General features: G+C 38.3%; 3 protein-coding genes across 4 annotated transcripts; all 3 read right to left on the reverse strand.

Moving 5' to 3' along the window:
* Positions 1-12009: 12009 nt before the first annotated feature.
* On the reverse strand, positions 12010-16546 carry LOC116486267 (histamine H3 receptor-like). The gene is made up of 3 exons (XM_032182355.1): positions 15949-16546; positions 14335-14501; positions 12010-12809 (listed from the first exon to the last, which is right to left on the reverse strand). Exons 1-3 carry the CDS (start codon positions 16235-16237, stop codon positions 12027-12029), a joined length of 1239 nt encoding a protein of 412 aa, XP_032038246.1. The 5' UTR covers positions 16238-16546; the 3' UTR covers positions 12010-12026.
* Positions 16547-20978: 4432 nt separating this feature from the next.
* LOC116485644 (histamine H3 receptor-like) lies at positions 20979-27925 on the reverse strand. The gene is made up of 4 exons (XM_032181135.1): positions 27847-27925; positions 27037-27321; positions 24343-24509; positions 20979-21761 (listed from the first exon to the last, which is right to left on the reverse strand). The coding sequence occupies exons 1-4, from the start codon at positions 27923-27925 to the stop codon at positions 20979-20981; spliced, it is 1314 nt and encodes a 437-aa protein (XP_032037026.1).
* An 8061-nt stretch (positions 27926-35986) lies between these two features.
* IMPACT (impact RWD domain protein) lies at positions 35987-54738 on the reverse strand. Of its 2 annotated transcripts, none has more exons than XM_032183020.1 (11): positions 54689-54738; positions 54326-54454; positions 53465-53517; positions 52333-52395; positions 49182-49267; positions 47403-47531; positions 47018-47112; positions 42476-42549; positions 40828-40918; positions 37678-37812; positions 35987-36136 (listed from the first exon to the last, which is right to left on the reverse strand). In XM_032183020.1, exons 1-11 carry the CDS (start codon positions 54722-54724, stop codon positions 36068-36070), a joined length of 960 nt encoding a protein of 319 aa, XP_032038911.1. In that variant the 5' UTR covers positions 54725-54738; the 3' UTR covers positions 35987-36067. The 2 variants fall into 2 exon arrangements, 1 of the variants encoding a protein (XP_032038911.1); XR_004252981.1 differs by lacking the exon at positions 35987-36136 and adding an exon at positions 40453-40635 and having other exon boundaries at positions 37764-37812.
* Between the last annotated feature and the right edge of the window lie 6220 nt (positions 54739-60958).

The following is a 60958-nucleotide window of genomic DNA, read 5'->3' on the forward strand; positions in this document are numbered from 1 at the left end:
AGAAATATGAGATGTTTAGAGCAGTTAAGGAACAGAGAGGGCAAAGAAGGTGCCTTTAAAGGACCAGCAGCTTCTGTTACTGGAGCACCCCTGACCCCAGCAGAGTGGTGATGGGGTACCCTAATGACCACTCATCTGCTCAGACAAAGCTGTTCCAGGGCAGCCTCTATCTCTTTTCTCTCCCCTCAAAGCAAATACCACAAATGCATTCACTCTTGACCAGCAAATAGATGGATTATAGGCCTGAAAGCTCCTGACACAACATTCATGTCATTCATCTGAGGTATTAAAAGAGAGGCAGTATCATTTGGCCATAAATTGAAGTAGGAATTTAATGAAAGTTTGCAGGACAAAATTAAAAATAAAAAATAAAAATAAAATTTTTTTAAAAAAAATAAAAATAAAAATAAAAATAAAAATAAAAATTGTAAAGCCTCAAATTTAGTGAAAAACCAAAAGAATCAGAGAATATCACCAAACTTTGAACTCATGGGTCTGAACAGAATCATAAGTTAAGCATATCTGCCCTCAATTCTTGTTGTTACATACAAAGAAAATTTAGAATTTGAGCCCTTGCAGGACTGGGACATCCAGGTTCCTCAGTGGGTACCCAGCTCTTGAAAGTTGCCTCCTGGGCATGGTGTCACAAAGCTACCTCAGATCTCTGCCCTCCTTTCTCTGGGGCAGGGTACGGCTTTCAAACTCACCTCCTAGCTGTGGAGCAGTTTTCCCTTATTAGAAAAGCTAAATTGGATGCTAAGTGCCCTGACTGTCAGCGAAGCACAGCTGATGGCAGGAGCCACCGGGGCAGTCTGAAGCACAGTGCTCCTCTCTGCAGCCTGCTGCCCCACCGCAGGCTCACCAGCAGCCCTTCAGGTGGCTGGGCCATGGTGGCAGCTTTCCTTTCAATTAATAAATCTAAACTCGGAAGAGCTGTGGAGAGGCAAGAATTATTCAGGGCAGTCAAAGGGGACAAGGCAAAGGCTAATGGCCTGAAGCAAGAAAGACAGACAATCCGGGATGAAAAGATCCTAGCAGCAAGGTCAGCCGAAAAGCACCCACGGGAGCTCTTACACTGGTGAGTTTTGCTCTGGGAGGGTCAGGGGGGGGAAAGAGGGGAGTCGATGGCCTGTGTGAACACTTTGTGGTTTCGAGTGCAAGAAATAAACAGTCTCAGGCCAGGAATATTAATCACTACAGGCAGATTTTAAGCTGCTCCACTGTGGGTGAGGCAGTCCCCGCTTCCCGACCTGACCATCGAGCTGTGATATTATTAGCAATGTGAAAATCCAACATGCACTTTTCCCCCTCAGGTCAGGCAGTTTTATAATTTAAACAATATTTTGGCCAAATGAGGTGTAGCAAAACTCCACTAGAGGTGACCAACAGTACTGGCTTCACACCAAGTGCAACATGAACAAAATGTACTCCTCAGAAGGAGCTACAGTATCAGTGTTGTTCCCCTCCTGCCTTCCAGTGGTACTGGAAGCCCAAAGTCCCATCAGCAGGAAAATCAGTAAAACCCCTATTTTCAGTCTGTGAGCCCAATCAAATTAGACTTGAGTTTTCCCTAATAAGCTTTGCCCTGGTCAGTGCAGGACCAGAAGAAATCTCCTTAGATCCATCGGAAAGCTCATTGCCCTCTCCAAGCTGCTCATGGTTTTATGCCATATTTTAAAAAACAAAGCAGCTCCTCAGTTCAGCATCACATGTTTTTGCAGGCTTATTATCTTGGGAATTTGCTCTCTACACTGGTTTCTGAATGGAGTTAGGTCTGCTTTTTAAGGCTTAAAAGCTCAAACAGGTTTAATCTTAACCTTCTCCTTGTCCTCCCTGCACAGATGTGTCCTCCCACGGTACCAAGGGAGAACAAATCTAGTGGCTGCACGAGAAATAACTTGCACAGAGGCAGCAACTCTGGACACAGCACAAATCTCAGAAGGAAATTAAAGTACCTTTTTGATGCAGTTTTGTTTTAAATTCTCCTTTCTTCATTCTCTTGTACATGTAAATTCTTGTAACAGGGAAGACATAAACCTGCATGCTGGATGGGAGGAATATAAATATATAAAGATAATACGTCATTAAGTAAAAGTAACAAATGTTTACACGCAGATTCTCAAAGGACCCTGTTTCTAATTCCTCCAACATGATTGGGAGGAAGAGAGCTACACTAAGTATAAGGTTGTAAAAGGAGGTGAGTCAATGCTGTTTGCTCATATCAGGATACACAGAGCATACAGGCCTGGTACAAACATCAACAAAGGGGCAACTGCTCGGGCAAAACACAGCAAAGAAAATCGATGTATAGTAATGAAAAAAATAGCAAGTACCTTATGAAATTAAACAGTGTGAAACTACTGTGAAGAAACTACTGATGGAGAACAGAATAGAAACACTGTGCCTGGCATCAGAAAAGCCAGGCAATGAGTTAACCTTAAAGAAGCAATAGCAGAACAGGCTGAAAACCGAATGATATGCATACACCAGAAACTATTGCTGAAAGATAATACAAATAATGTAAACAGTTAAACTTCAGAGACTATACAGATCACTTAATTTCCATGGCATTATTCCAGAAATTAATTTGGCCTATGTCCTGTAATGCAGGCACTTGCACTGACATATTGTCTTTGCATGTACTTGAGGACCGAGTCTAGTCAGTTGTCAAAAGCAGCAGAATCAGTTGAATGTAAATGTCTCAGCAGGGAACTTCACTAATTTTAAGTCACAATTTCTCTCAGACAAAGGGCTTCATCCAGAGCTAACGATGCCAAGACCCTTAGCATGACAGAAAAAGTGGCAGAACTGAGATCTGTCCCCCCTGTGGAAATACTCCATCCCCAAAAGCCCATCTGAGCAGATCCCTATGAAGATGTCCACCGTGTAGACTGGGCAAGGGCCTACTCCGGTCTGTTTTGGTGCAGCTTTGCGAAAGTCACTGGAGGTCTACCAAATCAGCCAAGCTAAAGAACTGTCCTATAGAAAGTTATTGAGAAACATATCCAAATATTCATATCCAAAGCTGCAGCTTCTTCTTTGCTTTAATCTGACTGAAACCCAAACTGCTGACGAAGGGTCAGCTGTCAGAGAAGAAGCTGACACTTATATGCTTATGTGGTAAGCTAAAAAAGGTATTCTGCCTAACTCAACCTAAACTAAGTAATCAAACAGAGAAATGGTTGCTTTCTGCCTGGATCAGCTCTTAGACTTGGCTTCCTGTGCAGCTGCATAAGCCCTTGCCCAGGGTGACAGTGGTGCAGGACCACATAGCCAGAAGCAGGAGCGACAACAGGAAGGGTAGGAGAGCTGGACGGCTTTTTTAGCAGCAGTCCACAATTAGAATGGCTTAAAGCAATCGTGAGAACAAAGCCTTTTATATCAGAGGAGAGGGCACATTTTTTACCATGAGGCAATACTGAGGGACCTGCTCTCAACTCAGTATCTTTTTTCACAGGCAATAGAAAGCTTGTTTTAAATGCAGAGCACAAGGCAGTTTCTATGCAGAGCAACTTAGGAAGAAGTCCTGCACTGACTGATGATTATCTGTATGACTAAACTCTTCCTTCTTTGTCAAAGTAATAAGCCCTTCCACTAATCTTTTCTACCGCAAAGTAAATATTAGATTTAATATAATGGATCTAGTGGCATTTTTAGCAGAAAGGTGCTGGTGCGATATCATGTAGTATTGTACATACCAATGGCACCTTTTGAAAAATCCATGGATTTGCAAGGTTTAAAAAATACTGTGTAGCACTAGTGACATCTGCAGGAACAAGTCAGTTGGAACAGCAAGAGGAAAATATCCAAAATCAGGCTTTGATGAGAGGAAAACGAGCAGATGCATTCACAGCGCCTGCCTTCACAAGTGCACTGGGGACAAACAGGGCCTCTGAACTGCTGCCTCAGGAGGTAAATCGGACCCCATCTCTAAGCTACTTTCTGGAGGAGTTTCTCATTTCATTGCCAATATAGGTGATTAGGGAAAGCTGGCCTCCTATTCTATAAAATGCTTACGTAGAAAGGTGACTGCACTCTTTAGCAGGAGTGAAAGTAAAGGAATAATCTTTCTTTAGAAGAGGGTGAACCAAGAGATACCAGCATGAAGGAGGCAACCACAAATCATCATGCCTTGCCCTACAGAAGATGGAGGAAAGGGAGCAGCTAATTTAAAATTTTTCCGTAGCTCAAGAGAGAAAACATCAATGAAGAGTCACTATTGGTTACATCGAGTTTTGTTGCAACTGATAGGTCTAACGAATTTTTTTCTTTAAAGATAGGGCGATAAAGAGGAGTTCCCACAAATTTAAAAAAAAAAAAAAAAAAAAAAAAAAAAAGGTATACTCAAGATAAAAACTTTGGGCAGAGTTGTTTGTCAAGGAGAGCAAAAGAGTGAGAGAATATGCACCCAAGTGAAGATCAGAGCACTGTGCAGTTGCCTGTGCAAACATTTACAGGCAAGTAAGTTTGATCCAGCCTGAACTATAATAGCCAGATCCTGAAAAATAAAGAGCTAGAGGGGAAAAATCTTTGTACTGTAATACCTAGATGTGGTGATGTAAGGAAAGAGACAGTCAGCTTCTTTGATTTCCACTCTGTTCAAGAAAGCAGTCTCTTCCACACAGTAAAATAAATAAAATAATAATAATAATAATACAGCTTTACCTTCCTTCATTGTATGATGCTGTTCCAGTTTTGCCACACACAAAGTCAGCCATGTTACTTTATACTATTTAAAAGCTATTTCTAACTTCATTATCACTGCTGTGAAAACACTGTTTTTAAACCAAAGGAACACGTGTAGAAAAACGGAACAGATGAGCTGATTTTTTCTGCTCTGGATAAATTTGTTGTGTTTCTTTTCTTAAACTTCCTTTATTTCTGATCTTAGTTTTTTTGTTTTTGTTGTTTTTTCCTTGCTTTGTTTTTTTTTTTTTTTTTTTTTTTTTTTCACATTATGTTTTAAATAACAGTTTTGCAAGAACACTTGTTTTCCACCTAAAAATAACAGCAGCCCAACAGCAGGAAGACAACGAATGGTGAAATTCTTACAAGGCAAGGGAAGGTATTTGTGGTTATGATAAACTGCTAACTTACTAACAACAGGTTTTACTCAGGGGATATTTGATTTCTGTGTAGATCTCCTAAAGAGAAAGATATCTTTAGAATATAGGAAATTAAAAAGAAAATGGTAAGACAAGTGAGAACAGCAATTGGTTCTGAGACACTCGGAAGAGCTGTACCAGTGCGCTTGGGGGACAGCTGAGCAAAGCACACAGAAACACGTGCCACAGCAAGGACAGGGAGGAATATCTCGTTGAGAAAATCTTAATGAAGATTGATTATTGAAGACTTGCTCCAAGGCCCAAGGTTGATTTTGGGTGGAAGGGTCCAGGTGAGTTCAGCCATTGCAGCAAAGGTCTATTTGATGGTCACAGGACTGTCACACAAATAACAGTAAGACTCAATAAGTCTTCAATAATTAATCTTCATTAAGATTTTCTCAACGAGACATTCCTCCCTGTCCTTGCTTATTTTGGTTAGAGCCCAAAGAAGACTTTTTATGAAGGACTATACCATTGTTCAATAATAACACTTAAAAAGCCATCTTTCCAGAATTCAGATAGATTCATCCTAAAGCAACAACAACAACAAAAAAAGTGACACTGTCTTATATTCAACTCCAGCTTTGGCACCTAGATACACATCTGAGTTTTGTTTATAAAAACCTTTTCTTCGTACATTTTCATAGCAATTTTCAATAAAAGTATGTACTCTAAAGTAGTACTCTGATATTTTTCAAAAGGATTTAAAAAAAAAAGAAAAAAAAAAAAAGTGTCAGAAAGAAAGGAAGTTGTCTGGCCATTCTCACTTGCCAAATAATGTGTATGTGAAAAATCCTATACTGTTCTGTCAATCCAAGGGAGAAATGAAATTTTCATTGAATGTAATATCACTTTTCCCTCTAACCAGCATACTTAAGCCTTTTTGTCAGGACAGACCTCTTAGACTGCAAGATCCAAGCCCTCACCAGCACATTTGTCTGGAGGCACTGGCTGATTGAGCCCCCCAGACACAGGGACAATAAATTGCAAATAATATTATGCAAATGGTACTGTGTGTTAAAAGTATGCTTTATATTGACTAACTTGTCTTCAGTGGTAAAAAGAGAAACTGAGAAATTAAGATGTATCTCTTTTTTACCTGAGCTCAGCTGTGTTTGTAGGTCTACTTTCCTCCTGTTGTTTAAAAAAAAAAAAATAAAATTCTTCAACCACTATTCTTCTAATTTCCTTCAAGGGGAAATTTCCATTTAGAATTTTCCAGGTTGACTTCCCTCTTCCAAGTTCATTACTGTTTTAGGCTCTTACTTTCAAGGACACGAACATTTCCTCACTCTGCCAACAGCTTTGCCTCCAAGGTCCAATTTCCCCATCACCCAGGAGCTCCTGACCTCTCCAGCCATTAGCTTGATGTAGTAACAGAAAAGCTCTTCGGTTACCCTTTTTTTCAGATAATATACCAAGTAAGAAAACTGCACAGCACCAGAGGAATCACCTACGAAACAATAACTGCTGAGGTCTAACCATCCAGTAGCTTTATTATGGTTTTTCTGCTCTAACAGATCACATCACACTACTGGGTGTGTGGGGTGATAAGCTGGCTTTGAGGCTAATTTGCAACCAGTACCCTAATAATTCATTTGGCACACAGTTTCTTGCAACACTGGGACTTTTTTGTAGGTGACCCTTCCAGTACCTGCAGATCTCATGTGCCTCACCTGAAGCACTGACTCCTTGTTTCTGTTATCTTTTAAGCATCAGTGCCACAAAGCATTAGTTCAACTCACACAAAGTGTCAGCTACACCAGCTTCCTGACAGCTACACCAGCTTCCTGACAGCTTTGTTTCTCTTTGCATTGCACAGTTGGTTTTTTATTTATCTATTTATGGGACTACATTGCCCATGAGTTCAGGGCAGGTGTAGGGAGAATTTCATACCATCAACACTTAGATTTGCAATGTGGCTTACTTGTGTAACCTCCACAGGGAATCATGGTTCACAAGAAATGGTGATCAACAGTGTCAATGGAGTACTCCCATGATCATACCTCCTTGGATTAAACCCTCCCTTTGACAGTTCTCAGTATTTCTTCTGCTTGGCTAAAGGATAAAGCATACAATTTACACAGGTCCTGAGTCTTTCTCTGTTGAAAGTTACTTCTACATCAGAAGAATAAGGAGAATAACCTAGCCCCTCACTTAAGCCATTCAATTCTTCCCACCCATCAGCTTCTTTCTTAATTCTGAATCCCACTAACCATAGCTCACAAAATGTGGGGAAGAAAAAAACAACCAGATTGACAACTTACTTCCAATACAGTTAAAAAGGCTGCCAAAAACAAGCCAGGGGTATTATTGAACTACCTTTCTGTGCCTCTGAAACAAAGCATGAAACAAGAAGCACTGTCCAGGTAGAGTACATGTAACTATGTTGGAAGCTTCCAACATGCCAAGTAAGCCCAAATGGAGACAGAGTTAAGTGCTTCACCATCCTTCCAAGGACCTTGTGCTCAATATATGTTATTACCCAAATTTAACTCAGTTTATTGCTTTTTTTTTTTTTTTTTTTTTTTTTTTTTTTTTGAGTTCCTTGCTCTTCTTGCTCTTCCCAGGCCTTGCACAGGGCTCTGCCAGAGACTTAAAGATGCCTCAAGCTGCCAAAAAAAAAAAAAAAAAAAAAAAGTCCCTGTTCATAGCAGCATTCAGCCCTAGCTCTGGCCTGTACCAGAGATCATGTAGCTATGAGATGCAAGCCAAAGAAAAGAGCAAAGAGGAGGAGGAACGAATATGTATATACATATATAATGTCATAGATATAACTGTGCGTGTCCTTATCTACACATAGCAATGGCTTCTTTTCATAGATTCCCTCTGATAAGCTAACCAGAATGAGATATTCAACTCCCTACTGCTAACGCTGTTAAAAGCATGTCTTCTTTAGCATTAAGGAAGCATTTGCACTTAAGGGTTACACAACAGGATTTTTTTGCATGTATTCAACATTACTGAATTTATAAGTTGCATTTTGAAAGAATGGTAGAAGCTTTGAAGGACAATAAGCTTGTACACTCTGCACTTAAAACAAACAAACAAACAAATAAATAACCAAAAACAAACAAACAAACAAACAAACAAAAACAGTTTGGTGTAGTGGGCACTTGTTTTTTGTATTCTGACTTGCCTTGGATATATTTCTTGATTGATAGAAGTGTCTTGGTTTTGGCTGGGCTAGAATTAATTTTCTTCATGTATGAAGTTGTGTTTTGGATTCTTGATAAAAATAGTGGTGATGACACAGTAATGTTTTAGTTGTTGCAGAGCAATGATCACAGAGAGCCAAGGACTTTTCTACTTCTCGTGCTGCCCTGCCAACCAGGAGGCTGGAGGTGCACCAGGAGCTGAGAAGGAACACAGCCAGGACAGCTGGCCCAAGCTGACCAAAGGGACATCCCATAACATAAGGCATCATGCTCAGCAATAAAAGCTAGGATAAAGAAAGAGGAAGGAGTGGACATTTGAAGTGATGGCATTTGTCTTCCGAAGAAACCATTACTTGTGATAAGCCCTCCTTTTCTAGAAGTGGCTGAACGCCTTCCTGTCAATGGGAAGTAGCAAATGAATCCCTGGTTTTGCTTTGCTTGTGTGCACGGATTTTGCTTTACCTGTTTCAACCCATGAGTTCTTGCACTTTTACCTCTCTGATTCCCTCTCCCATCCCACCTGAGGAGACTGAGTGAGCAGCTCTAAGGTACTTGGCTCCCTGCCAGGTTAAACTACAACACGTACGTATACATATTTGGTGTAAACAGATGAGTTTAGATTATCACATAATATACCATGACAAGTAACTGTGATTAAATGGTAGTTCAGCCCAGGAGGAGAATATTCAGAATAGAGATAAGTAAAATACACTAATATTATCTATATGAGTATGCACCAAATAAAACCAGAAGTTAAAAGGGACACCTGCTACTTCTCACATTTCTGTAGTGTTTATTGTTCATTTATCTGCTAGCCTTATACATACTGACATCACGATGAAAAGAAGCTATTTGCATTTTTAAAAGTTACACCTGTTTAGTTATCAAGGAACCTAGTACCTTAGAATACCAGAATTCTGTAACTAAATAACCCTTAATAGCTTGGAAACTCCATGCTGGAAGAAGATTACCTCTATATTGTCTCAGCTGCATCACCAAACAAACTATATGTAGTCATTGATGTCAGTCATTTTCTTAGCTCATGCAGCAAATCAAACACAACCTCAGCATGTAAGAAAATTAACCATTTATCATAACCTCTGACAATAGAAATAGAAGATGCATGGAAGGGGACAAATAAGATATAAAATTCACTTTTAATTGTTTCTCAGTTTCTCAGTGAATTGTGTGCCCACTGGCACCATAAACTGAGTAGGGATTTGCTCAGCTGTGGAGCTGAGTTGGTACCTGTGCATTATGTCATATTTGGAAGTCAGCAGGGCTTGTTAGATCAGCACTTTTCACAGCACACATTATAATTTTACTGGGAGTCACAAAATGATCCAGAGGGGGCTATATAAAAATGGTGGAGTTGCTCTGACCGCTGCACACATCTCCACCTGGGCTGGTAGCCACAAATTTTCTCACTTATGGAGTAAGGGCAGGCCGTACTTACTGTCTCTAGCTACAAATGAGAGAACAGCAAACAACTCCATCCATGATCAGCTGCTCAGTGCTTTCAAGGAGAGACCAGATGTCTTCCTGTATTGGAGTACTCAAACCATGTGTCTTCTGTCCTTGAGAGGCTGTGCTGCTGCTCTTGTGGAGACACAATCAGATGAGATCCAAGGAGTTTCAAAAGTTTGAAAGGTGCTCTGTTGGATTATTCAGTCACAGATGCATTCTCCTTACTCTTTCTCCAATCACAGTCAGGCTATTATAGGTCTTGACTTCGTTTCTATAATGCTTTTGAATAGGAAATAATACTCTTCTATGACCTCTCAAAACTATAGCTTAAAACTTGTTTCTTGAAGAATAGATGGAGATGCACATAAATGCATCTAATACTTCTAATGCATGTAAATACTTCTAAATCCTCTTCTGCTTCATCTGAGCAGATATGTAAATTAATGCCTTTCTGCAGAGTACACCTTCTCTCAGTTTTTTAAAAGTAATCCCTATGTTCTCCCGATATCTGGACATTATTAATGAGATAAAGTAATCCTGGAATGTGCCTGAAAACAAAGTCATAAATTAACTGAATACGTTATGATAAGGGGAAAAATACTTCTGAATGCACTACAGACTGTTCAAAAGAAATGAAATAGAGAAGATATTAACTTTTGAACACTACTGACCTTATGGCAAATAACTAATCTTTATCGTATAGCTAACTAATATCAGCCATGAACACAAAAATAAGTGGTACTGCAATAGAAGATAGTATCTTCCACAATAAGAATAAAGATAACATGAATAAGTATACTAAGAAAAGTCAGGCAGAGGCAATACTCTTTTCCTTGCCAATTGGAATAGCAGAAAAAAGTCCACAAACTTTGGGGACATGTATTTATCTGAAGGACAATATATTTCACCGAAGGCTTACCTAGTTTTTGTAACTAGTTTACTCTTCTGAAAAGAGTAGTTACAACCCTTGGCTACTTACATCCATTAACCACTATAGATACAGCTGTACTTCAGCTGTATTACAGCTGTCCTCATAAAAAATTTAATTTCCTTTTATGATAAGGTCACCCACCTAGTCGATCAAGGGAAGCCAGTGGATGTAATCTTTTTGGATTTCAGTAAAGCTTTTGATACAGCTTTTCATAAGATCCTACTGGACAAAATGTCCAGCATACAGCTAGATAAAAACATCATACAATGGGTGAGCAATTGGCTGATAGGCAAAGCTCAAAGGCTTATGGCAAATGGGGTTACATCAGGCTGGTGGCTGGTCAGCAGTGGGGTCCCCCAGACCTCCATTTTAGGGCCAGTTCTCTTCAGTGTTTTTATAAACGATTTGGACGTAGGACTAGGTGTTTTGAGCAAATTTGCTGATGATACTAAACTGGGAGTAGTTGTTGGCTCTGTTGAGGGTGGAAAGGCCTTGCAGAGAGATCTGGACAAACTGGAGAGATGGGTGATCACCAACTGCATGAAGTTTAACAAGAATGAGTGCCAGGTCCTGCACCTGGGATGGGGCAACCCTGGCTATACGTACAGACTGGGCGATGAGACACTGGAGAGCAGCCCTGCAGAGAGGGATCTGGGGGTTGTGGTTGACAGCAAGTTAAATATGAGCCAGCAGTGTGCCCTGGCAGTCAGGAGGGCCAACCGTACCCTGGGATGCATCAAGTATGGCATTGCTAGTCAGTTGAGGGAAGTGATTGTCCTGCTCTACTCTGCGCTGGTGCAGCCTCACCTCAAGTGTGCAGTTCTGGGCACCATAGGACAAAAAGGACGTTAAACTGTTGGAGAGCGTCCAGAGAAGGACCACAGAAATGGTGAAGGAACTAGAGGAGAAGAGAGAGAGGAGAGGCTGAAGCCCCTTGGTTTGTTTAGCCCAGAGCAGAGCAGGCTGAGGGGAGGCCTCATGGCGGCCTGCAGCTCCCTCACAAGCAGAAGTATAGGAGCAGGCACTGAGCTCTACTCTCTGGTGACCAATGATAGGACCCAAGGGACTGGAGTCAGCTTGAATATCAGGAAAATATTCTTCACCAAGAGGGTGGTCACGCACTGGAACAGGCTCCCTAGGGATGTAGTCACATCACCGAGCCTGTCAGAGTTTAAGAAACATTGGGACTATATGGTCTGAATCTTTGTGCAGACCTGTGTGGAGCCAGGAACTGGACTCAATGATACTTGCGAGTCCCTTCCACCTTGGGATATTCTATAATTCTATGATTCAGTGTTTTTTGTTGTTGTTATAGTTGTTGTTGTTATAGTTGTTGTTGTTTTTTTTTTTATTATTATTTTTATTCTAAGAAGAGCCTGATCTTAATGTTGCAAACTTTTTGGGACATAATATTTTCATAAAGGCCATTCGAAATTTATCATGACAGAGAGGGTAAAGAAATGGATTCAGAGAGGAATTGAGCCACAAAAGCCAAAAGGTAACATCGTACAGGGAGTTATGAACACAGGTTCCTTGGCAGGCCCCACGAATAATCATTAGTAAAGTATATGGTGCCCAGCAAATGGCAAAGACACAAACAATTATGGCAAGCGACTTTGCAATTTTCTTGTCCTGGTGCAGTTTTGACCTGGTCCTTGCACAGAAAGAAATAGAGAGGTCATTTTCTGGGGTTACAGAATTGGCTCTGGATGGAGATAAGCTTTCAGCTACCAAAGACTCTTTCTTTGGCCTTATGGAAGATGAAACACTGTCCTCTGCTTCCAAAGAGGAAGATGCTCCTTGTTTCAGCATGAAGCAAGATCTCCAGGACGAGCTGCTGCTCCTTGGAGGCTCAGAGTCCTGAATGCTGCCACGCCTCTGGCGCCTCTGGATGTTGTTGAAGATGTGCACGTTGAAATAGGTGACTGAGATCAGCGGCACAAAGAACTCCAGGGTGGATGCACAAAGGAGGAAGTACCAGTTGTCGAAGAACTCAGCGTGGCACTGCCCCTCCTGCACTGTGCTGCAGCCGGCCACATACTCCCACAAGAGAATTGCTGGGCAGTAGAGGAGGAAGGCAAAGACCCAGATGGACACCATCTTGACAATAGGGTTGGACATTATTCCCCGCTGCACTCTGTAAGATACCTGTGAAGGAAAAAAATAAATATATTGTAGCTGTAGAGGCAAATATTTGAACCAAGAGAATTAGACAGATGAGCTTAGCATAGCATTTGCTAATAGAGCTGCATCTTCTCTCATCAGCTGAAGCTCACTCAGGTATGTTTAATTTATTGATGTTGACATAACAAAGGGTTGTCTATGTATCAGTCACAGTGCTAGGGTCCTGGTCCAGGCAAGGAAACATGATCATCCATCAGAGTTAGAAGTACCTAGTAATTTGGTACGCCTTGTTTGAAACATCTGCAGCCTGAATTGGCAGAGTAATTAATGTTTTATAGTTGCTCAGAGAATGGCTCCCATTCACTGACAACTGCACTGTTTTTTACAGTACTTTATGAGATATAGGACTAAATGTGGCACAGTGGTCAACAGAAATTATGTCACAAATTTAACGTGCGCCTTTGAAAAATCATATACTGCGCATTCCATGAGCACATAAGAGCAGAATCCAGCCCTGCAGTGCAGACATTAGGTGATGAAACCACAAGATCACCCTTATCTGTGTCCTGGTTTGCACTTTGTAAATGTTGAGCCTTTGGCTTTCCTGTGTAATTTCACTTAAAAGCAAGATGTTTTGGTGTTTGATTTACCAGTTTCTTTCATTAAAACAAAATTAAATAACATAAAAACATATTAATAAAAAGGCATTTATAATAAGTTCAAGTAATTATAATTAACAAAAATACAACTGATCTTTTTTTTTTTTTTTCATATGGCATCATATTGACATTCTCATAGGTCACCAAAGAGCTGCAACCGCTAGCTCAGCCCCACATTTCTCTGCCACTTCAGCCAACAGAGCAACAACTGGGAAATGCTGGCCTCCAACCTTAGTATGAACCAAAACATAAAGCACACACAAGGTGAATTGGATGCTCTGCAGAAAGCAGAGACATAGCACTCTATGCTCATCCGAAGTTTGGGGTTCTGCTTCAGACATGGAGAGGAGATTGCCTCATACCCATGGATAGTCTCTGCAGTCTGTCCTTTGGCCCACTCTCTTCCCTGTTTGCACTTGTTCCCAGTCTTCTCCAGGATCATTTGGAGCCATGTCTCAGGCCTAACCATCCTCCCTGGTGTTCTTCACTTCACCACCCTAGCCTTTTCCTCCCATCTCTGATTTAGGTTCAAAACCAAATCCAGTTTGCCTCAGATTTTCTCCTTATTTGGTCCCTTTTTATCAGCCTTTTGTCTCAGCCTTTTCACTCCTCGGCCTGTTTTCCTTAAAGCAGTGGCACAACAGCAACCTGCAGCAGACACTGTGTGAGAAGATCTGTTTGACCAGATCTGGGCTGGAGCATGCTCAGCACGGCATCTATCCACAGTATCTCCACACGCAAGCATACTTTCTCAGGGCTACTATCTCGACTAATCTGGGCCCTATACTCGCCAATAAGGCAAAAGGCTTATCACCAATATCAAGATATGGCCTTGCCAAATCCCACAGTCTTGCCACAAAACTCAGAAAGACTATAAATAGGGTACTTACAGCTTTAGTAACTGACAGGAAACGGTCATAGCTAATTAGAACAATGTTAAACACTGAAGCTGTGCACAGGAGATAGTCCATAACTAGCCAGAGCTTGCACAGGCCTCTTCCCAAGTGCCAGGTCCCTGTCAGGGCATAAGGGATGTAGAGAGGTATGCAGAACGCACCTATGGAAAGCAATCACAGAAACACCATGCAGTTGTTACAGATTGCAAACAGTACTCCTGGAAGCAAAGAGAGACAATACTTTGGTATCTAGCTGGAAATAAATAAATAAATAAATAAATAAATATACTGTTAAGATGTATATATAAGTTATATAAATAAATTCTTACATTCTCATGGAATCTGATGAAGACTCTGTGTATTAGATCTTAGTGCATGTTGATTGTTGCGAATAAGCTTGGGGCAAATCAGCAAAGAAGGATCCACTGAAGAAAACTACAGTATAACCAATTGTATAGTCTCTAAAAATATACAGCCAGTCCTGCAGCATTTATGCAGCATGCTATGCATCATGATTATGTTCCAAAATGTAAACTTATTGCTGTGTATCTTCTTATCTTTTATCTCTGTTAAAGATTTCCTCCCAAACACATCTACAGATACTGCTAACATAGCTTATTAATGTAAGACTGGTTAGCATTTTTACACTACAGACAATATGTTGGAGAGACTGTGTGGTGTGTGGAAACCTCTTCTACCACAGATAGCGCAGAAACATCTCTGTGCTGAAGCTGGTACATTTAAAGAGCCAGGCAGCCTTCAGTTAAACACCAAAAGCCTTCTAAAAAAAAAAAATCCAGTACTTTGAAGTACATAAAAACAAGACTTTTTTTCCTATTTTCTGGGACATTTCCCACTGGACCATCTTTTTCTTTTTTGCTGTTTTAATGGTCTGAACCCTGCAGGAACATGGCACAGTGCATTCACAGCCCCTGCCTCTTCGCCTTGCATCACCCACTAGGACTGGATCCTCTGCATCTCCAGGACTACTGCATTAACACTATGGAACAAGGAGGATAATAAGGAAAACAGATGGAAGACGCAAGCAATAGTCTGCTGGCATCAGGACAATCCCTCTGATCCATAGCCTGCACTGAGTTGCATCCAGTGAAAAGTTACAGTGGTAAAGTGCATTTCTTCTAATGTAATAAACTCATAGGCCATTAGCATTGCATAGAGAAGTAATTCATTTACCTTGATGTACCACAGAGAGCTGCATAAGGAAACAGTTACTCTGTCAAACATAAAGATCTTATGATGAGGTGTAATGAACAGTTTTACATGAGGAGCAAAAGTAAATCAGAAACTGCGGCAGAAGCCTCTTTCTATCAATCAGTATTTTTTACATACAGTAGTTGCTCCTTTTTTTCTGAAGGAATGTTAAAAGCATTTACAAGACCAAGAATGCATTACTTATCTCATTTTGATGTATCTTGAGACATAATAGGCTGCTAAAACACTTAATAGAGTTTTTACTATTCCTTACTCTTCCCCATGGCACGCAGTTGGGAAATTTCTCCAAGAAGCTGCCCACCAAAATAAGGTCCCCTTTTGCCTCCTAACATTACTAGAAAGCAAGTATTACATATCTCCAGCATTGCAACTTACCCACTGCAAAGTCAGAAATAGCAAGATTGAGAAAAAAATAGTTACTCCGATGCCTGAGATTTCTGTCCATGATGAAAGCAAGGATCACCAGAACATTTCCAAGGATTGTAACCAGAGCTAGCAGCACCATAAGCAGCGCCAGGAGCACCAACACACCCGTGGAAAATGCTGAGGTCTCTGGCTGTGGAGATGAAATCCCATTACACTGTCGTATCGTGTGCAGAGTTTCAGCAGTGCTGTTGTGCATGTTGTGTAGCCAGGTCAGTTGAGTCTGGGAAGAATCTTGCATCGGGCAGATTTATCCAACAGATTGAGACAAACCTGTTAACAGGATGGGCTGAATACTGAAACATCCAGACAACTTCTCAATATTAAAATTCTAGACCACAAGATTTCAAAGCCTGGAGTCTCTCATGCTCTTTGATCTGAATGCACCTATTGGTCTGAAAACCAAATCTGTAAAAAAGATACCTCATAAGCAACAGTAAATGCACATTTTAAAGCAAGTGATGATCTCTTTTCTCTCCCGATGGCTGATCTTTATCTACTGAGGTCAGAAAAGAGTTAGTCTGAAAACAGCTCTTTTCAAAGTCAGGCAGTTTGCATATTAGCATTGTGTAAATTGTGTAAGCTGTTATACTCGCTGAATTCAGCTGAAGCTAAAAAAAAAAAAAAAAAAAAAAAAAAAAAAGAACTAATTTTCACTTCCCTAGTGGTCAACAGGATGTAAATTACTACAATTCTATTTCTCTTACTGTAAACATAGGCACCACTGTGCTTGCTGTTACTAAACTACACAATTAAAAACAGAGAAGTCTTACTGCTGCTGGCTACAGAGTGTCTAAAATTTAAGTTCTATTTTGCAAAATGTCACCTTTTGAAGTTATCTGAAGCAGGAAGCAAGTCTATCCCTGAAAACAGTAAGCTAAATGCCCACCCCTCATCATAATTTCATCTATTTTAGTAAAAGCAGCACAGAAGTCAGCAGACCAGGGCTGTAACTCATGCCTGAGGGTCACCAGCTTCACAGCACACCCCACAACTGGTTTTCAGACTGGGGCTGTAATGCCAGGTGCTTGACAAGATATAGGGCACAAAACAAGGAAAGGGAGGGTGGGGGAGGTGATGGAGGTGGAGGAGGGTCCTAGTGAGTAAAGAAAGAAGCAAATCACACCTCCTGGACTTCAGGTGAGCAGGCTGAAGTTTATTCAGGAAAGTGGTAGTAGTATCCCACTCAAGGCAGCTCTAAAGCACAAAGGAGCTCAGAAAACCTGCAGACCTTTAAGGACAGCTTTCTCCATGCACAACAGAAGTCCATCCCTGTTTTCGGGAAAACAAGTAGGTATACCAGGAGACTAACCAGGTTAGTTCCTTGGCTAACCAGGGAACTCATAGCAGAGCTAAAATACAAAAAGACAGCATGAGGAATATGAAGCAAAGACAGACTACAAAGAAAGAACTTGAATTGCTGCCTGGCCATGTAAGAGTGGTGTTAGGAAAACCAAAGCTTATCTGAAGTTTATGTTTGTAAAAGACAGTGAGGATGACAAAAAGACCAAGAACTTCCACCTCCACATTAATAGTAAAAAGATGAATAAGAACAAAATGGACCTGCTGCTGAACAGTCCTGGTGACCTAGTGATAGAAAAAGTAGATAAGGCTAAGGTTACCACTGCTTTCTTTGCTTCAGTCTTCACTAACCAGGTCTTTCCCACCTTTGTGTTTAGGGAGAAAATTCAAGGAAGGAATCCGCCTCACCTACAGGTGAGGACTGAGTCAGGGTTTACTTGGGAGCACTTGACCTGTTAAGAATCCATGGAACCCTATGGGCTGCACTCAAGAGTGCTGAGAGAACCAGCATCCCTGAAAGTCTTTTATCTTTTTTGAAAAGTCATGGAGATCAAGAGGGGTTCCCAATTGCTGAAAAAAGTCAAACATTACACCAATCTTGAAAAGATGCCACAAGATCCATAGGAAAGTTATGGAACAAGTCCTCTTGAAAGGCATTTCTGAGCAGCTGAAAGAAGAAAAGGTGACCAGGACACAGTCACCAATGGTAGATCATGCCTGAGCAACTTGATTGTTTTCTATAATAAAATGACTGGGTTTGCAGACAAGGGGAGAATATTTATGTGTTTTGAAAATTAAGGAAGAAATCAAATTAAATATTAAAATTTTAACATAGTCCTTCATGGGGCTGATGGAGAAATTTATGTGGTCTCTCCTTCCTTTCTCCCTGTAGAGGAAAACCACAGCCTGACATAAAGGACAGACATTAGGAGAACCACTAGGATTAAAGACTTGTCTAAGAAATAAACCAAGCTAACACCATTTCTTCCAAAATGTATGTTTTATTTGTTTTTTGTTTTGTTTTGTTTTTTTTAAGACTCAAGAGGGCAAATTTAGAAAAATACTGTTGCTGTTTGAGTTGAACCTCATAGTCATAGGCCTGTGATCACAACATATTTACAATAACTATTGAACATCTGCAAAGACAGAAAAGAGTGCAAGGGCATGAAATGATGAAATGGACGCGTGAGTGGGTAAGGAGACTTTTCTTAGAAAAGCAGACTTGGCAAGGAAGGTACATTTGTGTCAGTGCATGAAAGGCATGAGGAAAAACCACCAAAAAAGTATAATAGCAGAAGCCTGAAACAGGTCTACTAGAGAGGGGAAGACTGGGGATGCCATTTTGTCCAAGATAGCTATAACATTGTGAGAACACCAACTGAGCATCTGAGTTGACCTGGGAGCAGTAGATCAATTAGAAAAATACAATGAACTCTCCAAACAATCAGGGGTGGTGTGACAAAATGGTTTGAACACTGTGGGTGCAATACAGAACATCAAATACATTGATCTGTAGCAACTTCAGTACTCTGTGATTTCAAGTTTGTTGCACACTGTGCTTGCTCCCTGAAGAACTCTTCTTTTCCAGTACTACAGTGTGGATCCATTTTACCTAGTCAATAATTGTGTAAGGCTATTCATTCTTTCAAAGTAATCAATACATTTAGTTTTCTTGCACAACATTCTTTTATACTGAAAGCATAAAGTTACAAAAGCAGACAATTCAAGTCTTCCCCAGCTTGGGCCTGCCTACAGCTTCTCTGTAGAACAGATGTTTATTTAGTACTCTAGTTATTCTATAAATGTTTCAAATGTGTATGTGTGGGTGGGTGGTTTTTTTTGTTTGTTTTTTTTAGAGCCTTACAGAAAAAGCACACTCTACAGAAATCTATGCCAGCACCTTAGCTCGTAACAGTGAAAACAGCTGTGCTGAATCAATGACCTCCTGAAGCTGTTTCTCTCTTTGCAATCAAGCTCACAATGCATACCACTACTTATGTAAGGCAAGGAAGCATAACAAGTTGTGAAATAAAATCCTCTGCCAGCATGAAAACTGTTGAGAGAAGTCTTCAGCTCCAGATCTCTAAACAGAATATGATTTAAAAAAAAAAAAAAAAAAAAGTTCTTTGCTATGGTTGAGCTGTTTACATACATTCGAATTGTGCTTACAAATGAGTCCTCTGATTTTGCAACACGTCTACAGCCCATTTCAAATTAGATATTTATGTCAAAAGAAGACTACTTAAATCTTCATTATTCTGTGCATTCAGTCCCTCTTTCTGTAATTTATACATTTGTGTGTATACACACTAGGAGAAAAAAAAATAGCCAGTCACTCTCACCTATCTGTGAAAGCCTTGTGCAACTTCCAACACCAAACACAAAGAAAATTTGGCATGTGGAATGGGTTATAATGAAGCTCTATTGCGCTCTCCAACACATTACCCACTCTTTCCAGCACTGCCTATTCACTCACAGTTCATTCACAGCTGCTTAAGACACTTCTGCGTCAGCTTTCAGACAGATCTCTGTGAACCCCATTCTCAAGCAGTGAATATGGCCCTCACTCAGCTATAGAGAATATCCAGCTTGATGCTGATTCAGTGGCAGAGAAAATCCACATATTATCACAGTAACATGGCACAAAGAACTGATCTAGAATATAAATCATTCTGTCGTTTCAGATTTGCCCCTGTCATTTTGATGGAATATCTTTGTACTTGCAAAGCTTTCCACCCGGGGGGGTATTGTCTGTTCTCATGCAGCCAGTCAAAGTCACAAATTCAGCATGAGCTTTGTATTGCTTGCTCTGCTAAGTCAACAGCAATGTGATCGGGAGTGCAGGATTGTCCTATCTTTTAGGTAATCAAATAGTGCACAAATCTGGCACTAAAGATCATTAAAGCATGACCAAAGAGGAAGCCACTATCAGGAGAAAAGAGCAACAACTGTTTATGTCTGTTACAATTTTGATAATTTCAAAAATTCATTACCATGGAAACATTCATTTTCTAAAAAAGATCCAGAGTTACTAACTTACATGTATGATGTCCTGCAACACCAAATATGGACAATATTATAATTAGAAAGGGACAGATATACCAGATTAGGCAGTCTGTTCACTTCCATATTGCCCAGCCTGGTAAACATAGTCACTACAGAGCACTGTGTTGTCTTCATAACACTTTCTTTAAAGGAAATAATACTGCCTCTGTGAGGATTTTACATGACCTTTCAAAAATATAGCAGAAATGCTTTTTTCACTAAAAGCTTTAGATTCACAAATGGGATATTAAAGTTTTACTCAGCACCTACAAAAAGAGGTACCTCCCTACAATGAATGTCTGTGGTGATATCCATAGAAGAGTTTTTTTCTTAATACCAGATTAAAAAGAAAAAAAAAAAAAGTACATCAAACCCACAAACCAGAAAGGACATCCAACAAAACCAAGTAATTTGTTGCACTAAATGTTGTTTAGCCTTGCATGAACCAGTATTAACAGAAAAAAAAATATCTGAAAACTACAAATCAGAGCAAGTACATGCCTCTACTGCATTCAACCAATGTCCCCAGCCAACAAAATATTTTCTCTGTTTCTGTTGAAGATACCTATAAAAAAAACTAAAAAAATCACTAAGTAATAGACAAACCTTATTTGTAAGTCATTTACTTCAGCTCTCTAAAGAGAAGGTGATCTCAACCTTGCAAACCTTTTGGGACATAATATTTTCATAAAAGCCATTCGAAACCTCATGTGACAGAGTGGGTAAAGAAATGGGTTCAGAGAGGAATTGAGCCACAAAAGCCAAAAGGTGATTTCATAAAGGGACTTATGGATGCACCTTCCTTGGCAGGCCCCACGAATAATCATTAGTAAAGTATATGGTGCCCAGCAAATGGCAAAGACACAAACAATTATGGCAAGCGATTTAGCAATTTTCTTGTCTCTTTGCAGTTTTGACCTAGCATTTGTGCGGAAAGAAGCAGAGAAGTCCTTTTTGAGAGGTGTGGGACTCATTGGTGCTGGAGATGGGCAGGTAGAAACCAGTGATGGTCTCAACGACCTCGTTAATGATGAAACACTGTCCTCCATTTCCAACGAAGATGACACATCAGATCTTGGCAAGAAGCAAGATCTCCAGGATGAGCTGCTGCTCCTTGGAGGCTCAGAGTCCTGAATGCTGCCACGCCTCTGGCGCCTCTGGATGTTGTTGAAGATGTGCACGTTGAAATAGGTGACTGAGATCAGCGGCACAAAGAACTCCAGGGTGGATGCACAAAGGAGGAAGTACCAGTTGTCGAAGAACTCAGCGTGGCACTGCCCCTCCTGCACCATGCTGCAGCCGGCCACATACTCCCACAAGAGAATTGCTGGGCAGTAGAGGAGGAAGGCAAAGACCCAGATGGCCACCATCTTGACAACAGGGTTGGACATTATTCCCCGCTGCACTCTGTAAGATACCTGTGAGAAAAGGACCTGTCACTTACTCAGGTAACATTTTGGAACTATCTTAAAACAAAATAAACAAACAAATCAAATGCAATATTAGTTCTGCAGTTTCCCAGACACCTACACCATCTTCACTTTTGTAAGGTCCTAAAACCACTACTAATCTTGCTCATCAAGTACTGCAATTCTGTAATTAATTTTAATACTTAGGATTGCAAAAGGACCAGAAATGATGATGGCTAAACTACCATTCTAAGGGTACTGGGACATAGCTTGTTTTCATCACCACCACAGTCAGACAGTAATAAGGACTCAGTTTATGATTCATGAAATGCATACTCAAGCTTAGAGGAGAGTCAGAGCAGCTGTTGGACTTCTTTCCTGCACAGGCAAAAGTTGAAGACTTCTGCATTAGAGAGGTTGCTATGAGAGACTGCAAACACTAGGCAGTATATTTTTAAATATTATTTCCTCTTGCCATAATAGAACAATATATCCCAGACATATGCTTTAACATCCCTTATTTTATTGAAACATTCTGTTTTAACACTCACTTTACCTCATAAACAGCTCGTTGTATTACTACAAATGTTGATGTTTTTATATCTACCCAGACTGCATTCATTTATTTTACTCTCTAGCTGTAAAAATCTTTGAAAAGATATTAGGAGCTAAAGTCATATCATCCAAAGTTAGGAAATATGACAGTTAAAACCACCCTTGCAACAGCCTAGTCAGTATGTAAAATACATAATTCTAGCTCTTGGACCCCCACAGCTTTCAACACTCAAGATGATCACTTAATGAGAATTTGGTCAATTTTATTTATGCCATACTGTTCAATATTTGTCATCCCAGGCTTTTCTGAGATGCAGAAGTACTATCTTCCTCACCAACTTCCTATGCCATTTTTTAGTGCAGTAACTGCGTGTTATACAATTATTAATAAATGGTATCTTCATTAATTTTCACGTATGACCTTAGGGGCATTGTTGTTCCTATTTTATCGTGAGTAACAGAGTAATGACACAGTTTTACAAGCATTATTTTAGAATCTCAGTTTTAAACATCTGGGCCTGATATTTCAGACTCCTTTACACCTTAAAGCATCAACTTAGACCACAACTCCAGTTCTCTTCATCTGCAGTAATGAATTTGCAGCCCTCTGCAAGACCACAAGCATCTCAATTTAGTAGTCAGAAAACAGGAAGCTCAGTGCAGCTTCACAAAAACTCAAGTCTGAAATGACTCAACTCTGACCATAAACTAGGCCTGCAGGAGAGGTGAATCCCAAGTCCATGAGGAAGCATGATGTTTTTTTCTTTTGGATAAAAAGTTACACATTTCTGGACTCACTCCATTCTAATTATCTAGAGGAAAAAAACAGAAGGTGATCATGTAAGAACATGGGGCCCATCTGGATTGCAGAAACCTTTTTAATTTACTTTTCTCACATCCTGGGCTCTACAACTTCATTAATATTTTTTCAATAGTGCAATTCCATAAATACGGGGGTTTCCATACTTTATTATTCAGCTTTAAAAAAAAAAAAAAAACTAGCAAGAGAAACACAACAACAACAACCAGCCCTAAAACCGCAACACCAAGGAAGAAGAGAAAGAGATAAGGCATCGTATCAGCACGTCCCAAACAAGAACCTCCCAATCTAACACACAGCTCACATCCCTTGAGCTAGTAGGCTCATAAAAAGCAAAGGATATTGATTATCTTCCATCTGGGCCAAACACCAGGTAAAGTTTAGAAATTGTGGACATTAATATTTAGCAGATATTGTTAGAAGCAGAAGAATGATATTATTCATGAAACACTTCTCTCTCTGCACTTTTTGATCCCTTCTTTTTACTTCAAAGATGTTTCCAGTCAGCTGCCTGTTGGCAGCATGTGTCAATCACCCCCCATGGGGTAACACAAATCCTCACCTATTTTCCAGTCAGTCAATCCCATGTCTCTCTCCATATCCTCTTCTCCTTTTAAAAAATTAACCCAATCCTAAGTGCCTCCCTGACTCAACCTAGTTTTCATTACCACTCTTTTAATGACCGAAGACCATACTCTCACTGCCTCTTTCCCACCTTGACCTCCCCACCTCCCTTTGCAGTGCAGTTAGATAGTTTCTAATCCAAGCAGAAGCAGGGAAACACTGAAATTGTGAGCAAGGCGTTACCCTGTCTCTAAGTCCCAGGCACATGCAGCTAGGTAAATCGAAGGAAACATCTTACTTCCAGCATACTTTGTTGAAAAATACCTAGCACAGAAAAAATCCCCAAAGAACTTAGCTGCCCACATCTGCCAAATCTCTATGAAATCTTTGCAAACTTTGCATACTTAGGCAAATTCTCAGAGGCTAAGAAAAAGCATATCCACAGCAACCTTTCTGCCAGAGTTGAAGTATCTATTACAACATTCTCAAGCATCAGAGTTTCTCCAGATTAAAATGGTAGGAAAATGAAGGACTACCTAGCTTCTAATGTTTTTTTGTTTGTTTGTTTGTTTGTTTTTTGGTGAGCACTCTAAGTTTTAAGTTTTATAGAAATCTCAAAATAAAGAAAGAAAGAATTAGAAATGTTCTTACAGCCTTTGTAACTGACAGGAAACGGTCGTAGCTGATAAGAACAATGTTAAACACTGAAGCTGTGCACAGGAGATAGTCCATAACTAGCCAGAGCTTGCACAGGCCTCTTCCAAAGTGCCAGGTCCCTGTCAGGGCATAAGGGATATACAGTGGTATGCAGAACACACCTGTAGAAATAAAGGAAACACACATATCAGTCAGCACTGCAGTCAGTGCTATGCAAACATAGAAACATTCCAACAAAAAAGTGATGCTGACTGCAACTGTTGGCTGGAAGGCTTCATATTCTCATGCAACCGATGAACATCCTGTATTAAGCTACTGACATTAAAATAAAGACAAAAGATTCTTTTTCCCCCTACTATAATTTACTTTTTTTCAAAAATATGGTCTAACTGCCATGCTTCTATCCTCTTAGAAGCATGATATGATACCCAAAAGCACTCCAGAAGTAAGTTTTATAGACATACAATATGAATTTCAGATTAATCTTTCAAAACATATAATCAGAAGGTTAACAAAACTGCAAGGTTTTATTAAGTACTTCCTGTTTAACATTTCCTTTTGTCATAATATCATCATAACCACTTTTCAGTGGTAAGCTTACAAGGTATTATCTGTGGGAACGCATCAAGTAGTGGGAACATACGTAAATGACCATGACTACCCAAAATCAGTCTCTTAAATCCAAATGTCACAAAACTGCCAGTATAATTTCATTGTAACAATATTCCAGGTGAATTTACTACACACAGAGTCACAACGCACACTTGCAAGGCTAAAGAGCTAACAGTGTACTATGCTATGTCAGATAAATGTAGCAAAACATAAGAATGAACAGCAGCAAGGCTGCAGTTAAATACCTCTACAGAGGTACTAATGCCTGCTCCTTGAAACAAAAGGTTACATCATGTACTTTAACATTCACAAGAAAAAGAAAAAAAAAATAGAATTACTTCATAATAGTCTATGATGCTGTAACTGGTACTGAAGAGTATCTTGAGAGTTTCTGTTTCTCTAAATATCTTGAGAAGAATGCCTGTTATTCTCCCTCTGCCATGGATGAAGAGACCTCTATGCTATAGATCCAGAAGTACAGAGATGAAGTAGAAGTTGTTAAAGGTCAAAAATCAGATAGAATGCATATGATAGATGAGAAAGGCAAAGGACTCTGCAAGTGTAAAGACATGCTTTTAGCAGTTAGGATCCAGATAATGTACACATATCCTGACTCCAAACTGTGTAGCTACAGAACTACAAGTCAGTGTGATGCTAAAGTACATAAAGCTTTTAACCAAGTTTCAAATGAAAAGCTAGACAAATGTCATTAAACACAAAATTGTGGAAGTTAGGCAATGCCAAATAAGCTGTACTTTTCCCCTACTTCAAACTTCTCAGATGACAGTACTTGTTCAGCATGGTGCTAGACTGTGAGCAGGATGACAGAATGCCTTCAATTGGTTTTCTATTCACTGCTCTTGTTGTTGTTGTTGTTGTTGTTTGTTCGTTTTGTTTGGTTGTTAGTTTTTCTTCTCCTGTGTACCATAAGGCACTCTGTACTGCAGGGAGGGAACTGCTGTCATTGACAAAGGTCCAGGTTGCAGGGCTGTGTCTGGCAGAACAGTGTTTGAGAGCTACAGGCAAGAATCAAACATCCCAAACTGGGGGACACGATGGGCTCAAGGTGATATCTGCAGGACTCAGCCCTAGAGATGATCTGAATTTTGGAACAGCTGCAATGAGGTGTTTTCACTCAGAAGCACCTATCTGGGTGTTCAGACAGCTGCAGTTTCTGTGCAGAGGCTTGTGCTATTTGAGTGAGACCATTGGATGACCAGAGGGGTGCTTCAAAAAGATTAGGCATGCATCCAGACCGCAGGCAGCAAGAGCTCTGTAGCACAACAAGGCAGTTACAAGGTGGAAGAAGTCATCATCTTTATAGGGGAAGGGATCAAAATATCACACAGAATAAAAACAGTTTCAGAAGTTGTTGTTGTTGTGATGTGGCAAGTCAGAATATGGACTTCATGAAAGAGCCACCCTTCTTCACAAGCATTCATCTGCATACACAGCAATTTAAACAAGATTTTTGCCAGAGCCATTCAACAGCTGAGAGCATTCCAGTGCATAAATCTCCAATTGCACATCACAGTAATGTTTTGTGTTTTTTGCATGAAACATATTATGCATCATTGTTTAGTTGCAAACCTGAGGTTATTATCTGTATTGTACTACAGTAGATTGAAACAGAAGATATCAACAATATATGCAAGATAAACCAGATATTGTAAACTATGTAATTTGGCTTTCTATACTTTAGTCAACCTACTACAAAAAAACTCCCACTCTTTCTTAGTAAATGTTGATTCACACACAGAAGTATTTTTTCTTGAAGCAAAAGCATTAGACATCTACTTATATGACAAAGGACCTATTTCCTATGATAACACGTTTCTGAAAGATAAGCGACATTACAAGTATTTATATGAAAAATGATGCATTATGTATCTCATATTTTGAGACATAATAGGCTGTTAAAATGCTTAATACAGTTTCCAACATTCCTTACCGTTCCCCATGGCACACGATTGGGAAGTATTTCTCCAAGAAGAAATCATACACCAAAATAAGGCCCTCTTCCACCTCTTAACATTACTAGAAAGCAAATACTATATTTCCAGCACTGCAACTTACCTACTGCAAAGTCAGAAATAGCAAGATTGAGAAAAAAATAGTTACTCCGATGCCTGAGATTTCTGTCCATAATGAAAGCAAAGATCACCAGGACGTTTCCAAGGACTGTGACCAGAGCTAGCAGCACCATAAGCAGAGCCAGGAGCACCAACACACCCGTGGAAAATGCTGAGGTCTCTGGCTGTGTGGATGAAGTCCCATTACATGGTCCCATTATGTTTCCATCAGCTTCAGCAGTGCTGTTGTGCATATTGTGTATCCAGGTGAGTTCAGTCCAGAAAGAAACTCTTGTAATCCAAAAAGTTGAGATTCATAAAGAGTACTAACAGCTGAAACCAAAAAGACAATAAACATCCAAAAAATTGAGTCAAAAGGGAAAAAATAAAAGGTTCTGATGCCAGATAAATCTATTTGTGTAAGATATTTAAATTTTAATAAACACCAACACATCTGCAACCATGTGTATCTGTAGGAGAGCTACCAGGAACAAATGTGCAGTATTTTCAAGCTCATACTTTAAAACGTAAGTTCTTCTTTATGCAACCTGATAATTATCTGGGTGGTCATGAGGGCTGATTCAAGATTTTCTCTTTCCTCTCCTTCTTCCACACCCCCTTCTTCTCAGAAATGTTTTGTTTGTTAGGATTATGGATCTCAACTTTTTCTGGAAAATGTTTGTTGGTTTTGGTTACATATCATCATGGGAATTTAATCTATGTTACACTACCAATTTCATACTTGCTTATCTCTTGTCATCATATTTCAGTAGGCTTATGGTCTCTCTGCATTGTGTTGTAGGTTTTTGCTGACCAAAGGCATAGAGTACTTCGTTGCTGTTCCTCTTTCTGTGGAGCATAGGACTAAAAATTGGTACTCTGTGAGTAAGCATATGCCGAATTACTTAGCAGAGCAATCAATCAGTAATGGCCTAATCCTCAGAAATCAGGTTTTTAAAACTCATAGCAGCCTGAGTGACACAGAATCAAGGAATTCCCAGAGTCAAGGAATGAAATACTGACTCCTTGAGTGTGAAGGAGAGCTTTGCAATTAACTTTAATAGGACAAAGCTTTTCTTTCCATGCTGGTGGGAGGAAATGAAAGTCTTCCACAAGTTTTTTGTATGAGTTATGAAGCCACTTGCAGAGAGCCGAGTATTCCACAGCTGTAAAAATTCAATCATTTTTATTATAGGTTCTAAAAACACTTTGGTGTCTAATTTTAGATACTTAAATTCAAAAAACATTGGCCATCATGTCTGTGTTTCTGTTGTGGGAACAAATTCATTAGCATTCTCAAAGTGTTTTTACTGAATGGTTGAACGGCAGCAGTACAAAATCACAAAAGTTTATTATCCATACGAATAACTGCACAGCATGCATGTCCATTTCTGCTTTAAGTTATATTTCCTTTCCTGGTAAGGCTGGAAATGTAAAAAATATAGATTGACAACAACTACTAAGTAATGCCACTAGCCTTTCTTCTGCTAGCAATATGTAGGCTGATCTACGTGAAGTTTTAGAGGTTTCAGATATTATGTGGTTGAGAAGAAAATAAAGTGGTGAACAAAACTGAGGGCAGATTAAGGGTTCAGCTAAGTCTCTATCCTGTCTCAGCAGCCAGAAGCCTAAGGAAGAGGGTAAGAAAATAGTAAAATATACCACTGGTGTTCTCCCCCTACCTTCAGTGATTTGTGGCTCAAGATACTGATATGGTACCAGATGCAATATTTGACTATTTGTTTTCACTTTTTTCTGATAAACAATCAACTTCTTACTCTTTTTTTTTTTTTTTTTTTCTCTTCTATGTGTTACTGATAGTAAATAAATATCACAGGGCTTCTACAAGCCTCTAAGGAGGGCAACAGTCCTTCTGTGCATTCAAAGCCAGAGAACAGCAGGAAAATTGCCACGGTTGCTGCCAAATCACAAATCTATTATAAAACATTATCATGTCCTAATCATACTTAGCAACTCCTTCCTCATACCTAATGCAGCCAGTTCTTTTTGACCAGTCTCACCTTCTTATCATAGGAGAAACAGCTCACCCCTGCAAATTCAAAGTGGTAGCCCTGTGGAAAGAAGCACCAAACCTAGAGCAGCAATTTACTTGAATGCAATATACCTGCTTCAGACCTTCATAACTGGGTGCACAGAAACTGTACAGCACAGAGGATCCACCTCTAGAGAAAAGTGCATGAAAGGTTTTCTTCTCTTATAGACCTCTTATTCTTATTGGAGAGCAACTTTTTGCTCAGGCAGATGATGACAGGACAAGGGGGAATGGTTTTAAACTAAAAGAGGGGAGATTTAGATTAGATGTTAGGAGGAAATTCTTCGCTCAGAGGATGGTGAGGCACTGGCACAGGTTGCTCAAAGAAGCTGTGGATGCCCCATCCCTGGAGGTGTTCAAGACCAGGTTGGATGAGGCCCTGGGCAACCTGATGCCAGAGGTGATGCCCCTGTCTATGGCAGAGGGGTTGGAACTAGGTGATCTTTAAGGTCACCAACCTACCAACCCAAGTCATTCTGTGACTCATTCTATGAATCTGTTAGATATTGGGGTGCTTGCCCTCAGTCAGGAGGGGGCCCTTGAATGGACTTCTCCATATCCAGCAGCACTCCTGCCTTTTTCAACTGCAGAAGGTAGGAGAAGACCCAACCTCTTCACTATTATTTAATACTGGAGACTTTTGGATATGCTTTTGATTCCTAACTTGTCCATAGATAGCAGAAATACCTGATCAAGCTGGCAGGCTTTTTACAGGCTGGTGTCTCTGATGAACACATTCACAGTCACCAGTTGTGGAAGACAAGCATTTGTTACAATTTCTCCAAAGCCCCATGATGATCAAAATAATCCAAAAATCTTACAAAATAAAAACAAACAAACAAACAAACAAAAAACATAGATCTCAACTGTGCTCCTAAAGTATATTGTCATGCAAAAAGTACCCCACACAAATAGGCAAGCCATAAAGCAGAAAATTACTGCTTGTAACAACTGCATTTAAAAATTGATTCTCCTATTAGCAAATCCCATACAAATTTATGCATTTTTGATTCAGTGAGAATCTTTGATAAAATAATTAAAGCTACATTGACAGTAAAGTTATTGACGCTATTTGCAACTACTCAGTCCTAGAGCTGGAAAGCTGCAATTACAGCTGTTTGCAAAAATGAGAATAAGGTTTTGGACTCTTTTTTTCCTCTCTCAAACTGCTTTACAAAGTGTAAACAGAGAGGTTGTCACTGTATCTTAACCCAAAATTGTCAGTGTTGAGTGAAATGAATTGGGAGAGTATTATGAGCATTTAATTAGGTTACCCATATAATTGCTTCCAACATACAATGACCACATCCTCAATTTTGTAGCTTGTCATAGTTTTAGTGTGCACGTATCTAACAGCTGTGCTAGACCTTGTTAAAGGTAAAATGTAGAGAAGCTAAACAATCGAGCTAATAAATATGGTTTCACTTTGAATTCCTTTGCCATTTGTATTCCCTAGTCTTGCGGCAAGAATTAAAACATCAGCTCCAGCACAACAGCATTTGGCAGTCCCTAAAACCCCCTGGGAACCAGAACATTCCAGGCTCCACTTCTGGTCCAAGCAGACTCTCCCCATAACTTTTCAGTGTTACGTGGTTTCTTTGCTTCACTTTCCTCAACCCTTAGACAAAAGCCATGCTTACTGAGCTTCTTAAAATCTGAGTGGAATTGTGCATTAATAAAGTATGTCAGTGGAAGAGAATGAAAAGTATGGTACACTCTCCAAAATCCCTTTACTCTATTAGTTAACTCATCTGGGAAGCAAGGAAGTCAGATTTCACAACCTCCCAAATCAAGTTAAAGATAAGACTCATCCTAGCTGAGCACTCTACCAATAGTCTATTCAATAGCAAGAGGAGAATCAGCAACAGCACTGTTTTTCATGAGAAACAGCTGAGTTAACAAATGATTTAAATCTGAGTGTGCTTTGGGGGAGCATATAGCTACATAATTCCTTTCCATCCCTCTCCCTCAACATTTCTCCTTGGAGTTAAATTAGATCTAACTTGGTTTCTCACAGCCTTGGGCACCCAACTCTTCCACACCATGCTTGGAAATTTTGTGTGGAGAGGGCTGCTATGATCACAGATACTGTTCTCACATGCCTTGGGAAGGCACTTGAGATCACAAACCCATTTTCCACAAGTCACAATGACAGGTAACCAACCTGTTCACATCCAAAGGAAAATCTACATCAGTCACCAAGGCTGTGTTTGTTTTCAAAGTTTAATAGAAGACCACTACTAAAATCTGCTTTTAGCAGATATGTGTCTGTGGCTGTAACTAGGATTAAACGAGTCTGGAAAACTTGTCTAGTAAGTACTGAATACACTTCTGGTTTTCTACTGGGGTCAGGCATCATATGAACTATTTTATGATAATCCCATAAAGAGATACAGAATTTTAATTTAAATAGGTATGCTAGGCAATAAACGCATAAGCACAGACTAATACACTGAAAGCATCCACAAGCAAACGTTATGGCTTCTGCTTCCCCAGGCATTTAACAAAAAAACAGAGTAAACATTAAGAGAATCACCCTGAATTAGCCATTTACTGAAGTGGTGTGATCTTACAAGAGCAAGAAGTTATGAACAGTTCAAAATTGCTATGCTGCAGTTACAGAGAAATTTGTCTCCATTTTAAAATGCTACAGGTGGAAGGTTTTCAAAACAAGTGACCTTTCTATACTTCTATACCAAATTTAGATGAAATATTCTGTGTCATCACAACTTCTAGCAAGAACAACAGTTCATTTCTAAAATGGCTGGAATTTACTAACACTTTTCTAATCAAAGTCTCTGTTTTACAGAGAAACCACCTGGCATTTCTTTAAAAGGTACATTGCTAACCAACTAACCTGATCAGAGAAGCTACACATGAACTCCAGCTCTTGGTCCCATCACCCAAGTTTGAGCAAGAAAGAAAAAAAGAAATCATTCTGATACTACCTCGTAGGAGACTGGGATCCTGTAATGGTTTATTAGGTTTCAGCTGTAGTCCTGATTCATTTCCAGTGAAGTGAAGCGAAAACAGTTCACTATAATACTTTTCTTTTTCTTTCTATTGAAATTTATAACCATTCCACAAGTAGGGGATATGTATAAAACCTATCTTTTTCTCAACAAATTTACAATATTTGACAACAAAAACTCACTGTTAAAACTGCGGCTTCAGTTTAACATTATATAATTTACTAGGAAATAACTTGAAATCTCTTTCCCTCGCTCGATCTCACTTGTTAGTTCACATACATATAATTTATTCAACAAAACCTGATTTCTCACCTGGTCACACCATCAAGTTCTGGACTGAACAATGTCAAACTTTCCTTATTTATAATACTTTCCTGCGACTTAAAGATTTAAATCATCGTAGTTTACATTGATAAATAAGAGTATTATGTTGTGCAGAAGAAAGAATTTACAGTACCAGAATTTAGGGTAAAGCACTTAATGGGAACATGGAGATCATGCCCCTATAAAAACACTCCAAGTTAGATCTTCAACTTACTCAAAAGCAAGTAAGTTTCTACACCTGCTAAAAGAGGAAATTGCCATATCTAAACCTAATCTTGTGTCAGCACACTTAAGTGAAGAAAGAAAAAAAAAGTAATTATTTTCCCCACTAAGCGCGGTAGTTTTGCTGATTCTGCTTAACTTAGTTTCACCACAGAACCCTGCAAAAATGACACGTACCTTTCAGAAAAAGCAAACCTCTCTCCTCTCTGGATAAACACATACCAAAGGCTACAACTTGCAGACCGTACCCCAAAAGCAAAACCAATGACGTATGTGAGCAACATAAAAGCCAAACGATCATTAAAAAAAAGAGAGCGTTATAGGGGTTTTATGATTAAAAGTAATTATCTGTTTTGTTCTCACAGCACTTTTTAATTAACAAATGAATACCAATCTAAAGTTACTATAGTCCAGAGACAAGAGATGCCAGTAATTGCAGTCCATTTGAGACCTGCTCTAGTGGGAGGTGTGCCTGCACACCACGGTGGGGCTGGAATTAGGTGACCTTTAAGGTCCCTTCCAACTCAAACCATCCTGTGATTCCATGCCTGCCTATTAAAGGTTAGACTATAGGAATTTGCAGCTTACACAACTGTTACAAAGAATAATTTCACCTATTTTTAAGAGATCTGGTTTGCTTGCCACCTCCCCCCCAACATTTTTTTCCTTTGGTTTCCAGCCTCAGAGCACAAGTAGTTCCAGAAGCAAACATGTTCTCCAATAAGTAAGAGAAACCAAACATTTTATAGCTCAGTTTCTAAAGAAGTTTCTAAAGAAGGTTCTTGGTTTCTGTGTTAACAAGTTAACCACACTATACACACCTATGAAAGTGTAAGGATCAAGATGTGCTCTATGTGTCTGCTGCTGCTTCACCCTACACACAATAGGTTGTGTGCGTCCCTTGGTACCAGCCCCGGTGTAAATAAATCCTTGACACATCTCAAAGACTTCTATATCAGTGCCAAATTTTTGTTCCTGCAACATAACACCACTGCTCCTCTAACATTTTCTGTATTACAAAGGAGAAACAATTGAATTCAACTAAGCACCGGGATGCAGCCTCCCTGCAGCACTAACAATCCAAGCAGAAGCATTGCAAGTTCTTGAGGCCATCAGGCATACTGAGGCATTGCTTTCAAAGGAAAGGACAGACTCCTGTGTTGCAAAACTCTTCTGGAAAGCCAGATGAAAACTTATTCTTAGAATAAAGGAAGTTCAAACTTATGCTTATACACACACACACCCCAAAAAAAAAAAAAAAAAAAAAAAAAAAAAGGAAGAGAATACAACTTCTCTAATCAAAAAGCGTCCACAGGACAGCTAGCCAGCACTTCATGTTCCCACTGAATGAAACAGTGTGAAAATAAAAACACATTGCCATTATGACAACCTACTTTTAATTCTCTGTTACCAGCCATTCTGTAATAGAGCATTCATTTTGCTCACTGAGTGGCTGACCTATGTGGTCTACTAGATTCACACAGAAGTTATCAACAACTTGTTTCTTCCATTTGGGGGTTTTTAGGTTTTCCCATCAACACTGAAATGTGAATTCTGGAGAAAGATCTGTAATTTCTGGAAGAAAGTCTTACACCTAAGTTTCCACAAACCTCAGACTGAAGACACAAAAGCTCAGATCTTCCGAATGAGCTGTTGAAAAGCACATGCAGCACCATGAGTGGAATTGAATCTATGGCAGCTACAGCAGAACATCTCACAATTCACCTGCTTTCCTTAGTAAGTCATCTCGACAATTTCTGACCTTCATAAAAGCACAAGACACTTTGGAATACTTCAGTCAATAAAGAACTGCAAGTCTATGACAAAATTTTGATTACAAAAGAGTCCATCGATAAGATAGACGAACTGTGAACAACAAGCATCACCCAAAAAGTGCCCAGACTTCTATATGCTGTAAGGGCTCCTTCCCTGGAAGGAATGCTATTTTAATACAGCAAGTGCAGCTGCTAGCCTGAACTCAAAAGAGCTATAAAATGCAGACAAGGTAATATAACTGCATATAACTGTTGCACCAAATCAATACAGGATCTACCTGTCAGAAAGTCTATAATATCCTTGATTTATTTTTTTTTTTAATCACTTATTTCAGTGGTACTTTTCAAGTTACCAAAACCTTTAGGGAATATTTCTGTTGCTATACCAAGATTTGAGCAGTTACTTTAATTAGATGAAGTTTGCCCTGCAGAAGCTTTTCTGGGGAACACATACTGAACTATTGCAATGAACAACAGTGTAAAAAAGTGTAAAAACGTATCAGCCAAAAGGCATACACAAAACTGGTGGTCAAATAAGCTAGTCTTACAGACACACATTTAAATTATGCAGTTGCCACCAGAGAAACATCATTAAAAATACTGGCATTACTGTATGAATAAAATATATCAGTTGTAGCTAAGAACATATTTGTGACTCATGCTAATAACTAGCAGATCACAAAGTTTAGAAATTAACTTGAGGAAGAAAAAAATAACAAGATAAAATAGACAAAAAAAAAAAGAGATAATTAAAGTCCATCCTCTGTAAGTGAAAAATACTAGTTGTTTGTTTTTGTTTTTTAAATTTAAACAGCAAAATGACAATTAACTGACAGGAAATCCAGTTAAAATTTTGGAAATACTTTAGAGAAAAGTCTGGAGGCTATTAATAAATGAGTAGAAAACCCAAGTGTTTACAATAATATTTTTTAACACTTTTTTTTTCCTACTTTGCATCAACAGAACTAATTTCAGAACATTTACTAATGATTGTGACTAGCTGTAACAGGCTGATTTCAAAAGCCCCATATTCTTTGATGAAATCACCGGTTATTCAGTTACACAATACTTAACTCTCAAGTTTTCAATAGGCTGCCAGAGTCTGAAAGACACAAGATCCTCAAAGAATTTTGGAAGAAATTTCTTAATTCTTCAGCCATGTTCCATTTCTCTTATGCCATCAGGCAGGCCCTACATACCTTAAGTAAGAACTGCATAAGCAGGACCAGGGTCTCCGATGTCATATAGCATTGGACCACAAGCTTTACTTGTATGTACTGAAAATGTAACACTTCATAAGTGACCTTAACCTTTGAATGGCTTCTGTCTCATTCTCAACACAACAAACTACTGAGTTGAAGTTCTAACACAAGACAGATGTTTGAGTTCCAACGCAGTAATGGGTAAATAATCCACATTTTAAATTAGTCATTAGAGGGGGGGAAATGGTTCTAGATGTTTACAATACCCTCACAGAAAGATGCTGAGAAGTATAAGAACACAGAAAACTTGTGCCTGAGCTCTACTTCAGAACAGCAGAAGAAATCACAGAACAAGATGGAAACATAGCTTTACTGAATTCTCTTTTGAATACAAAATGTCTGTTGCATTTGATAAGACAATAATGTACAAGTTTCCTTTGTATAAATATGTGCAAAGTAATCTCTTTATATATATTTTTAAAATAAATTAGTGTTCTGTTCTCTTCTTGTCCTTCTTTGTCTTTTTGCTCTTTCCTGCTTGTTTAGATGATTCGTCCTGAAATGAAAACCAAGCAAATTAAAATTCAAAACAAAATATACATTTCTTATATATTGTTAACATTCTCTGAAAGTCACTCACAATAATTATTTTTAATATGAAGTGTTCATAGTTCACTGGGACTTGATACAGTTTTGAAATGTAAAGTATTTAACCAGTTTTGTTATTTTGTCTGCTTGCTATCCAGAAACGTCTGCCTTCAGCAATGCTAAACTTACAGACATAGCTATGCCAACAAAACAAGTGTAAAAATAATCTAAGCCATTTCCGTTCAAGGAGGACATTACCAGTATAGGAATATGTCTACACTATACTGCAGAACTGCTTCTAGCGTGGATGTGGTTCTATCACGAGACATACCATGCACTGGTACAATAAAACCGCTTCCCTAGACAAAAAAAATCTACAATGGGGTAAACACAAAATTTTACCAGTCTTAATGGACCAACACTCTGTTGTACTACTTTGACTGCCAATTCTGAAAAACAAGATACATCTTCACATGTGAAAAATCAATTGCTGTTTGAGTTTTTGTACATTTACTTTCTAGCTATGTCTCACTATACTTTCTAGTACAGCAGTTAAAAGCTTAATTTTTTTTTTTTTGATTCCAACATATTGGTAGATTATGATCCACTTAATTAAATTCATTAAGCATTCATCTCAAGCATTCCTGAAAATGGTGAAGGAATTTACCAGATGCAAATCTCACTGAACATGGGACATTTTAATCTTTTCTCTTCCACATGGAAGGGAAACAGACCCTAACAGACTGTTTGAACTCTGCTATTGTAGTATATGTTAGTATTTGCATATAACATACACAAATCTAATATGCTGAGGATGAAGAAAAGAACTTTGAAAAGCAGGAATAAATTACCTACATCCCTGACAGAAAATGCCATTTAAGGACTTTTGGAACTTTGTCTCTTGAGTGATTTAAGCCCCCTTGAAACATTTCCCTTCATCTTTTCTGTAATAATTATTGTTAGATAGTTTGAGTTCTTCTAGTCTAGCTTGACTTTTTAATGATGACTGTCATCTACTTTTCCATAGTATTTGCTGTTGCTATGATGCTATAGTATGTTATATTCTATAATTCTGAAAATTATTTGGGTCTATCAAAGCATTTACACTTTAAAATGCCTACTAGTCAGTGATTTTAACAGTTCAGCTCAGTCTGCCTACACACTAGCACCAGGCGAACATGTAGGCATGAGCAGCAGCAGCTGCCTGGTTTGTGAACACACAGAAAGCAGTGTATCCCACTCCTGCTCTCCCTCAAGCCTCAAAGTAGTGTTCTGGACCACAACCCTCAACTCCTGCCACACTCCTTTGCACTCCTCACATTTACAGATCACTAACTTCTTTGGAAGCTATTAGTAAGGCATAAAATCAGTGCAAAGGCTCCCTATCAGTGCATCAAAGCAATCAGAGGATGGCACGGGTAGTGTTAATTTTCTTCTGGCTTCATCCAACATTGACAGTTTGCACAAGTTCACACATAAATGCCTTCATTTTAAGTGGCTGAAACTTACCACTGAATGTACATAGTTGTATTCCACAAGGACGTTTCTTGCACAATTGTTGATATGTTTAAAACGATCTGGTCCTAACAGAATACCTCCATACCAGCGGGATACCACAACCAACACATTGTGGACATCCAAAATCTGTTTAAAACAACAGCAACAACAACAACATGAGCAGAAACAAATAACAATAAAAAAGAATTGAACTAGTTTTACTGCTGATACCTTTCTTAATAGAAAAAGCCTACTTGTTTTTAAGAAGAAATTGCGGTCATGTCTGTATCACATAGCACATAAGTCAGAAGGTAAGTAATAATATCAATTCAGTATTTGTGATAAGTTTCCATGTCCAAGCTTCTACTCAAAGGTAAATTCAAAGTAAAATGAGTCAATATATCCCTTTAGAAATTGTGAAAAGTTATTTCATGCGCTCTACAGTTGCTCATCCATGTATCAAAGGCCTCAGGCATTACTTAAAGGCACACTTAACGGAATTACTTTCATTATTTTTAGTAAGACATTATTATTTCCAGAGAACCTCTGTCACCACATAGATTGTCTATCCACATTTTTGGAAACAATGCTGGATAAAGCTAGTAACAGCCAGGGAACAGGCACATAAGGTTCATATGGACATCTAAAGTGCCATAATGCTAGGAGCTGGACTCGATGATCTTTGTGTCCTTTCCAACTCAGGATATTGTATGATTTTATCCAATAATCTACTACTGTTACCAAGTGCAGGACTAAGCAACAACTCTTGGATAATACATAAAAAATATCTGTATTTTTTTGGTCTAAGCTAGTATCCCTTACAACTTAGCAGTTCCTTTCTGAATTCCAAAAGGTATACATAAAGTTCACACAACATGAAATATTTATATTAGTAACCATGACTGAAAGGAACTAAATAACTTTTATATAGCATTTTTAAGACTATCAGTAACAAAGACAAGGAAAGAGTTAAACAGAAGCAATGACCTCCTGTATCGCAATTAAGGGCAAGTAACATAGACCTTCAACAGCTTTATTTCTGACACCTAAATGTGATTTAACTGGACTTGAAAATTAGCATTTATTCTGTCTTACAGCAACTCTACCCTCAAGAAGATCTCCAGCAGCAGCAAATGCTAGTAACACAGTGATTCCAGCTGACTAAATATCAAACACACACACTTTGCCAAATTATAAGAAATACATTACTGCATGAAAACATGCAGTGACAATCACAAGTTGACTTTTTTTTTTTTGACATATTTTGTGACCGTGATCCTGAACTTGTTCCTCAAACTAAGGCATCTAAAATCGCTGTGAAAGATTTTCACTCACAAACAGCTTACCCTCAAGTCCTGCGCAGTACTACACTAGTGCATACTGATGGCCAGACAGAGCAAGAACAGCTTTATTTGCATAAGGCTGAGTAAAATCACTGTGGTCTGCAAGACAGAGGGCGATCTACTGAACTGGAAGGTGAGGAAAACACCTTCAGAGCCAGCTATTTATAAAGGTTAACAACCAAAGGAAGGACAGTTTTTCTGATGAGCATTTTCTACTCTACATTTACACACCAGCCATAAAGTCAATTTATAGCAACTCTTCAGAGTAAACAGGATGTCAAACAGTTAGGAAATTTTTAACTCTAACTTTGAGTTCAAAACTTTGAGTTCAAAAGTATTAATCTAAAATGCTGTTTCTTGTAACCGGAAAGTGCTATCTTGACTGAAGCGCTAGGTTTATCTGAAACAAGATAAGATTTCTATTGCAAAAGAAGAACTATAACTACAGCAACAATAACTGTATTAAACCATCTAATTTTCATGCCCATATCATATGTCTTAAGTGTATACAAGAGAAGAAATGAGAGAATTGTATGAACACCTAGAAATTAGTCCTTAAACTACTTTAATTTTTCCCAGGAGTGAAAATTGCACTTTTCTGATCTCTGTAGAATCACAATTCCAAAACAAAAGTATTCCCAGTAATACATACTATCAGTTCACATTTGGAAGGTGAAATTTCATGTCATTTTCTAAACTGGATTTTTATGGACCATTAAGCAGACACAGTAAATCTGTCCCCTTTCAAAAGTTTACATTAATATACTGAAAAAGAGTAGATAAGCTCAGAGCAAATTGAGGTACAGTAAATGCAAAGTTAGTTCTTTACACTATTATTACTAGAATAGTATTTTCACACTTGTCACATATACTTGCATATATTATATAAATTAAGTTTTCCTTCCAAGTCAAGTTTGAGTTACTTAGAAAGTTTCAAAAAGTTCTAAATGAGAAGTGCTAAAGTATTTACAATTATAGTATTTTTTCCAGAATAAAGACATCTTTGAAGTTTAAAAAAGAAGTCAAAAAAATCACCACACAACAACTTTAAAACAGTCTCCAATAATAAGAGTACAGCACATTAAATGAGAGAATACACAAGCAAGTAAGGGATGGAAAAAGAAAAGAAAACCTTTGTTGTGAAGGTGATGCAAATCAAAAATCAAAACAAAAAAACAGTAATTAGCGTTCTGATACAGTTAAGTGACTTGAGGCATAAGACGTATCCAGCCATTCCCTGTAGTCATGGTATTTTACTTATGGCTTTACAAAGGGCTGTATCATGCCAGCTAATCAAAATTTATCAGCGTACATTTAGTAGTAACTTTGTAGAGGAAATATTAGTTCCACATCTGAAAACTAAAACATATGCAAATACGATGGCTACAGAGTCAGACCTGCAAATAGCACAAAGAAATACATACAATGGTTAGAACAACTTAACTGCTTCACTCCCACTGCCTTTTGCATTTGAAGCTCTACTCTGCAAGTTCAAACAGAAGTGTCTTTTTGTTACAAATATTCAAGGAAACTGAAGTAAAGGTTGTGTCAATCAGCTTATCCCAGTCTTCATTTTCTATCCATCTTACACCATGTAGGAAGCATAGGAATCTTTATGATCCAAGACCTGGAAAATCCAATTCATTACATGCATGCAACAGTCTGTCCTTTGTTCTCTGATTTCTGAGTAAGCAATCACCTATTTGGCCAACAGCAAAGCAAGAATTAAAGTAATCTTGTATAAGTTTATTAGTCACATTGTAGTGATTTTTTAAAATCTGGTCAAGACTTCCGGAAATCAAAGACTAATTTCTATAACCTGCATAAGATGAAGAAGACGTCCACCTGCCGCTGTCTCCCCATCATCTTCACAGTCTTGTAAGAACGTCTGCTTATCTTCGCAGTATATTCTAAAACAAAATAAAAATAACAATAATAAAAAAAAGAATTCATAAAAAGTCAATCAACTAACATTTTTAAATGATTAATGAAGTCTCAGAGATCTTTCTTTCATAAGCAAGTGCATCAATCTGCTTCTCCACATTCACATGAAAACAGGATGTGGCTTAGGGTAAACCACAAATATTTATCTGTGCAGTGGAACAAGTGTTGAGAACCTTTTACATATGCTGTAACTACTTCAGGTTAACTCCATGTTCATTACCAGTGTGAAGTCCCCAGTAAGAAAAATCCTTAGGTTTTTAAACTAATAATTACGTGTCATTTCAACCAACTCCATCAGATGCAGGTTCAAATTATGTATGGTACACACCTTACAAGACAGAACTCTGACAAAAGTGATTACCAGTAATCAGTTAGGTCTGTATTTCAGCAGCAGCAGTGTAAAACTATTACTGAAACTCTGCTTCAGATTCTCCACGCCATTTACTGAGCCTTCCTCCAAAGCAGAACTGTCACAGAATTTAGCAAGCCTGAGGAATTATACAGGGGGCACTCCGGGAGACTGTGGGGCATGTTGTTTCATATGAAGGACAGCTGCCCAAGTCTAAATTTTCAGAAGTAATGTTCAGCACTCTATTGTTTTGTTACCTAATTGATTTCATAACTTCCGCACTTAGTTAACATACATGTGACACAATGACAGAGAGGCAGCTAGTTTTAGATGAAAAATATGAAGCAGTAACTGTTTCTGTCGCTTTTTTGAAGTGTATTTAAATAGTGTGAGTGAAAGGTGTCACATCAGCAGCAGCAACAATAGAAATCCTTTATAGAAACTTTTAACTTAGGTAGACGTGTTGGTAAGCTTTCATTTACTCTCCTTTCATGTTTCATTAGGGTCACTCCAGGATGTGCATGAACAGATCACTTTCTGTACACGCTTTTTCATATGACCAATTCCTTCAGCAATGAAAGTGGCTCCTTTTACAGTCATGTTCCTCAGAAAACCTACATCACTATCTGGGCTGAGACGGTTTCATTTCAAGTAAGCTACGTTCACAAAAGGTGCCAGGGACAGACCACTGCCAAACTCTTTACTACCCATGTCCCATTTTCACTGATGATGCACGTATTTCAGCAAATTTCATATGCCAGACGTCTGCATCAGGCTTTCTGCTTCAGCCCTTATTTCAACTGAAATTTCTGAGCCATTTATAAATGCAAGGTCAGGTGGAAAAATGTCACTTTGCCTAGATAAAACCACATTTAGTTCAGGATGAAGTAGCATTTCCTTGCTCACACCTCCTATATGAAGTCTAACAACGCATGTTCAAATCCACTTTTATTTTTTTGGTTTTTTTTATTCCTAGTGCTGCTTCACTATCTTAATACTTTTTCCTTACTGTATGCTGCACTTTCTTGATCTCAAGTCCAAAATAAAGCCTGAAACCAAATAAATCTTCATGGGAGTAGGTTTCTTATTAGCAAGGAATTTCTTTGATTTTACTTTTCTCATGCCCTTCAGTCACTTGGCAAAGAACATGAAAAGATCACTATGCATCTCTCACCTGTACGCATATATGTTGTGGGTGGCACTTGCAATTTTCTTATTCTCATATAATTTTTCAAGAACTCTCTTTACCTTTAAAAAAAAAACACACAAGTAAGCTCAGTAAGGGGATTTCATACACATCATCTCAATACTACTGCTAAACAAACACCTCCTTTTCAGTACTATAGAGAAACACTTCCACATTTTGACCTAGGATGAATTAAATATTCAATTTGCTAACCCAAGCAGCTTCTCAGTAGCCCCATGCTATTTTCCAGGATACTGAAAACATCTGTTCCTTGAATCAGTGCATTTGTATTATTGCTGAACATGTATAAGTATCAAACTGACTTACTAAACAAGAGATACAGCGAGATCTAGAAAACACTTTAAATCAGTATTAAGGATCAATTACAAGTACTTGCTTTTTTCAAGTGTAATATTAACCTGGAATAATGGCACAACATGTTTTCCTATTACATTACACATATTGCATTACACATATTACATATTGCTTTTACTGATATCACAGTAACGTGATGTTTGGAAAGTTCTACCACATTTCACTTTGAGATTTTTCTTTTTACTCAAACTTGCTTGCTTTTCAGAGTTTCCATTTCACAGAAAGAATTGAAAAAAAAAAAAAAAAAAAACAGCTTTCCTCTTTGGGTCAGTATTTCACAAAAAAATGATGTTCCCGCTATATCGATCTCTTTGTTCTTAAGAAGTACCAAATTCAAAACACGTATCAATATTAGTGCAGTTTCTGTTTCTAATTAAACACGCTAGCAATTGTTCAACACTTTTCAGCTTGGTCTAGTAAAAAGAGCTTTGATCAAGACATTGTTTTAATAGACAATGCATAACTAATATTACTTTGAGCAAAGTATGACTGAAGTTGAGAAAACTTGGAAAAACATATTTGGCAAGTAAATTGCTTTTAATTCCAAAGAAAAATGCCTCTGAAAAGTAATCAATATTCATATTTAATGTCATAGCTACACTGTGCTATTTCTAATACTTCTGGAAGAAACGTAAATTTTAAAAATTATCTCAAATATAAGATAACTCAATGAAAAAAATGTTGTTATGAACTGAGAACATTGCTTCAGACACCTGTTTTCTCCTGTTGTCCCTTTCTCCCAAGTGGAATATTGAAGAAAGACAACCCACATTATTCAATATGTTCTCATAAATATTTTAATACATGGATTTAGGGTACAAAGCATATGAAATTACTGTCGCCTTTGACATTAGTTGTATGTTGGCTACCAGGCTCCAGAAAACATCTCTCAAAAATTCACTGTATGTCTGTATTAGCAATAAACCTCTAAGGCAGACATCTCACAGCTAAGCCTTAACCTATCCTTTTTCCTACTGTAGCTCATGAACCTTTTTTTTCTTGCTCCCCTTTCCACTCTTCTTGATTTAAGGAATTAAGGGATAATTCTCTACACATCAGTGAAGCACCCATTCATAATGATCTTTAAACAACAGATCACTTCTTAGTCCTACCTTTCTAAATCAATGTCAAGTCCAAGAACCACATACATTTTAAATGTCCAAACACGCCAGACAGAGACAAGGAGAAGCAATGGTACCAAATATAGTACCAAACCTAGCTTGCTACCTGAAATACACTTAGAACTTTTTTCCCCATAAAATGTATAGTAACCTATTATTATATGTAAATAACTACAGTATTATGCTGGTTATCATTACTGAAAGCTGCATTAAAATATTCAATACAGGAATTGACAGAGCAATCTGGGTACTGTCTTAAACATCAACAGCCATCACTGCAATGTACTGACAATGTACCTACTAATCAGTTAATAATACAAGTTCTCTTTCCCTCAGTGTACAACGTTTTACCTCACTCCTCACCCTCTTTTTGCTTTCTTTCATAAAAATGAGCCCATGCCATAGTAAAGCTTCCCTGCAGTGCTGACCGATCACCTCACACTGTACAGCATGACTCTGTCCAAGCAGATGGATTTGACACTAGGGGATATCGCACTGCCTTTATACCATGCAAGTAACAAGAAGCCTTGACCTGAAATTCCTAGGTTTATTGAGTATACATTGCTTTTAAAAAGAAGTCATAAAAGAAGAAATTAAGAACATCTCTGCATGCAAAAGGGAAGTTATTAACCTGCTTTAAGCAAGTACTGAGTCTTGACACAGATCTGCCCTTTCTGAAACCTGTGTCTGCATGTATGAACTTCCTTTAGGTAGGTATGATCTTACTCACAAATCATCAGAGTGAGAATATTTGAAATTTCAAAAAGTCAGTGATTCCAATTCCCTCTCTTTCTAAAGAAAAACAGCTTGTAGAAACTCACAGTTCACAGGGACTGAGCACTGAAAGACCCTAAAGTGCAGTGCTACTTTAGCGAAAATGGTAACACATCAAGTATTTTAAAACGTTGAGTTATTCCCCATTAAGAGTAACGAATAAAATTGCTTTTGCTTTGGAAGCACTAAGAGAACAGCTCAAAAAAGTTGAAGGCATGTTCAAAACATTATGATGTATTCGTACAGAGAAAAACAAGATAGGTAGCAAGATAGATGTGAAAGGCATGACATATTTTTGCAGGTGTGAAAATGTAAGTTATAATAATATTTATTTTTTCAAATACAAGAAGCTGAAGCCTACCAGAAATCTGTACTGCCAGCAGATAAATATAATACAGAAGAATCACTCAAAGAATATACAGCTGTAGCACAAAAAACTACATGAATGTACAGTATTTATGAAAAAAAGGCCAGGCAGGGGTACCACAGTGGAGCCTTACCACAGAATAATGTTAAGCAAGCTGATAAGATGAATAGAAACGAATCAGCAAAACGAGATCATGCATATTTAAAAGTTTAAAGAGAACTGGAGCATGAAGGTGTTGAACTGTAAGTAAGGTATCTAACCTGCCACTTAAAACAAGATGACTGCTGTGATACCAACATTTCAAAAGTACTCCAGGAACTACTCAGAAAACTGCAGAACAACAAGTCTTATAGCCATACTAGGCATATTAATTGATTTTATTAAAAGAAAAAAAAAAAAAAGCTTAAAATACTATGGCTTTTTTATTGGGAACCACGTCAATCTGTTAATCTGTCAAGATTCTTTCAGTCACTGAACACGTGCTTCCAGGTGATCTATCCCACCTGGAATTTCAAAAAATATTTGACGAAATCCATCTGTAAAAATTTTTGAAATAAAAACTAGAATTGGATACAAGGAAAGAGGAAAATATTCCCAAGGTGTAACTGCTAGCTAATGACAAGAGAAGAAGATCAGTAGTTTCCACACTGAACAGGGATCATCAAAGGAGAGAGATGTTAACAGATGCAAAGTGATGAACAAAGTGACTCAAACTCGTTACAAGCATTCACAAAAAGAGATCTGGGGGTTGTAAGAGACATTTCTATGAAAACACCAGCTCAGTGCTGAGTAGAGGTCAAAAAAGCAAGCTGAAAAGTATTACCAGGAAAAGAACATGGAAAACAAACAAGAAACCTCTTTATATCACTCCATAAATCCTTGGTGTGATTGCATTCAGTGTTGTGTATAGTTCTGGTTTGCATCTCAGAAAGGTTAGAAAGCAGAAGCAGAAATGATTGCACACATGGAAGTCCATCCAAGAAGTACCGAAATAGTTGGGGAAGTCGGTCTTCAGCCTGGGAAACTGAAAACTTAAGGTCTGTGAAACACGATAGACATCTACAAAACCCACCTACATACAAAAAGCAAAGAGGTGCAAGAATGAAAGTTATAAGCAACTGATTGACAGCAAACACAAGGTGTATTTTCATACAATACCACAGATTCTGCAAGTTCATTCTGGTCCAAAAAGCAACTGGATAACCCCACCCCCCAAAAAAAAAAAAACAAACAGTAATATTAGACACAATGACACAATCTTTACCTTGTGTTAAGCTGCTGAAACAAGAGAAGCACAAAGGGAAACAAAATACAGCTGTCCTTTTCTAGTACACTATCTAGATCCATATTTAACACTGATTCCTGTAAGAGACAGGAACCAGTGCAGACATTTTTTCTAGTTGTAGATAAACACAGGTCTACAAGCATGCTTACCCCTCTCGTTTATGACTAAGTATTTACTTATGCATTATTCAAATGTATTTCTCAACAGAATCGCCTTCTGAAGAAGGAAAAAATATTTATAAGCTAATTTTAATTCACTTTCACAAGTAACACAACAGACTCAGTCGATTCCATGTATCATATGAAAACTTTGCAAACATACAAAAGTCAAAATGTAATGCTCTTATTCTCTGCCCTACATCTAACATACTTAAAAGTAAGGGATAGGAACATCCAGCCACTTCCACAATAAAACTGGAAAACTACCAGAAGGCATTGCAGAGCTGTTACTTATGAGTTATTTAGCTGACAATGAAAACCCAAAACTGATAACCACAATATCAACACAAAGATGCAAAGAAACACAAATTCACCTAATTGCAACTATTTCAGTAATATCCTGTCAATCTCAAAGTACAGACAAAAAGAGTAGGCTTGATCTCTACTAACTTGTCTGGTTGTCACCACAGGAGCCAGATGTGCCTGGAAAGTACTCCTTCTATCTGTCAGTGGGTTTCCATGATGTATGGATGGCAGCTCTTCATCTATTGATCACAAACAAGGAAGTGTTTATGTTTTTTTTAAGGATACTGAAACAACATACATGGCTACAAATGTAAAGAACGTCTTACCTTTCGAAAGAGATTAGTTAAAGTTAAGTATGAAAGATAACAGAGAACCACCAAAACCATGTAGGGCTATTTGCAATTGTTATTACTCTTTACAATAATTTTAAATGTTACTAATTTTACTCAAAAGCTTAGTAGAAAAACAGAAACTTAAAGCCTCTCTCTCATAAATGATTTAATCACAATTAATGAAAAAACATTTTTACCTTCTTGACTTTCAGAAGTGATATAATTTAACAATTTAACTGGATCTTCCTGAACAGGCTGATAGTCTAGGAGAAAATCATCTCCATTATCTTCGTCAACTTCTTCACTGGTTTTCTTAATATCTGGTTCTAGTAACATAAAAGCAATAGATTTATTACACACTTTTTTTTTTTTTTTCAAGACAAGTAGTACAAATTTTCTAATTCTTTTTCTCTAACGTGTCTGGCTTTTCAGTTCAAATCAGCTTGCCAGTAAGAAAAAAAAGATGTAGAATAATGCTTTGTCCAGTATTTACTGAAATCATTCTTAGAATTAGGAATACAATATTCACGTCATGAAATCCATCCATAACATCTTCTGTTTTAATACTAACTCACACTCATGCTTACCATTTCCATTAAACATTTACAATAGCACTAATTGTTAACTTCATGGTACTAATGGCAAATTAATCTGAATTTAGATTAATAAAATAATCTGGTATTTCACAAATTCTCCAGTAAGTTATTGGTCAGGTTTGGAAAAATATAAAGCTGTTGTTCAATGCTACACAACAAGGTTAGAAAATGATCAGATTTCAAACATCTCTCTGGAAACATTTCAAGCATTCTGGGGTTTCTAAAATCCTATTTTCTTTTCTGCACTGGACATATGAAAAACAACAGTCAACTGCAGGAGAGTAAATATAATATAGTTCTAGCACTCTGGCAACTGGATTTAGAGAGAACCTACAACAGAGATAAGCTAATGTATCACAATCTAATTTCCTCTTTGGAGGACCTATGATGTGGTGATGATACTTTTAACATCAATACTTTTAACAAGTATTTTTAAAGAGAGAGAGGAAGGTGATGAGTGTTCAAAAGGCCCAGAAAAATTATGAAAAATAAAAGACCCAAGGTTGCTGTTAAACTATCCAATAAACTTCCAATACTGAAACCAAAGCTTTCACTTCTCAGTATCCACTCCTTTAGTACTGTTAGTGAAAATTGTCTTCTTGATTTGTGCCATGTAGCAGCAAAACGTACAGTTTACTAAAAGATTAAACTGTCATGAAGAAGCACTGAAAAAGTAAGGTTTTTTTTTCTTCTTTAGTCCTTCATTCTTGACGGGAATGAGCTAACATCTTCTACATTAATAATGTAATAATTTCCTTCTGCCACAAGCATAAGCAGGCACATCACTCATGCATTTCATGGCACTTTAATGAAAGGTGAAAAAAAAAAAAGGCCCCACCACTTCTGAAAAGAACAGCTGTGACTTTACACAAACTGTCACTATAGAAGCAGAAAAATCAACACGAGTGGTGATGTAACTTCTCATCCCAGTACAGTACAATGCAACTGAGATGGCATACTTAGTAATTTGTCTGCACATTCTACTGAAGTTTATCTCCTTTTCAGGCTGATCCCAATCTTCCAAGAGTGCACTCAGCACCAGAAACTAATTACTGCTATGAATGATTTCTCAGCAGAACAGACGAAGATGCTCAATGCGTCTGCATGCAGCACTCTGCTTTCATGCAAGTAATTTAATATCTGAGACAATTGAGAACCTTGTTCTAGTTCATCGCAACCACCTCCTTCCTTTTTGTTTTTTTTTCCCTATGTGTCTTTGAAAACGGAAGCCATCGCTGTAGAACAATAAGCCATCAAGCTAGAGACTGTTTTCTCTTATCTAGGTCAAAACAAAACTGGGCATAGATCTTTAACTTTCAATGAAATCTTACTTTGCTGATGAAGAAGTAAACTGAAAAACACGTGTATTTTCTGAAATACCTGGATCTGATGACTGTGCCTTTTCTACCAGAACTTCTCGGATCTTCTCCACCCATAAATAAAGAATACTTTCACCGAGGTTCTGTCTGGAAGATAAAACTCACAGTGAATGAATAATATACATATATACACACACACACACACACATATATATATATTCAGATTTTACTTGGAAAGTATCTGCATTAAATAACATGCAGATTTCAGACATGCAGAAATACAACTTTACAGTCTAGTGTGATAAAGAGCTTAAAGGGGCTTGTGGAATATTCTATCTAAGTGGTTCACCATGTGAAACAAGTGAAAATCTGCCTCATTATATACTTTCCTTACAGCCTTTTTTTTTTTTTTTTAAACTGAAAACACCAATAATGAATGAAAACAGGTAACCGATGGAAACTTTCTGGCCTATAAAGTGAAAGCAACTGCAAGAAGAGAAAAATGGACAGCCCCCAGTGTTTTCAAAAGAATACTAAGCCAGGACTTCCAGTCTTTGAGTTTGTTCTTGATTCATTTTTCCTTCAAAAAGTTCTTGGCGGCTGGTGGCAAGCTCCTTTGGCCACTCTGTGGCTGCAGGGGACACTTCCCCTTTATGTTTGGGCGTCTCTTCCTTGGGACAGCCTCCCTTCTCTTCCCCCTCACACACCCACTATGCACAGCAGGGGCTAAATAAACCTGGTGGACTGTGACAGTAGGTCGGTGGTGGCAGACACACTGGGTCTTAACACACCAGAGTTTGGGTCCTATAGGAGAGGTAAGCATTAAGCTTAGGAGTCCTTAATTAGCAAGCGCAAGCAAGTTTATGGCACTGAGGGAAGATGGGATAAGTGGTTTTATGTGCACATCCAGAGTTATGAATCACTGCCTTTATGGGCAGCAGGACCCAAACATCCTTAAATATACTGAAAATGGTATCCTGAAAATAATCTTTCAAATTATATTTTAACATGCTTATGAGCTGTGAAAGCGTTGTTAGGCATAGGAATAGGCTGCCCAGGGAAGTGGTTGACTCACCTTCCCTGGAGGTCTTTAAAAGACATTTAGACATTTTAGCTCTGGCTTAGTGATATGGTTTAGTGGAAGACTTGTTAGTGTGAGGTTAGACCTCTGTGATCTTGGAGGTCTTTTCCAACCTAGATGATTCTGTGGTATTTCGAAACATTTTTGCCTCAAAACCAGAACTGAAGATATAGAGCCTTAGTCAACTCACGGTTTCTCATTAATAATTTTATTCTTACTGCCACCATCTGGGGCAGCATGAAAGTACACATCAGTAATAAAATTGTACTGCTTAGTGTATACAGTACTATTGTCAAATTCAATCAGTAATTCAAATAAATGTACCTATTTTAAGAAAAATATTCAAGCAAAAATAAAGAATTTGTTAACTTGTAGCTTAGCTCCCAAAATCCAGACAGACTCCAGAATGAGCCCTGATTTTATGCTGCTGGTCATCGTATTGAAGCACTACTTTAAAACATAAAGAACTGTATTTATGTTAATGATGGAATGAGAGGGATTAGACAATAAATAAGGTTGCTCTGTTGTATACAATTAAGTATACCAGAAGAGTCTCTGGAAAAAAATAATTTAAAAAATCCAAAATTTGCTACATTTTTCAGTTTTAAGCACTTTGTGCATCCCAAAACAGATTTGTGATCGATCATTATCTGCTTTTCCCACCTCCTTAAGAGGCTGTAGTGAGTGACTAACAGTATGGTTCATAGGGGTTTAGATTGCAGAACTAAGCAATTTAGATCACTAAAACACACATTGAAAACAATGCAGAGTAACTATGTTTACCTGACAACTATTTCAACATTGGAGAGATAAAAGGCTTTCACAAACACTGTGCACATCAGTGACAACTCCAGAAGGGTTTTAAACACAGTCTTAAATGACATATATGGTCTAAAGTACAAACACGTTCATTTCCTGCTGAACAAGCAAAAATGACAGGAGACCAACAAGGGCTCTCAACAGCAAGTGACAAAACAGAGTTGCCAGGGATTTATCTAACTAGGAAATTGTAACAGCCTGCAAGACTGTCGTAAAAATAGGAAGAGAGCTTCACAACCATGCTATTCCTCCTTGCAGTCTTCATGTGGAAACTTGCTCCAGAGGATCAGGACAGAGCTCATGAAGGACACTGTGCAGCTCTGACTTTGGTAGAGACTCAAAAAATCCAGACAGTCAATGATCTGTTCTTTTTCCTCCACTGTGGTTAATTTGATCCCTTAGAACTTTTATCTTTATATCATTGTGTGTTTTTTTTTTAAACACTTCTCATTTAATTTTGCTTGCTTAAATTATTAGAAATCCAGATACCCAAAATAACTAAGTAATTAGATAAAAACAAACCTCATGCATGCTAAGTGCTGTCTTCCTTATTTTATGGCATTAAAACACATCTCTTAAGCAAGAAGTTCAGATGTCATTATTCTGGGAACAACCATGCTTGTTTATGACATATTTTCATTTCATTTAGTTTATATTATCTTTGGGATCTGAAAGGATTAAACAAACCACATATAATTACTACACTTAATACCCCAATTTCACAGCAATTCAAAAACACACAGTTTGAGTATTTCTAACTGTTATATTTATTCTCATGGATCATGAGTTGTTAGCTACACACTGTGATAATAAATGGTCTGTTATGTTACAGATTCTAGTTAATAGACTCTACTAACTGTGTTTATTTTAAAACCTACTTATCCCTTAGCTGTCTTTTAAAAAAAAACTTTTGTCACTTATGCTCTAAGACATGAAGAAATGTTTTCACAACCTGCAGTATAACATCCAGATACAGAATAGATGCAGGAATCTCATACTGAAATATCACCAAATTCTGAAAGCATCTCAAGATTAGGAGCCAAAATGACGGGCTCCATCCTTACAGAGCACAAGATCAAAACAATATACAAGAAAACTGTTGGTATTTAAGACAATTCATTCTCATAAAATGTTAAACATAGTATATACATAGCATTAACTGTCTGATTTGTAAAAGAAACTTACTGTTTTATGGCTACTGCAGCATTTATTACACCCACTAGTTCAAGCAGGTACTTGAAAGCACACATTGAGTACATGAAACTGAAAATATATAATCTCCTTTATCTATATTCCCCAATATGTAACTTACATATATATTTCTTCCAAGCTATTTGCTAGTTCTGTGTACTCCTCTCCTCGAAGCCAAGGGGCACTAGAATGAAGAGAAATATGATGAAAATGGTGCCTGTATGTTGATTCTATCATCTTAACAAACACTTGTTTCAAAATAAACATGATAAACACCTTGAAAATAAACATTGTCAATCATCCCTACTTACAAAATTTCAGATGTAAACATCTTTGTAAAAGCATGATTACCTAGTTCCCAACTTTGGCAGCCTTTCCTTATCTCAGGAAAGTAAGCTGGACTCTTTTTTCAAGGTAGGCCATTGTCTCTCCAAAGTGATGTTACATCTTATTAGCATTCCTTTCTGACTCCTTCAGCAACATACTACTTTTTACTATATTAAAATGTAAATATTACATTTTATTATGCAATAATTAAGTCATAGTGAAGGATCACGCTTACTATATTTAGCATGATCCTTCAGTTCTGTACCTGTACCCTTTTAGTTTTATGTTAAATTATAAATTTTACCTCAAGATTACTGGCACTGTATTGCATTCCCTTGACAATGCTGTTGATCAAGATTCAGTGTATGTGCAATGTGTCATGCCCTGCAGGCCTGACCCCTCTATCATCCAAATCAGGGGTCTGGCTGACATGTCTCCATTGCCATCGGGTTTACATATCAAGGGACATGGGGAGAGCAGAGGAGGAAAAAAGGAAGTGGCACTTGCTCTGGTTCCATCCTAACAAGAGCAAATGCTCAGGTGAAAAGCATGTCTTACAACATGAAAGAAGGGCAGAAACAAGAGTGGTACATTCAAAAAAGTGGTGAGATACCATTGTCCAACATGTCAAGCAGCAGCTACTGTACCTCCAAGGAAACATATTGTGTGCCTTGCCACAAAATAATATTGTAAGAATTAGAGTTCTGAGACAAGAGATCAGTCTATCATAGGGAACTTCATGAGGCTGACTTGGGGGAAAGAATAAACTATGATTACTTCAAACGTTCTGCTATGTCTGGGATATTTTTATTCAAAGTCATCTTAACTAAACTTCAACTTACACTTTAAACAATTAACAGTGGTAACTCAGGAAAGAAATAACAGCGTCTGAAGGAAAACAACTCTTGGCAAGAAACTTCACTTACTTTAGTTGATAAATAGGTGGTTCTGAAGTTGGATATCCTGGAGGCAAAATCACCTGAAAGAAATTCAGGGTAAATGTTCACTATACTACTCTAAGCTACCTGAGTTTTACTAATGGATACCAATGTTGAGCACTTGGGCTACAATCAGTGTTACAAATAAAAAAAAAAACACAGTTGGCTGTTATAGAATGACAGGAGAACATGTATATCTGTATTTAGGATATATCTGTATTTAGGATTCCAATAATGGTATCCTAAATACAGATATACAGCTCATGGTATACAAATACCATATTTCATGGCATATTTTTTGTGGATGAAGTGTTACACAAAATTAAGTGCAGAAGAAATGTGAAAAGAGCTGCCTGCATGGTGACTGTTCTTAAATGTAAGGGGCTCTGCAATTCCACAAGTATTATATTTCAGTGTTACTTCCACTAAATGAAGCGTGTTTACAGACCTGGAAACAATAAAAATGGCAAGTTACTCAGGCAAATTGATCTGAATTCTGTGTTTCCACGCTTTGCAGGGAGTAAATCGAGAAGCTGTTGCACCAGAATCACTCAGGTGTCCTATAGAAAGATAACGTACAAAGCCAGTTTGTCTAAAATAACACAAATACTGTGATGTGGTTTGATGAGGTGTGAAATTCAGATATGTAACTACCACCAATGTCACAAGCACACTGACGTGTTACGGGAACCACCACTGAAAAGCATATGAAAGATTTCAATCCAAAAACTTCTTAATCCATTCGAGGAGATACCAAATCCTACTTCAGAGGCTTTCACACAGGCACAAGCTTTCGCCTGCAGGAGTCCACTTGCAAATTCTGCGCCAAACTCCTCAACAGCACCATACCTGCAGACAGAGCGTCCACTTTGGCTGGTCCAGACAGTCACTAATCTTAATGCAATAGATTTTTTCATCTTCATCAACCACACACCACTCTTCACCGTATATGGACGACAGGGCTTCAATTTCATCAATCTAGAGAGAGCACGGTGTAAAAATGAATAAAGAAGTGAAGAAAAAAAAAACACACAACTTTGCATGCCAGCCGTGGTTTTAAGCCTGGCTCCCTTAGTGCATATTTACAAACGTGTGATACTGTGATTCAGTATCACAGGCGGTCATGAAAACTGAGGGGTCCAGTCCCGACCATGCCCCGGCGGATCCCTCGCTCGCAGCCCCGCCGCCCTCCTCGCCCCCATAGCCGCTCACTTGCTGCTGGGCCGCCTCAGGGCCGCCCGCCGCCATCGGGGCCGCAGGGAGGCGGGCGGGGCGGAAAGGGCGGGCGGCTGCACCGCGCAGGCTCCCCGTCCCGTCCCTATTGCTGGTGTGGGGCGGCCCCATGGCTGCTGGAAAGAGGGATTGAGGGAGATGGCGGTGTGCCAGGCTCACAGGCTCCTGGAGAGGCGGGTGTTGCTCGCCCAGCCCAGCCCAGCCGCACCCGGTGTGAGGGCTGCCTCATGGCCGCCGTTCCCTGCCAAGGAAAGCCATCAGCTTGAGCTGCTGAGGGGGCACAGGCAAACCAAGAGCTGCAGAGCTCAGATGGTTTGGGCTGAGATGACAGGATGAGGTTGTGCCTCCTGCCCAGCCCCGCGCTGGTGTGTCCTGTCACTGCCCGTGGGGCGCAGTGGGTTCCCTGCACGCTGCCTTTTCTGCCTCAGCCAGCTGCAACCAAAAGCCACAGCCCCACGGCCCCAGTGTTGCAATCTCAGGGCCAGAAGCCCCTCTCATTGCTTATTCCTCTGTGAGGGGTTTCCTATAGCACTCCCTGCCCTTCCCCTTGGCACCGGTCCTGTCAGGTTGCGCTTGCCCAGCTCTTCCCAGCACCTTCCCTTCCTGTGACCTCTGCTTCTGACATACAAACTCTGTATTACCTAAAGCAGAGCTATCCCCTGACCAAAACACCTTCAGGCACAAGCATAGCTACGTCTGACTCCCAGATAACTGCTTGAGTATCTTCTCCTTCTAACCTTTCCATCCTCAGAGTGCTGCAGTGCTATTTCCTTGCACCATTTTTACATCTTTCTGAAAGAATGAGTGATCTTCAAACACAGTGAGCTTGCATTTGTTCCCAGGTTATATTTAAGTACTGTTCTGAAGAAAGGAAACTTAGTATATTTATACAGTGACTGTGCCAAATACCTACGTCAAGATACATCACTAATAAATTGTTATAACATCTACTTCCATCACACATCGACACAGAATTAAGGTTCCACGTGTCAGGTGGTATTTCCGTCCTACTCCTGACATACTATTTTAAAAATAAACTGTGTAAGCAGTTAAATTTCAGTGACAACTTTACATATGCAGTCATTTTACTTTGCATTTTTTGTCATTTGAAATGAGCAATTGGAATTCTTATAACTATATAATTTACTCTAAAAGAGGATTGCAGAAAAATCATAGGCATTGCATGTACATATAGAGAAATGCAGTTCATTTGTTCAATGTTGACAAGTTATGCATACCTCTTTAAAAGACGGCAGTGACTGATCAATAATGATTTATTGATTTATTTATTTATTTTGCTTCAGTGCAAAGTGTGGGCATCGCCTCTTCTTTCTAATTTTATATGCTTTCTTCTGATGTATTTTTATACAGGTTTGGTGTTGAAATTTTAAAGCTAAGGTTTTGTTTTCCCCTTTCTTGGAAGCTGAGAAAATCTGTACCAGCTCTGGAGAACAGAATCTGAATCCAAAATGATTTTAACAAATGGGGCACATTCTAAAACAAAGAGGCAAAAACAAAACAACACAACAGCATGCAAATGAGTAGAGACAAATTCAGCACTGTATTATCGACTGCAGAAATACAGGGCGGAGAATTGGTTAGACAGCAGTTCCACAGAAATTATTTGGGAGCTATAGTGAATCCCAAGCTAAGCGTTCACCGATAGTGCTATGCTTTTGCTTAAACAAGAACCACCATGCCATCATGTCCAGACACACGTGAGATAACGTGAGATACTGGAAGTAATCCTGCTTTTTGCAAAGCTGCTAAAGCCCCAGCTGGAATTCTGTGTCAAACTTTACAACTGCACTTTAAGAAAAATGTGCACTAACTGAAGTCTGGATTAATGCAATAAAATCAATCACAAATCTAAAAAAAATCATTGAATCAGATATCTATCTATATATCTATATATCTATATCAGATATAGAACCATTAAGGTTGGAAGAGACCTTCAAGACCATCTGGTCCAACTATCACCGTACTACTAATGTCACCCACTAAACCATGTCTCTAAGCGTGAGGTCCAACCTTTCCTTGAACACCCCCAGAGACAGTGACACCACCACCTCCACGGGCAACCCATCCCAATGCCTGACTGCTCTTTCTGAGAAGAAATTTCTCCTAATTTCTAACCTAAACCGCCCCTGGCACAACTTGAGGCCATTCTCTCTAGTCCTATCACTGGTTACGTGTGAGAAGAGGCTGACTTCCAACTCCCTACAACTTTCTTTCAGGTAGATGTAGAGAGCAGTAAGGTCTCCCCTGAGCCTCCTCTTCTGCAGACTAAACAACCCCAGTTCCCTCAGCCGCTCCTTACAGGACTTGTGCTCCAGGCCCTTCACCAGGTTTGTAGCCTTTCTCTGGACAAGCTCCAGGCTCTCCATGTCCTTCTTGTACTGAGGGGCCCAAAACTGAACACAGTACTCGAGGTGCGGCCTTGCCAGAGCTGAGTAGAGGGTACGATCACCTCCCTGGACCTGCTGGCTACACTATTCCTGATCCAAGCCAGGATGCTGTTGGCCTTCTTGGCCACCTAGGCACACTGCTGGCTCATGTTCAGGCAAGCATCTAGTAGCACTCGCAGATCCTTTTCTTCTGCATAGCTTTCAAGCCACTCTCCCACAGGACATCTGAAAAGATTTGAGAGAAGGAGTTAAGGTAAAGAGTAGTTTAAGAGGGGTAGGTAACCTTAATATGCTACAGATCGCAGCAGAGAAAATAATGTATTGTTCTCCCTCTCTGATGTGGAAAAAATAAGTACAAAGATTTAATCTGAACTTTTGAAAGACTCAAACCAGATGCTACAGAGAATTTGCCAACAAAGTCAGTCATCCTGAGTGAAAAGGAGGGAGTGATTATAGTCCTTATTTATACAAAATCTATTGCAGGGATGGAGACAATGCTATGTGCTGATGAAGCAACACGTTATCTTTGGAGGAAAAAAGGCTCAGGTAATTATGAGGAAGAGCCAAGCACTGAGGAGTTTATTGAGTTGTCATCAGTCTAAGAGAGGTTGGGTCTGGACACAGTTAATCTTGTCTTGGGCATGGCACAGGTAACTGTGAAAGCAGTAATTCTTATGATGCTTATGTGAACATATTCTTGGGCTTGTAGTTCTACTGGAAATTAGATTACCACCGTTAACTCCGACCTTGTGGGCAAAATATGACAGAGGTGGTAAAGAAGGAAAACCGTGGTTCCACTTTTTGATCTTGATTCAAGAAAACAGTTTTCAGACTCCTATTTTTCCTCCTAAATTTTAATCAATTGGAATTTGGAAGTATTTAAGAACATACATATTTTTAGAAGCATATCAATACTTAATGAACAGTACTATTGATGCTATCCAAGTTCAGAATTTTAAATTCCATGTTCAATTTGCAGAGATGGAACTTGGGAAAAAAATTATTTTTCTTAGTGAATCCAACCTGTAGTAACTGAGAAAAAATAAAATAAATCTTTATCCTCGTGTTTGAGTACATAGCTAAATACTTTTTTTTTTATTATTTATTTTTTTATTTTTTATTGTGAGATTATGAATACTGATGGTTCTCCCATATTTGACAATTGGAAAGGGATTTTTTTCTGAGATCAGTAAGGCTACTAGCTCTACATTAACCTTCAGTGTCATGGGCGGAGTTGGTTTAACTGCTTATCAAGAGTAATCAAAAGAATGTACCCAACCTCAGAAAATGACAAAAAAAAAAAAAAAAAAAAAAAAAGGAGATTTTATCAGGCAAAGTTACATACTCCACTTACATTAAAATAAATAAATAAATAAATAAAAATAGATAAAGCAATTTCTTTCTGACCAAAACATAACAGAAAGCTTTAATCTACAGGGACCTGCTGCATGGATGGTGCTGCATCTGTTTGTCCTAATACTAAATTGCCTTATAAATTTAAAGAGAGAACTATGACATTACAGGACTTTTTAAATTTTCTGATAGCAATCTCTACATAGTGCTTGCATTTTATAAGTTGCTTCTTTTGACTTAGCCGAACAAATGAATTTACGTGCGTATTCATGGTATTTGTTATTAAATAATTTAAGATTATCACTGTCAATATTTTTGACTGTTGTTGTCCTTATAATTCCTTATCTGAAGGAATTTAACAGTCTATCACTGGATCAGGAAGAAACTGTACCAGATGAGAAGGCAAAAAGAATAAATCACAAAAGCTGTATGGACTGTAGACATCTATGAGGGATTTCTGAGGACTCCATCAGTTCCTTTCATTGTCAGTTATAATTATGATAAGTCTTGCTGAACTGACATGGATAGAAATATAGTTAATGAATCTCCAACATGTTTATAGATAACTAATATTAGAGTAGCTGAACTGATACGGTGCACAAGAGTATTTAACAGCTGATTATTTTCTTTGTCTGAAGTAAACATTCTGTTAAGCAGGATATGAAACATATATCCTTAGCTTTCAAATATGGGATTCCAGCATACTGAAACATTTGGGGTCTTCATAACTGACCCTCATTGTTCTTATTAATGGCCAAAAGTCTCCCAAGCTGATGTTCTTCACAGCAATGAATGGACTTTGGCATTTAAAAAGGTTACTAAATCTAACCTTTGGTCCATCGGTTCTTCCTTTGTGATAGCAAACAAAAATATTTAAAGCTCAAATCAAATCTATTAAGCAAATAAAGATTCTGAAGGTCAGGAAGTGGCCCAGATTACTACAGAAAATGTAGATTTTTTGCATTTGTCTTGTAAGGACAAGATAATAAACTGGGTCATTTACTGATGCTTTTCTGAAACCAGAATCTCTAATCCTAGACTATGAAAACATAAACCAGATACAAATAATACTTATGTAGACAAGGAAGCAAAATTTAGAAGAAGAAAAAAAAGAGTTTAAATAAGAATGTTATTTAAATGCAATGTATGTAAAAGCCACCAACATTTTTTAAAGAAAATTTAACAAATTTTCAAAAATGTTTTTCAATATACTGTTTTCATTCCATTTCCAAATCTGTCCAGATGGGGGAGGTAAATAGCCACATTTTTATGTTACTACGAAGGAAAGGAACTAACTGAAAAACATAATTTTCCCTTCATATGTAACTTGAGCACACTTGAGCTCCATTTGTTGTTGCAAATTATTTCATCTTCACTAGTCTGTTTTTTTGGTTGTTTGCTTTTAAACAAACAAACAAGAACAAAAAACAAACAAAAAACACAAACAAAAACAAACAAACAAACAAACAAAACAAAACAACACATGATTCAAAGCCTATAAACATTTGATTTATAGAATAAACCAAGTTGGTACAGAAGCGATGTCACAAAAACTATACAGAGTTTGACAGCACATAGTAAATGCTAATTAGGAGTAAAATGCCACAACTGATGCGTGTGAAGAATTCTGATTTGTGATCAAGAATCACATGTAAGACATATATCATGAAATCTTAACCACATTAAAGCTGGTGAGAGTTTGACTATTAACTTTGGTATGTAACATAACAGGACAAATCAGGGATGAATCACAAATAAGTAAAATGTATATAAAGAACTACAACACTGGAGTACAGTATCAGTAACTCTGCTCGATTTTGCACACAAAAGGTCAAGCAGCACTGTGTATTTGCAATTTCTCTTTTTTTTTTTTAAAGAGGAAAATTTAAAACAATTAAGTACAAAGGCCATGTACTACAATTAATGTGCTCAGTTTTGTAATCTGTTTCTGAATAGGATTTTTTTCACTAAGGCTCTGTCAGTACTGAAACTTTATGTTAGTAATAGCTCAAAGACAGCAGGTTGCAATACTAACCAACAAGACTGAATTTTCTCTAATGATCTGATTGCTTATACTCATCATCTGACATAAATCTCAGTCTGAGCCACCCAATAAGGGACATATATACAATAAGGGACATATAAGAATGAAGTAGTTCATCTGATTTCAATTGCACAGTGATGTATTTTGCTAGATTGGGGACTAAATTGACAAAATTAGCTATAAAGTTCACAGTTATAATCTCTCCATATGCAGTTAATTTGTCATTCTGGAATTAAAACCAAACCAAATTGATTCAATCGCAATAAAGATGTGCATTAAACAAGCCTTAATCTTTGCCTAAAGCTACTTGTCTGGCAAGGCAGAAGAAGTGTATATACAAGTGACTGTGACAATTTGGATAAGAACATTTCTTCCCTTTTCAGTTATCATCCAGTCGTGTGCTGACTGTAATAGCACACACTTGTCTTCTATAGAGCTAGAGAA

This window comes from Aythya fuligula, chromosome 2, assembly GCF_009819795.1.
Source record: "Aythya fuligula isolate bAytFul2 chromosome 2, bAytFul2.pri, whole genome shotgun sequence".
Lineage (NCBI taxonomy): Eukaryota > Metazoa > Chordata > Aves > Anseriformes > Anatidae > Aythya > Aythya fuligula.

Bases quoted from the DNA above. Each gene is read 5' to 3' on its own strand.
- IMPACT (XM_032183020.1), bottom strand. From the start codon at position 54,724: ATGGCGGCGGGCGGCCCTGAGGCGGCCCAGCAGCAA. The intron at 52,396-53,464 runs GTAAGTGAAGTT...TCTTCATTCTAG, and splicing joins CCACCTATTTATCAACTAAA to TGCCCCTTGGCTTCGAGGAG. The intron at 40,919-42,475 runs GTGAGAGATGCA...ATTTTGTTTTAG, and splicing joins CACAACATATATGCGTACAG to AATATACTGCGAAGATAAGC.
- LOC116485644 (XM_032181135.1), bottom strand. From the start codon at position 27,925: ATGCTTACTCACAGAGTACCAATTTTTAGTCCTATGCTCCACAGAAAG. The intron at 27,322-27,846 runs GTCAGCAAAAAC...GGATTACAAGAG, and splicing joins CGAAGTACTCTATGCCTTTG to TTTCTTTCTGGACTGAACTC. The intron at 21,762-24,342 runs GTAAGAACATTT...CTTTTCTCACAG, and splicing joins TCCTGTCAGTTACAAAGGCT to GTATCTTACAGAGTGCAGCG.
- LOC116486267 (XM_032182355.1), bottom strand. From the start codon at position 16,237: ATGCAAGATTCTTCCCAGACTCAACTGACCTGGCTACACAACATGCAC. The intron at 14,502-15,948 runs GTAAGTTGCAAT...TGCTTTCCATAG, and splicing joins TATTTCTGACTTTGCAGTGG to GTGCGTTCTGCATACCTCTC. The intron at 12,810-14,334 runs GTAAGTACCCTA...TTTCCTTCACAG, and splicing joins TCCTGTCAGTTACTAAAGCT to GTATCTTACAGAGTGCAGCG.